The sequence below is a fragment of the Odontesthes bonariensis genome, chromosome 15 (assembly GCF_027942865.1).
Source record: "Odontesthes bonariensis isolate fOdoBon6 chromosome 15, fOdoBon6.hap1, whole genome shotgun sequence".
NCBI classification, from domain to species: Eukaryota; Metazoa; Chordata; class Actinopteri; order Atheriniformes; family Atherinopsidae; genus Odontesthes; species Odontesthes bonariensis.
This window is the reverse complement of record NC_134520.1, coordinates 5,591,175-5,645,334: the sequence shown is the minus strand read 5'-3', so window position 1 is coordinate 5,645,334 and position 54,160 is coordinate 5,591,175. Positions and strand designations below refer to the sequence as shown.

Sequence of the window (54,160 nt, the reverse complement as noted above, 5' to 3'; positions counted from 1 at the left end):
ATGATTGTGCAGTCAACAGTAAATGACCTACCCCAAACTTCAGTAAATCACAATGTGTAATTCTTCAGAAAAGCAACAGGACCAGGCACAAAAATCAAAGTACTGAAAGATGTTTCCACACATTTCCTGTGTGTGTGTGTGTGTGTGTGTGTAAGTAAATCTGGCTCATGGTTCTATATTTGATAGAAACTCTGAGGGAACACATGCTGTTGCCTTTTCATTAAGTTTAAGATGGTGGTATCAGATTTGACACGCCCTCTTAAACAAATGCAGGACACGGAACAAGGAAGTTGTGCACCTGTTGCTGCTGGCGTCCTTATACCCAGCTTTTAACATCTACCACGGCCTCGGTCATCAGTGAAAGGTCTATATTTTCACTTTCTATATCTTGACTATAGTTTCAATTCATGTTAAATCTGTTAACTGTCACTGGAAGGAAACATTCACTTGCTGACAAAAGCCTCTCAGCCTGGAAGAAGCTACCAACCACCCGCATTGTTCCATAACAAGCTATACTCTTGTGTTTTCATCTTCTGTCAAAGTTCTTTTGAAGCCCCAACATGGCAGACGAGGAGGAAAGAGCTCCCGCTGAGGACCAGCAGGGTCAGCTCAGCTCCCCTTCCGGCGGACCGGCGGACTCTGAGCCAACCGAACACCGCGCAGAGGAAGCGGGGGAGCAGCAGTCAGACTGCGGGGAAAACGGCTCCCAGCGCGGCTCCCTCACTCAGGATTCCTGCCTGGAGCAGTTTAAAATCAGAAAGTTCTTCGTGTTGCGGGTAAAGACCAGTAATGTTACAGAATAACTTATTATACTGCCACTTTAATGTTGTTTACTGAAGCGCTGTGGCCAACAGGATTTTATAATGTGGATTAGAATGTTGACTTGCTGTTATTTGAAGAACATTTTGGACTGTAACTTTAGTTGTATCTCTGAAATTATATCTCGAATGGGTTTTCTTGGTTTACCCAATTTTTTTAGCCACATTTGGCTGTATGTGGTATTATTTGGGCCAAAATCATGGACTAATTTCAGTTTATTTGCCTCCTTTATTGTTATACAGGTGATTTAAAGAGCTACAGTGGCGGAGGTAATTTAAACATAGAACTTCACATATCAATACAGTGGCCAAGCTCAGATCATAACTCTCATTAGAGTAGCACAAACACTGATGTCTCATTCATAATTTGCCTGTGTGGAACATAGATATAGGGTATAACATCACTTATTTTTCTTCCTGTAACACATTGTGTTTATGTAACCCTTGACTGATCAAATTAGATCAGGAGCTGTTCCTAATATTAAACTTAGCTGATAAGTCAGAATAGTTGATGAAAGTCATGAGAAGTCTGTATTTAAAGAACACAAAATGACTAAAGAATATGTGCTGCTCTGCTCAGTTTTAGTTATTTGTTTATTTATCCCTGATTTTAGCTGGTTTTCTTGCTAGATTTGTTCTTTTCTGTTGATGAATGAAATCTAATTGAATTCCTTTAATTGAATTTAATTTAGCATTTTTTTTATTTGTTTTATCTGTTATTTTTAACACATTCTGTAAATTACTAAATTAATCAGCTTTTCAGCTCCTTTGTACTTTGTTTTAAATGGTTTTATTGTCTGCTTGTTTTTTAAATTTAGATGGCAATCCTTTAGTGCTTATGGGCTTGGAGGTAGGTTGGAGCTGCGATAGGGTAGGGTTTAGTTTTTAAGGTGTTGTTTTTAATGGTTCTCCTTGTTTCTACTGTTTTTTTTCACTCTCTGTAAAGAAACGTGTGCTACATTCACTTTGTAGCCTTCTGAAGGATTCCACCATTGGGTGTGTGGGTTAGCCAGAGGGTTGGGTAGGGGCCTTGGTCAACCCTGGGAACCCTTGGCTGAAGAGTTGTTTTTTTTGTTTGTTTGTTTTTCCAACAGTTGTTGTCTTTGTGATCTCAGGAAGACTCTAAATAAGTATCCAAAAATGTGAACAGTAAATTTACGAGTCCTCCAACTAAAATGGTCATATAGGGGTTGACCAACGTCCTGTTTATAATATGACAACACTTTACTGAAACACTTTTGTCACTTCCTAGTTGAGCAATATTACTTGATTAGGGTTTCAAAATGATCATGGATAGGTCTGTAACACATTTATTAACAACACGACTGTCACCTCCATGGGTGCCAATATGCTGGTTGCCTTGGTTACATGTAAGCACAACGTGTTACAACAAAACCTCTCACTTTCTGGTTGATTTTAGAAAATAGCATCACTTGGTTAGAGTTGCTAAGCAAAACGTTTTGGTTGTAATTGGAAAAATTGGCTAAGGAACATTTGTTGCCCAACACAGTGGTCTGTGGGAGGAATATATGCCATGTTGCCAGGCCAGGTCAGCACAGTTCTCCAAGTTGACATTGAAATAATGAAACATATTGCAAGAATAGAGTAGCATCTGCAAAAAAAGCTCATAGCTGACAGTGAATGCATAGCACGCAGAACTATGTACCAAAGTGAGTACAAATGCCTCAGTTACTCAGATGTTGACGTATTCGGCTTTCTTTATTTAGAGATCCCTCTGTGTCATGCTTTTGTTTAGTGTGATTTATTTATTTTTTTTTATTCTTTTTTCTTTTTTTACGAGAAGCTGACATTTTACCAGTCCCAGCTGCATGTCTGCCTCCAAGATTACGCTGTAAGCTTTCTTTGCACATGCTGTGATTGTCACAATGGAAAATTAGAGAGTGACACTCTTGCATTTTTGTCTCCTCAGCCTGGCAGTCTTGATCAGGCCATCAAAGATGTCGAAGCTCTGGTGAAAAGGGAGGTGGATGGCAGCGTTTGCAGCATCTGGCTGATGGCAGAGTGAGTTCATGAGACCATGTTCTGTTATATATGTCAACGTGAAGTTGAGAGGAGACTTGTTACATGAATTACCAGCGTATGTGCATATGAGGATTTGGTTACCTTGTATAAGCTACATCTACATCACAAATGATGACTGTATATGTACAAGAATATTGTTTTAAACATCTAATAATATTCATACAAATCATTCACAGGGAGGTTTAAAATGGTTATTAAATGTGGTCTTTACATACAACAGTAAAGCATTTCATTCAAACATGTCATCCCAACCCTGGCAGTACAGATGATATATTTTGCCACAAACACGTATGTATATATAAGCAAATACGTACTTATTTCTATTGATGTGACTGTGCGGGGTTATGTCCCACTGAGTGACAACAAGACAGCTGTCTCAATGATTCTAAACTATTTGACTGAATCGAAAACTCTCTATAATGGGGAAGAACTGTTGTGCACTCAATTGTACAGACAGATTGAGAAATAAGTTGGCGTTTTTTTGTTATAAACATACAAAAAGTAAAGAGCAGAGAGCCAAATGGATTGCTGCAATTCATCAAGCGCACTGGAATTCAGGCCGAGAAACAAAGATATGTTGTGAACTCTTAGATAGATAGTGAAATACATTATTGTCAGCCTGTTGTTTGGCTATTTTGCATCCCCCTTTTAAGATTTGTGCATCTGCAGTGTTTTGCATTTGATGTAAATAATGTGTTTCGGAGCGCTGCTTTTGGTCTGCAGTGCAGATGAGGGTTAGAAGTCCGGTGGACATGATAACTTTACTGTAACATTACGCATTTGTGCAGAAAGTGACTTAATAGATCAGATTAACCCATTTAGGCCGGGAAAGCATTGCCGTATTTCTACCTTTAAAGCCGGGGGCGCTGTTGCGTTATTCTACCATTAAGGCCGGGAAAGCGTACACGTCTTTTTCAGACGGTAGCGATTGTGAGGAGTTTCTTAGCTTGGATGATGCTGATGAATGTGCTGACCCAATTGATCGAGATTTATGGCTAGCACATGTGTTTGAAGATGACGATAACGACGAGGATGATTTTGAAGGGTTTGAATGTGAGTGGAAGACTGACAATTACCACCGTGATCGACGGAGAGATTTCAACCGCACACCAGGGGTGAAAGTCGATTTACCTGCAGATGCCACACCGTTGCAGGCATTTAATCATATTTTTACTGAGGAGCTTTGGGCGCATTTCGTTTCTGAGACGAATAGATACAGTGACCAGGTACTTCAGACTCCAGCTCGAGCAAAGATAGCAAGGTGGTCATATGTAACTGTGCCGGAGATGAAAACGTTTATTAGAATGTGTATGGGCATGGGACTCCTTGTGCTGCCAGTACGAAGAGATTACTGGCGATTAAAATAATTTAAATATAAAATTAAATTTTATTTTATTTTATTACTGTTTTCTAATTGAAAATAGCGCTGTTCCTGCACTTTACTTTTTATTTTATTTCATTACTGTTTTTTTTATTGAAAATAGTGCTGTTCCTGCACTTTACTTTTTACATTTTCTATTTTCATGAAGGTGTATGTAAATAAACTCAATTTCCAAAGAAAGCCACAGGTGTAAGCTCTCAAATACTTTTTGAATTTTGTTTCTATCTGCTACAGAGGCTGAGAAATCTATCATTTAGTAGGCGTTGACACAATTGCTGAATTTCCAGAAAAACTTCAGGTTTTAGGGGGTCTTTCTGAAATCGCCCATAGGTTTTACAGGTATTCTTTTCTAGGCGTTTTAGGCCTAAATGGGTTAAGTTTATTACCGTTGTTTTTTTTTTATGGGCGTGGATTAAACCACACTCCTAATCTTCTTCACCAGGTCTGCAAATCAAATGTTTTCCCAAAGTTATAAAGGTGGTAAGTGGGGAAAAAAGCTTCTCAGAAACCACGATAAAACAGCAAAAAGCGCCCCCTGAACATTTTAACTGTGTCACAAGTCATTACTCTGCTCACATATAACATGAGCTGCGTACAAAAGAGGTACGTATGACTATCAGGAGACCCGATTTCTGGTCAGATGTGAATGTCTTTGGTCCACAAATTCTTTGATATGTCACAAAGATCCTTTTCAAGGCCAAAAAAACTTTAATTTAAGATTACATTCCCTTGTTGTACTCCAATTCCGATGACTATCAACTGCAGTAACGTTGAATGTTTTTGCCACTTATGGGGGCTTCTTTATGTTGTCTAGATGGAACAGTGACGTGGGTGCAGACCCTCTTTTCTATGGCATCTCAATGCATTGCTATACGCTGAGTTATTTTAAAGTGAAATATGACAGTGTTCCTAAAAAATTCCATTACTCCACAACTAGTTGATTTTATCTTTTGTAGATTAAAAAATAGCACGACTACGTACTGCAACCAGGACATGTTAGCAGGTGATGTGTAACTCTTTCACATGTAGAGATTTCAGTGACGGCAATTCAAGAATTGCCGAATTGCTGTCACTTTCTACACGGGATCACAGCTGATGTGGAATCTCACACTGCAGACCTGGCTGACACACTTCCCTGGATGTGTCCAAATGACAATGGAATATCTCCCAAACCGGATGGTCTGACTGATATCTCCCACTGAACAGTGTTGGTGCCAAATCAAAGTCATCAACCCCAGCCAGGATCTGGTCTCATGTTGTCCGTCGCAGAGGTAATCCCAGCACAAAACCTAAACCTCCATCACTCACTCCGCCACCTGAAGTTCCATTGCATAATAGATACAATCTGTTGACTCAAAATAGAGTGTGTGATGATGAATGTAACCCAAACATGAATGAAAACAAGAGAAATGGCCCCAAAATTCAGCCAAGGGCTGACCAGATCATCAGGAGAAGCCCAAATCCCACAACCAAGGTGAGGACTACAGAACCGATCAACACCTCCACACAAAAAGCAATAAACACCATTCTAATCGGGGACTCTATAACACAGCATGTCAGAATGGCAAAGACGGAAAATATAACTTTTTCTGACACATCAGTCAGGGAAGTGATAGATATTTTGCCAACCATTCTGTCTACTCATCCAGATGGCACGGGGATCATTGTCCACACAGGGTCTTTTGATATTTTGAGAAGGAAGACAGGCTCTAAGATCCTGAAGAAAGACTTTTCTCTGCTGTTGGAGAGACTGTGTCACTATGGAGCACACCGTGTCTCCATTTCAGGCCCCATTCCTACTGTGGGTAAAGGAATTGAACTTTTCAGCAGACTTCTTGGCCTAAACACATGGTTGTCAAATGCATGCATCGCCCATGGGGTTAAGTTCATTGATAACTTTAATATCTTTTGGAACTGTAAGGAGCGTTTCAGACCTGATGGCGTGCATCCGAATCGAACTGGATGCAGATTACTTGGTGCACACTTACGTCATGCTGTTGGGACGGCAAACCCAAACATGACTGTACAGATTAGAGTGAAGGACACAGCAGCGAGGCAAACAACCCCCAGCCCTCCCCCCTCACCAGACCCTTTACTCCACATCACCCAAGGTCTCCAAAGGATGTCTCTATCCCAGCAAGGACTCCAGCGACCACCATCAACCAAGAAACGCAGGGCACCCCCTCCTCCTCTTACATCATCTGTCCTGGCAGAGCAGGGCACAAGGGGATGTGCAGGATGTTCAAGGAGCAGCAGAACATCCAGAGTTCAGAACAAAGATTGCACAGTTCAAAACAAAGATACCATGCCATGATGCGTTCAGGGTCCCTGCTATAGAAGTCCCACTACTGACAGCTGTTCTGAGAACAAGCTGGGACCCAATAGGATTCCTGTATTAGTTAGTAAAAGAAGGAATCGAAAACTATCAACTTGCTGGGTGAATCTATCTAATCTGTTAACGGTACCACGTACAACTAAGAATACAACAGAGACCAGTGTAAACTCCACAAAGCTAGCCTGCCTTAATATTAGATCTCTGTCCAATAAGTCACTGTTGGTTAATGACTTCATAATTTCACACAATTTAGATTTTCTTTTTCTGACAGAAACATGGTTAACAGAGAGCACAAGTGCTACTGTTCTTAATGAAGCAGCCCCCCCAAACTTTAGTTTTATGGAAAAATGCCAAAATGGGAGGAAAGGTGGGGGAGAAGCTGCCTTATTTAAAGATACATTCCAGTGTAAAGAGATCTCATTTGGTGAATTCACTTCTTTTGAATATCTTAGTTTTATTTTAAAGAGTGTTCCTAAAATCCTGTTCATTTACAGATCTCCAGGATACTGTGCAAGTTTTATTGATGAATTTTCTGAAATATTGTCTGTTATTTCAACTGATTTTAACCATTTTATCTTGACCTGGGATTTTAACATTCACATAGATAACATGATGGATGGTAATGCCAAAGAATTTTCTTCTGTGCTGGACATGTTTGGTTTGTGGCAACATGTAACAGAACCTACCCACCTTCGAGGTCACATTCTGGACCTGGTCATTTCTAAAGGTATTGATATTTCTTCTGGTGTGGTTATTGATTTGGCCTTATCTGACCATTTTTGTATTTTATTTGATTTATTTATCATTCAGAATGTTCAAACAACCAGCTTCTCAGTTAAGAAGAGGTACATCAATGAGAACACAAGTGCTCAGTTTAGGGAGGCCATAGCTATGTTACCAACAATGAGCGCAGAGTCTGTTGAAGGACTGCTGGATCATTTCAACTTAAAAATTTTGAATGTAATGGAAGCTGTTGCACCGATAAGAATCAAGAGCACCTTGATCAAACAGAAAACCCCATGGAGAAACACCACTACGGTCAAAAACCTGAAAAGAGAATGCAGGAAAGCTGAACGTAAATGGAGGGAAACAAAGCTTCAGATTCACTATGAGCTGTACAAAGAAAGCCTGCGTAGTTATAACAATGAGCTGTGCAAGGCCAGACAGCTGCATTTATCTGAAATGATTAATAAGAATGTCAACAATTCTCAAACTCTGTTTGCTATGGTTGAAAAACTCACAAATCCTCCTAAACAGTCAAACCCAGACCTCCTCTCCACTGAGAAATGCAACGAATTTGCCAACTTTTTTAGCCAAAAAATCAAAACGATTAGGCAAAACATTCACGCAACACAGACAAACAAGAAAACTAATCTGTGTCTAAAACCTAGAAAAAAACTCTGACGTTATGTCACAATTTAATATTGTTGATTTAAAAATCCTAGAGGAAACAGTTCGGCATCTGAAATCAACCACTTGCACTCTGGACATAATACCATCCGACTTTTTAAAAATTGAGTCCCCCAGGGGTCAATTCTTGGACCTCTTCTGTTTAACTTTTATATGCTCCCTTTGCGTCAGATATTGCAGAACTTTAACATCAACTATCACAGTTATGCAGACAATACACAACTTTATGTGTCTCTGTCACCAGACGACTGCAGCCCAGCAGACGTACTGTGTCAGTGTCTGGAGGAAGTAAACACCTGGATGAGAGAGAATTTTCTACAATTAAATGAAGAAAAAACTGAGATCATTCTGTTTGGTAGCAAAGAGAAGAGGGTCAGCGTTGGTAAATATCTTGAGACTCGGGACCTTACAATCACTGACCAAGTTTGTAACCTTGGAGTGTTGATAGACTCAGATCTGACTTCCAGCAGTCACCTCAAAGCTGTCACCAAGGCAGTTTTTTACCATCTCAGAAACATCAACAGAATTAAAGGTTTTCTCTCCCAAAAAGACCACGAGAAACTCATCCATGCATTCATCTCCAGTAGACTCGATTACTGTAATGGTCTTTTAACTGGACTTCCCAAAAAAGAGCATTAAACATCTTCAGGTTCTTCATCCACTGCTGCTAGAGTTTTAACCCGGACTAAGAGATCTGAACACATCACACCAGTTTTAAAGTCTTTACACTGGCTTCCAGTCAGTCACAGAATAGATTTTAAAAGCCTACTGATGGTTTACAAATCCCAGAACGGTTTAGGCCAAAAATACATCTGTGATATGTTCAGAGAATATAAACCCAGCAGAGCTCTTAGATCCAAGATCTAAATCAGGTCAGCTGGTCCAGTCCAGAGTCCAGACTAAACATGGAGAAGCAGCATTTAGCTGTTATGCTGCAAACAAGTGGAACAAACTGTCGATGGAGATTAAACTTTCACCAAATGTAGACATTTTTAAATCCAGGTTAAAAACATTTCTTTTCTCATGTGTCTATGCATGAAATCTGGACGGTATCTTTTAACTTATCTAGACTGTTGCTTGTTTTTAAATTAATTTAAATTATTTTATTTGTTTTTCTTTATATTATTTTATGTATTTTAATGCTTCTTCCACTCCCTGCTGCAATGCTTTTATTTTATGTAAAGCACTTTGAATTGTTTATACATGAAATGTGCTATACAAATTGATTTGATTTGATAAGAAAGAAAGGGCAAGTACTTTTTGTTCTTAGTATGATTGCTATTGTAACATTTTCCTCTACGATACCAAAACCGTGGGAGATGATGGATTTAATGTCATGCTCAATGATTACGACAGAAAAACTGACTATATTCTGTCAAATAATTGTGGTACACAGGCCACTCTGCAGATTCTTTGTTAGAATACACAATATTTTATAACAAAGAATCTGCAGAGTGACCTACAAAAAGGTATTTCCCATCAGTTCTCAGTGTCTTTTTCCTAAGTAGCGCCTCATTGTTGTGTCAGGCCCAAGTGGCAGCAAGCGTGTTGGTCCACCCACACACTGATCCTGGATTTCTGCAACACCTCTGTATTGTCATGCTCCTGCCCGGTCAAGGTTAACTCATTTCATTAGTCAAGTCAATGCTCTTCACCCACACCTTTCACATGATGCCTTAGCTGTTCAGTGAACTTTCCTTTTTTTTGGCCTATGGTTGCCAGCTGCAATCAAGAGTGTTTCACTCAGTGTCGGCCACGTGCACCCAACTCTGTGGCCCGTATGCAAGAGAACCACTCTGAGAGAATCCACGTCACCATGAATCAAATGTGTGTGTACAGCTGTAAGGAATTAAGGTTGAGTGTGCAAGAGATAAATGATGATTTTAAGTGATTTCAGTTATTACAGCAGAAATTTTTGGTTATATTATATTTTAAGGATAGATGATAAAGCAGGTTTTGCTTTGTTGCTCTCAAATGTGTTTCTGTTCAATTGACTTTACTTCATTTCTTTTTTTACTTTTAGAAATAAAAATTTCAGGAATTTCAAAGGCTTGCATGCATATTGTACGACCTTTGCCAAAGGCACTTTTGGAAATTGGGAAACTTGTACATTACATAATTGAGCAGCTTTGCAATACATATTTGTGTGTGTGTGTGTGTGTGTGTGTGTGTGTGTGTGTGTGTGTGTGTGTGTGTGTGTGTGTGAACCTAAAATAACCTCTTATACAATTTTAACATCTGATCTGAACCTTACAGAAGGACCCAAATGCACGGAATAAAAATCTCTCTTGGGGCATTAATTCCCAGCGTGCTGTTAGTCCTGTCACAATCACTACTTTTGTTTTCAACTATATAAATAATTGCAGTAATTGTGGTCGATATCTTATTAGAGTACCACTGAGATATTAATTTAGGAGCATAATAATTCAGGTAGACCCTTTGAAAGAGCAATGAACTTTATTCCATAGTTTTTATATAAAAACTGGAATTGGATTGTTAAAGAAAAGAAACAAATAAGATAGAACAACAAAACTAGATGTAAAGTATAGTCTGGGCTGTATTAGAAAATGCACAGGAGCTTTGAAGTTCATGGTTTTGCCTTTTTTCCATCAACACTGTTCTTAAACACAGTTAACACACAACTCCTTTGCATTAATGAACTCCTCATATTTGTCTTAACCTGTTCCATACTGTAGACGGTGGAATATTCAAAGTATTTGAAATTTTTGGGGTGGTCAGTGGCATAGTGGGTTAAGCAGACGCCCCATGTACAGAGACTACAGTCCTCACTGCAGCTGGCCCCGGTTCGAGTCCCGCATCGGAAGGCCCTTTGCTGCATGTCTTTCCCCCTCTCTCTGCCCCCTGCTTCCTGTCTCTCTTGAACTGTCCTGTCCATTTAAGGCATATAAGTCCAAAAAAAATAAATTAAAATTAAAATTAAAAAAAAGTATTTGAAATTTTGGATTGAGGAGCATTATTCTGAAACTGTTCCACAGTTTTTTGCAGATCGTTGAACCTCTGCCCATCTTTACACCTGAGAGGCTCTGCTTCTTTAAGGTGCTCTTTTTCTTTATTCCCAATCATGTTACTGACCTGTTGTGAATTAACCTGTTTAGGAGTCTCTCTGGGGTTCCTGCTCGAAAATTAGATGCCCAAAATGAATTTAATTATCTGTAATTACAAACTCTGTGTAAACCATTTTGGCATCAAAATAATGCTTTTTTGGTTTGTTTTTGTTAGTGATTTATTCTATTTATATCATTTGTTCTATCTATGACTGTTTTATTATATTTTTTATCATTATTAATGGAAATGACTCTTGATTAATGACAGTAAAACTCAAGCTGCATGGACTCCACCTGTCTGTTCAAACCTAATAATCCCTCTTATACCAGCAAGATTTGACAAAGTTGCAAAGAGCCTCTTGTGATCATTGATATTTACACTTTTTTAGTTTTCAAGTTCCTCATAAATGTTTAAAGCGACCTGTCGTTGGTGGAGGGGATTTTTGTGTTGATGTTGACAAAAGGATTACTATCTCACTCACTGTGTGGTTGTCTCAGGGTAGATCACTGGAACAATGAAAAGGAGCGTCTCGTCCTCATCACAGACAACTCTCTCCTGGTCTTCAAGTATGACTTCATCATGTTGAAATGTGAGCAATTCCAGAGGATCCAGCTGAACTTTGTGGACCGCCTGTCTCAGGGCACCTTCACTTTCCCAAGGCGCTCCCTGCTTCAGTAAGTCCTCCATCTCTCCCAACATTAAACCTGCCGTTTACTCCCCACTTCAACATACAGTACATGCGTGGTCGTGTGCGAGTCAACCAGACATAATCTCTGATAGATGCGCAAAACTCTGGCTTTCATTGTTATTCATTGGCTCAATTACGTTGAAATGATTTAACTTTTGCAGAGGATTTCAGAAAGGGGCCGGACATTGTGCCAGAAAGTTTAAATCCATAAATAGACGGACCAAACACACTTATGTAGGTACGAGGCATTTCTATTCCCTCATGAAACCTGCAGCTTTAGACTGTAAGAAGTCAGACGATTTTGATTTGTGGTTGAGTCACAACCAGGAAACTTTGATACAGAGACAACTTAATTGCCCTTTTTCTGGTTTAGTTGGTAATGAAAACAAATGTGAAACTCAGCTTAGAGGATTACAAATATTAGCCGAAATTATCTGCACTGTGCACTAGTTTGTTTCACAAAAGCTAAATTCCCTTTGAGAGAAATTCTTTGTGCATGGCACATTTTGCTGCAATATTTGGTCACATTTTTGGCCTGGATATTTCAGTTTCTTGCCTTATTTTCATCTTGTACCGTAAAACACAGTGTCAAATTTAAAGAAACGTTCAAGTGTGTAATGAAAAATGCAAGATATATGTTGCGTATCGTGCAGGGAGCAAACAGGGATGGGAGAGCTGAAACAGGCGTGGAAAAGAAATCAAGGAGGGCATTGCTGTCACTTGGAGCTGTCATTTAACTGATTAGTGGCAAAATTAATGTAGTCCTTTCATCTGAACCTTTTAAAAACGGCTCAGGGGATACCAAACCAACTAAAACTAATTTGATGAATAAAACGTAATGCGCTGTGAAGAGCTTATAGATTGCAGCCTTTATTGGAGGTTTTATCTCTGCACATTGCATTAAATTATACATAAAACGCCCGGGAAAGCCACCCGGGAGTCCAGCAGTAAAGAGACGGTTTCAAATAAGGAAAGATTTGAGCCTCAAACATTTTCTCTTCTGTCTTCATCTTCAGCTCCCTTTCTTTACCAAATTCCTCTCTGTCTCTCCCTCAGGAAGCGTCTTCTTTTTTGTCGAGGTCGTTTTGTCTTATTTTCGGCAGAACTGATCTACACGAAAATTCATGTATATATGGAAGTGAGTCCTCCCCACTGTTCCAACACTGCACAAAACTTTGTTTCCCCATCCCAAAATCAGTATGAGAAAAAAACTAAAGGTCGTCTGAGGAGATAAGCTGATATGTAAACCATACTTTTATTTAATTCTGTCCTGACCATTTTACACGAGTCGTAAAGCTCAACATTCTGCTGTATGCATTAAAGAGGAAATACTCTCAAAAACTTCCATTTCTGTGAAATATTTTGGTGAAACATGCACCACCTTCAGTGTCACCAGGAGACATTTTATCTGAGAGCCCAAAGGGGATATTTTATGGACAATAAATCGGCAATAAATATGACATTTTCTAGTTTTTAAGTGAATGAGGCAAAACTAACCATACGTGAGACCCTTTTTTTCCCCATTATTGTGGTCTGTGTGTGCACAAACTATGTGTTTTTGCGCTCTGTAAGATTTATAAACTAATATTAGTGCTTAGTGGAACATAAGCCTATTTTTTCCTGTCTTGTGTGCAATGAAAACATGAGGTTTCTATTACGAGACTGAGAGCAGGTGTTTGACACCACTGATACTTAGATGGGAATGTTGACGCCACTCACGTGTCTGTCCTCCAAATTATGCTGTAATGATAATATTAAAATGAATACTGTTATGCATTAATTGGAAGTCCCCATGTATGATTTTCACATTTCCTCTTGTATCCAGCATTAACAAATACATGACTCGACTATGGATGGCCGGTCACAGTGTCCTCCAACTGCACAAAACTAAGTCAAAATATTGTAGATTTGAGTCACTATTTTGTACTGTTCGAATCCCGGCTGGGGCCTTTCTGTGTGGAGTTTGCATGTTCTCCCCGTGTATGCGTTGGTTCTCTCTGGGTACTCCGGCTTCCTCCCACTGACCAAAAACATGCACGTCAGGATAATTGGTGACTCTAAATTGTCCCTAGGAGTGAGTGTGAGCATGCATGGTTGTGTGTCTCGTTTGTCTCTGTGTGGCCCTGTGATGGACTGGCAACCTGTCGTGTACCCTGCCTCTCGCCCAATTCCACTGGGAATAGACTCCAGTCCCCCTTGCGACCCTAAATTGGATGAAGCGGGTATAGAAAATGGATGGATGGGTGGACTTTTATTGGCATTCAGTTGTTGCTTATTATTTTTTATGCAAACATGGTTTTTAAGTACTAACAGTCCAGCTAACAACAAATGAACTCTTTCCCCATATACTGACTGTGCTTTTTCCATGTAGACTATTCATTTCTGCTGGCATTCAGTCCTTATGCAAAGCAAGGCTAACCGTCTCTAGCTAGTTCCGTATATCATGTTGTACACCCATCCCCTTTAATAACAATTAGAATAATTTTTTTCCGTTGATTTTGATTTAATCTACTACTACTTCTTTATTTATAAAACACTTTAAAGCAACAGTAGCTGCGACAAAGTGCTGTATAGACGGAAATCAATAAATCTGCCCTAGTCAGTGTTAGTAATCTAAAGCTTGTGAGTTATGATTGCAACCAAATCTACCTGCTCTTTTTCAGAGAACCTACTGGACCACCTATAATGTAAATATCTTCTGCTGCCAAATCCTTGTCTTTTGAAATTAATCTCAGTTTTTCCATCAGCTTTTTTTTCTTTCTGAAAATGGAAAATGTTTTAAAAGTTTTGTTACATCCTTTAAGCTTTTCTAACAAGCGCTCTGGCTTACTTCTAACTTTACCTTTTCCTGCAACTGGAAATACAGTAACGAACATAACTGACAAGTTAAAAAAAAATAATAATAATTATCTCCCCCTCCACTTGGGCTTGCTGTCCTCGAGTTGCAGCTGCAGCTCTAAATCAAAATCAAATCAAATTTATTTGTATAGCACATTTCATGTACAAAACAATTCAAAGTGCTTCACATAAAATAAATGCATTGCAGTAGGGAGCGTAAGAAGCATTAAAAATACATAAAAGAATATAAAGAGAAACAAATAAAATAATTTAAATGAATTTAAAAACAAGATCGTGCAGATTTCATGCATAGAGACATGAGAAAAGAAGTGTTTTTAACCTGGATTTAAAAATGTCTACATTTGGTGAAAGTTTAATCTCCACTGGCAGTTTGTTCCACTTGTATGCAGCATAACAGCTAAATGCTGCTTCTCCGTGTTTAGTCTGGACTCTGGACTGGACCAGCTGACCTGAGTCCTTGGATCTAAGAGCTCTGCTAGGTTTATATTCTCTGAACATATCACAGATGTATTTTTGGCCTAAACCGTTCTGGGATTTGTAAACCATCAGCAGGCTTTTAAAATCTATTCTGTGACTGACTGGAAGCCAGAGTAAAGCTAGCGTAGCATTCAGCAGTTTTTCCTGTTCAGCTGGCTCTAGCTCTATAATGCAGGCTCCACAGTTAATACTGACTGAAAAGATAAGAAGTAGAGAAGTTTGGACAGTGCTGCAGTTCAGGTTTGTTATGAGTTAAAAGTGATAGTGGTGTGTAAATTCAGAGAGGTCTGGCCCCTGTATGGGATTGCTGACCTATTATAATTTGTTGTGGAAAAGCTGTTAACAGATTATTGTCAGACAGGAGCTTTAGATGCTGAAGAAAAAATATTTTCTGTCTTTTTCTTTAGAAAATATAGTGAATCTTAGGATTGTTTTTTGTCAGATTTCTAAGTGGTTTTGTAGAATTTTAATCCACTCCTCCCCCAAAAAACAGCTTAATTTCTGAGATGTCACCTTGCCTCCGGTCCTTACACAAAGTTTTTATTCTACTTTATTATTATTCATTATTTTATAATGTCAGGACATTGACTTGGTTATTATAAAACATTAACTTTGCTCCTCTTTAACAAGCTTTTGACAGAACTCTTTTGAGCTTTAGCTAATGGACTGATGTGCTGGCTCCATTAGAACACAATTCAGGACTCATTTTTGCATTGCGCCAGTGAGGAGCAAAGACTTACATTCACAACCGATAAACAAGTTATTGTGACTTGGCTTCTTCTTTTCAGTCCTATAATGTTTCTGTCCTGTTTTGCATGTATTGCCATGTTTTATTTGTCATTGATTCTCTGTCATGCCATTTTGTTGTTGCAATTTAGAAAAAAAAAACATGCTGGTCCAGATACAGTAGAATAGGCCCAAACCATGATACTACCGCCACCATGTTTCATACTAGGGTAAAGTTCTTATGCTAGATTGTAGTGTTTTCCTTTCTTTAAACATAACAGGGTTTTTTAACAGTCAGTAAATTGTTGGAAAAACTTTTAGTAAACTGCATACATCACAAAGGTCTTTTTGGAGAGGAGTTGCTTTTTTTTTTCCAGCTGCGCAGTGTGCACCAGTGCACCCTAGGACCTTTTGAACCTTGCGAGTTATTACACGCCTTAGACTTAAAGTATATAATCAGTCTGACTGGAGTGTTCGAGTCCAACTTAATAGATCGCTGTTCAAAAGCTATTTTGAGTTCACTTAGAAAACTCATACAGACTCATGGATCTTTTTTTATTCCTGTACCTCTGATGTGAACAGTGGAGGCAGCTGCAGTCAGGTCTACCTGCTGACAGTTGTCATCTGACCACTTGATGTCAGTGTGCACCCTTGGTAGGGAAGGTTTGTGACAGGAGCCTCATCACATCATCACAACCTTCATCTGTTTGTCGTCACTGGTGATGATATGATCTCACTGTCCAACTGTTTCAGAGCCTCTTTACTGTTTGAGCTGAAACGGTTCATCTTTAGGGCTTAAGTAGAAAACATATTGAAACCATGCTTTGGTCACATTAAGACAGTTAATTCAGCTGATTGTAAATGTCTCATGACACTTTTAAAGCTGTTGCTTATACATGTAGAAGTTGTTGCATTTAGATGTAGAACTTCATTGTTTCCAGCTTATTATCCAGTGACTTCTGTCAATGTTTGATTGTACATCAGGCTTCAGGATTTGGGGACTAACAAAAACCTACATCTTAATCAGTTGTTTTCTGTTGTTGTCAGAGATACCAGAGTTAAACTTGCTAAACTGAGACGTTTCTGAGAGATCTTTCTGATCGATGTGTCTTTCTCTTAGCAAATAATACTGTTCTTGCGCTGGGGGCTGTAGACCCACACCAGCTCACCAGGCAGAAAATGCCTCCCCTGCTTTTTGCTTTTTGTCTCAGACCAGCACTCAGCTGTTGCTTCCGAGCAAAAGTATGCGCTGACTCAAGGCGGTCCTGAAGTTTCCGTACGTACTCAGGACCTGGGGGTGTGTCTTCAGAATCTGGCGTCCGACCAACTGCCACCATGGCTGGGGTGCGCAGCTCTCTCCCCAACATGAGAAGAGCAGGTGTGCAAGATGTGGTCTCTTGCACTGCAGACCAACACACCATTATCACCAGGGGCAAATGATCATCCCTGTCTTTCTGGTGCTTCGACGTGAGGATAGCCAGCTGCTGACCCAAGGTGCGGTGGAATCTTTCCACCAACCCATCACTCAGTGGTCGCAAGGGGGTGGTGCGAGTCTTTTGTGCACCTAAACGCTCACACATTGAAGCAAAACACCCGGGACTCAAAATTTCTGCCCTGATTGGAGTGTATGGCACACCAAAATGGCTGAAAAGGCCCCCCAACAGCGTGTCCACAACTGTTTCTGCCTCTTGGTCAGGCAGCGGGTATGCCTCTGGCCACCGAGTGAAGTAGTCGATGGCTGAGAGAACATAGCGGTTACCTTTGGAAGAACGCGGCAAAGTTCACAATGTCCACTGCCACTCTTTCCATCGGGTCACCCACTGAAAACTGCTGGAGGGGAGCGTGTGACCGGCCAGAGGTATCCTTGCAGGCCACGCAGGGGTCACACTGACGGCAGAAGTCCTCTACGTCCCTCCTACACCGCCTCCAGTAAAAGCACTGGCGGAGGCGGCGGAGGGTTTTAGCAATCCCAAAATGCCTGGACCCCGCCGCTCGATGCATGGCCCTAAGCACGTCTACACGCAGGCTTCTGGGGACCACAACTTGCCACCTATCCTCACCAATTGCAGGCTTCTTCCAGGCCCGCTGTAGGACGCTCTGCTCCAGCCGCAGAGCATCAAATTTGGACCACAGTCCCTTGGTTGTGGCGGAGAATGCTGCCACTTCTTCCCACGTCGGCCGCTGCCGTGCCACAACCCACTGTAGAACAGGCTGCAGGTCTACATCCTGCTCCTGTTGCTGCTTCCACTCTGCCATGTCTACAGCCTGCAGCGCCCGACACATCAGCTCTCCCACGGACTGCTCCATGGCCCCGGTTTCCTCCTGCAGGAGCTCCCTCTCTCTCGCCTCTCTCTTCTCACAAAACTGCCACCCGTCTGCTGCACATGGCCCGCATGAGAGGGCATCCGCATTAGAGTGACGCACCCCAGCCCTATGAAGCCCTCCACCTTGAAGTTAAAGGCCTGGAGCTCCTCTAGCCACCTGGCCACCTGCCCTTTGAATGTCATGAGCCACTGCAGGGCAGAGTGGTCAGTCCTCACTGTGAACTCCAACCCACACAGGTAGTATTTGAAGTGCCTGATCGACAATATCACTGCGTCACACAATAACGCTTCTCATGCTTGTTGAATGCCCGGCTGAAATAAGCGACCACACGCTCAGTAGCAGCCCTAAGGACCCCAGGGCAGCCTCAAAGGAATTGCCATGCACCAGGATGTCATCCAGGTAAACCACACACTGCTGACGAGGCACCCCAGCCAGCACACTGTCCATCAGCCTGGTAAAGGTGGCAGGAGCGTTACAAAGTCCAAAGCCATAAGCCATAAGTCAGTGCAGAACGCCGTTTTAGGTCTGGCCTCGGGGGCGAGGGACATCTGGTAATACCCGCCACGGAGGTTCAAGGATGAGAACCAGGAGGACCCTGAGACCAGATCCAGTGACTCTTTAATGCGAAGCAGGGGGTATGAGTCCTTCTTTGTTACACCATTCACTGGCCTGTAGTCGGAGCAGAACCGCCAACCAGCCACCTTCTTAGGAACCATGACCACGGCTGCTGCCCATAGACTATCTGAAGGCTCAATGAGGTGTACCTGCAGAATCGCATCCACAGCTTCGTCACATGCCTGCTGACGAGCCAATGGGAGGCGATGTGGACGGCACTTGATAGGCTGTGCCTCACCTGTGTCGATCTCGTGCTGCACTAGATGAGTCCTCCACACCTCCCCATCACTCATGGCAAAACAGTCTCGGAACTCCAGCAGCAGCTGCCACAACTGTTCCTGCTGCTGTGGATCAAGGCTACTACAGTTTTTACTCTCACTGCAGCCACCATTCCCTCTTTTCCTACCTGAGCCCCTGAGGGCTCCTGTCTGGGGTGGCGTGACACAGGTGGCGGACACAGCAGAGGAAAGCACGGGGAGAGGGTTGACAACAACAGTCTCTGCTGCCATAGTTGCTAGCCTGCCTGGGTGCCCATCTTGACTTAGCTTGGGGAACAAGGTGACAACTGGCCCCTCATAAAAGCTCACAGTCCCTCTTAACAGGTCTAACTGACATCCTGTAGAAAATCTATACCTATAATAGACGGGTCCTGTACCGCAGCTATCCATGCTGTGTGACGTATCGATGCGCCCCCCCCCAGTCATAGACAACACGGCCCTGCCAGCCATAGGAGCCAGCTCACCTGTGACCGTGCGCAGGCGTACCAAAGTGGGCTCGAGCGAGGTCCCCTCTGGAACCACATCAGGTCTCACCACAGTCACTGTCGACCCTATATCCACTAGTGCTGCACAGGGCACCCTATCAACTGTAACAGGAACGTAAAAGGAGTCTCCAGCACCGGCACGTCCCCCCGCGACGATTATCCCCCCCATCTGAGTTGTCGTCTGCTTCTGGGAAAAGCGGTGCCATGCTTCCCGGGCTGTGATGAAGGGCACCTCCAGGTGGTAGCGAGAGGGGTAGCTGCAGTGGTACAGATGGGGCTGAAAGCTGGTTCCGCATATGCGGGCCCCGAGCCGTTTCCCGGCAACCTACCTGAGCTGGGGCACTCTCTGACCAAATGTCCCGGCTGGCCACACCCCCAGCAGACCCTGGGTCCCGGGCGAAGTCTGCGTGTCGTCTGTAATGACACAGCTCTCAACATTTCAGTCACTTCACTCACCCAGGCCGGCTTCTCCTCCACCAGGTGGCTCCCTACTGCAGCTCTCACAGCAGATGGGCTCTTATCTTGACAGGCCCCACCATTGCCAGCCATACCCCACACATTCTCTCTCTCCACCGCCATCTCCAACGCTGACTGAAGGGTCTGCGGGTGTAGCAGTTGCACCTGAACACGCAGCTCTACGGGTGCGAGGGCTCCGAACTGATCCCGTGCTCGCTCACTTGCTTTGTACACTCGGGGGCATGTGAGCATACTCCCGCCGCGTCAGGCTCTCCACGTCGTTGGCTAAAATCCGTAGCGGCTCCCCGGGTTTTCTGACGCGGTTACTCAATTCATTACGCAGGAGCTCTGGTTGTAAACACTGTCCAAAACGTCTCTTTAGAGCCCCCACCAAAGCCCCATAATCACGCCTGTCATTAGGGCTCAGCAGCAGAAGACAGGACAACGCATCATCAGTGAGGCTCAGAGCCAGCTGCAGGGCTTTCTTTTCTACAGACCACCCCTCAGCCTGGGCCAACAGCTCAAACTGGGCCAGGAAAGCTTCCCAGTCTGACCTACCAGCATACCTGAGTGTCTTCCCCGACGAGACAACCAGCGGAGTCTGAGCGCAGTTGTGTCCGCTTACATCAGTAGCCTGCCGACCGCCTCCGGTGCGGGAAGAAGTGGCGCGGACCGCCGTTGTGGGGGTCAGCCCGGCCGCGTTAGCCACTTCCTCCGTGGCCTCTCTTACATGGTCTCTCGCCTCCTGTGTAACCTCGTGAAGTCACTGACCGCATCCGCCGACCATCTGTAGGCGCCGTCTTTCCCCTCGTCTCCGCTCACCTCGTCTTTCACCCGCACTTTCCGCTTCACATCTATGCTCTGCCACTAGTTCCGGCTAACAGGCTAATATGAGAGCAATGTACAACCAGTCCGACAGAACGCCGTCTACTGTCCGAAATCACTTCTGACACCAGTGTAATGACTTTGCGGAGGCTTCTGAGACAAGCCGTTGCCAAACTGCTTTTTTGTTAAACTGTACACCACACAACTTGCAGTACAGTAATTGCTGGACAAGGAACTGCTCTGCAACCAATCTGCAGGAGAGCACCAAACCTGCACACAGACTGGCCCACGCCCACTCTGCTCCACCAACCACCAGCCCACACCTGAGTGACCTGACCTGCGGTCCAGTGATTGACAGGAAGAGGAGACAAGCCAACTGTGTGCTTTTCACTTTATTCTGTTACAATACCATACTCCTTCTGCTGAGACCTTTTGTGGCATCTGTGTGTGGATGTAACCCACACAAAACCTTATGCCAGTCCTGATTATTTATTTTTTTACTGTGCACGGTGTGTTCATGAAGAAAAACCCCAATATATTCAGCACCTGTGGGGAAAGATGTGTTTTAAAGGCCTTCTTTCCAAACTGTCTAGACAATCTAATTACCAAGTACATCACATTTTTTTCTTTATTTTTGTCTGAAAGAGTTGGGTGTGGAAGTTTAAGATGTTGTTTTTTTTTCTTTGATACTAACCAACACTTCAGGGACATTGTCTTATTTAGCCCCCCCACTCTGCCTACTTACATCGGTTTTATACTAGAATTTATTCCTTGCTTGGTCAGCTGTTATGCTGACACACGTGAGTATTAATTATTGTGTTACAGATGACAAGTCTGTCAAAACTGCAGTTTCCATAAGCTGTCAAAGCTTGGTTCTGGTGCAATCGTGCTCTCATCTAGCTGTCGTTGCAACCACACCTTTACACAAAGCATTCAAACAGCAGAGGGCAGTGAGTCAGTGCAATGTAAATACAATACTTTAGATAGCATTAGCATAGTGAACAGTAGGAAAGTTGTGAAACATTATAAATGTGCCTGTGTGTTAAAACTGATTTACTGTTTTATCATGACTCTCCTGCACAAAAAGTGATGGGTTAACTTAAGGCCAAGGGTAACCGGGCCATCTGGACCTTCAATTGATTAAGCAGTTACTCAGAATCAGAATCAGAATCGCTTTTTATTGCCAGGTATGTGGACACACACGAGGAATTTGACTCCGGTTACACCTCACTCTCTTTAGTGCAACAATTACAAAAAAATAGACAAAAAAATAGACATAGAACAAGATTAAATCAGAAGTGCAAATTGGTGCATGGTGCAAGGATGAAACACTGAAGTCCGGTTTTAGCTGTTTAACACAGAGACAGCCTGAGGGAAGAAACTGTTCCTGTGTCTTGTTGTTTTGGCGTACAGAGTTCTGTAGCGCCTTGCAGAAGGGAGGAGTTTAAACAGTTTGTGTCCAGGGTGTGATGGGTCTGCAGAGATGTAACCTGCCCGTTTCCTGACTCTGGACAGGTACAGATCCTGGATGGAGGGCAGGCTGACACCAATAATCTTCTTTGCAGACCTTATTGTCCGTTGCAGTCTGTTTTTTTCCTGTTTGGTGGTTGATCCGAACCAAACGGTGATGGATGAACAGAGAACAGACTGAACAATGGCGGTGTAAAACTGGATCAGCAGCTCCTTAGGTAGGTTGAGCTTCCTGAGCTGCCGCAGGAAGTACAACCTCTGCTGTGCCTTTTTGATGGTAGTGACTGTGTTGGTCTCCCACTTCAGGTCCTGAGAGATTGTGGGGCCCAGAAACCTGAAGGATTCCACAGCAGACACTGCGTTGTTGGTGATGGTGATGGGTGGCAGAGTGGGGGGGGCTTCTCCTAAAGTCCACTGTCATCTCCACTGTTTTTAGCGTGTTCAGCTCCAGATTGTTCTGACCACACCAGCAGACCAGCCGTTCAACCTCCCATCTGTATGCAGACTCATCACCGTCCCGGATGAGGCCGATGACTGTTGTGTCATCTGCAAACTTCAGGAGTTTAACAGACGGGTCTCTTGAGGTGCAGTCGTTGGTGTAAAGGGAGAAGAGCAGTGGGGAGAGTACACACCCTTGGGGGGCACCTGTGCTGATGGTCCGGGTGCTGGATGTGATGCTCCTCAGCCTCACCTGCTGCTTCCTGTCAGTCAGGAAGTTTGTAATCCACTGACAGGTGGAGGAGGGTACAGTGAGCTGGGTGAGTTTGTTGCGGAGGATGGCTGGGACGATGGTGTTGAACGCCGAACTGAAGTCGACAAACAGGATCCTGGCGTACGTCCCTGCAGAGTCGAGGTGTTGCAGGATGTAGTGCAGTCCCATGTTAACGGCATCATCCGCTGACCTGTTCGCTCGGTAGGCGAACTGCAGGGGGTCCAGCAGGGGGTCTGTAATGTCCTTCAGGTACCCCAACACCAGTCTCTCGAAGGACTTCATGACTACAGATGTGAGGGCAACAGGCCTGTAGTCGTTCAGTCCTGTGATGGTGGGTTTCTTGGGGACCGGGATTATTGTGGAGAGTTTGAAGCATGAGGGGACTTCGCACAGCTCCAGGGATCTGTTGAAGATCCGGGTGAAGATGGGGGCCAGTTGGTCAGCGCAGACCTTCAGGCAGGAAGGTGACACACCTGCCTGAAGGTCTGCGCTGATCTTTTGTCTGTGAAAGACTGACAGAACATCCTCTTCACAGATCGTGAGTGCTGGTGGGGGGTCAGAGGGGAGAGGTGGCAGAGTGGCAGGTGATGTCAATGGGGGGGGGAGGTGGAGAGGTGTGAATGTGTCAAACCTGCAGTAGAACACATTCAGCTCGTCAGCCAGTTGATGATTCGCTGCAGTGTTTGGGGATGGTCTCCTGTAGTTGGTGATGGACTGCAGGCCTCTCCACACTGACGCTGGATCGTTGGCTGAAAGGCTGTTTTTAATCTTTTCAGCGTAGCTCCTCTTGGCTGCTTTCACCTCCATTGTCAGCGTGTTTCTGGCCTGGTTGTACAGGACTCTGTCCCCACTTCTGTAGGCCTCCTCCTTGGCCTGACGAAGTTGCCTGAGTTTTGCAGTGAACCAGGGTTGCTGTATGTGCGGAAGGTTTTGGTGGGCACACACATGTCCTCACAAAAGCTGATGTAAGATGTCACGGTATCAGTCAGTTCATGCAGGTCTGAGGCTGCAGTCTCAAAAACACTCCAATCAGTGCAGTCAAAGCAGGCTTGTAATTCCACTTTGGCGTTGTTGGTCCATCTCCTCACCGTCTTGACCACAGGCTTAGCAGATTTCAGCTTCTGCCTGTAGGTCGGGATAAGATGAACCATGCAGTGGTCAGAGAGTCCCAGGGCTGCACGGGGGACAGAGTTATATGAGTTCTTAAAAACAGTGTAACAGTGGTCCAGAGTGTTTGTGTCCCTGGTGGGACACTTAATATGCTGTTTATATTTTGGCAGTTCGTGGCTGAGGTTTGCTCTGTTAAAGTCCCCCAAAACAATGAGCAGAGAGTCCGGGTGTTTTTTCTCCACGTTATTAATCTGGTCGGCCAGGTGTTGTAACGCCTCAGTAACACAGGCCTGAGGAGGGATGTAGACTCCGACCAGAACAAACGAGGAAAACTCCCGCGGCGAATAGAACGGTTTACAGTTGATGAAGAGTGTTTCTAGTTGAGGACTGCATGATTTGTTTAGGACCGTGACATCAGTACACCAACCTTCGTTAATGTAAAAGCAGATTCCGCCTCCCCTCGTTTTCCCCGTAAGCTCCGTTATCCGGTCTGCTCGGTGCAGGTGAAATCCAGGCAGGTAGAGAGCAGTGTCCGGGATGTGCTCACCGAGCCAGGTTTCGGTGAAGCACAAGGCAGCAGATCTGTTGAAGTCCGTGTTGGTTGTATTGAGGAGCTGCAGTTCGTCCACCTTGTTCGCCAGAGAGCGGACGTTGGCCAGGTGAATAGACGGGAGCGCAGTGCGAAACCCCCGCTGCCGCAATCTGACAAGTGCGCCGGCTCGCTTCCCCCGATGTGTCCGGCGTCTCCAGCGGAGACCACAGAGAGCTGCTGCTCCTCCAATGAGTAGTTCTGTTAAGTTTTCCGGATCGATGAGAACCGAAGAAAAAACTTTGCTGGTGGTTATACCAATGTTTAGGAGTTCTTCTCTGGAGTAAGTGACCAGAGAAGGAGCACAGAAAACACGACAAATGCACAAAAACGTAAAAAACACGAGAGAGCGAAGTACCGAGGCAGCCATCCGCGGCGCCGTCACCATGGTAACATAAGTAAGATAAGTAAGATCATCTAGCTGTCGTTGCAACCACACCTTTACACAAAGCATTCAAACAGCAGAGGGCAGTGAGTCAGTGCAATGTAAATACAATACTTTAGATAGCATTAGCATAGTGAACAGTAGGAAAGTTGTGAAACATTTACTGTTTTATCATGACTCTCCTGCACAAAAAGTGATGGGTTAACTTAAGGCCAAGGGTAACCGGGCCATCTGGACCTTCAATTGATTAAGCAGTTACTCCTTGTAGATGAGTAGCACTGCCACAGAAAAGCAGAGTTTTGCTCTGCTGCCTTTTTTTTTTCTTGTGAGCAAACATTCACAAAATCCTGTTAAAATTCTTTAAGCACTAAAAGATCCAGTCCTCACAAAAGCCAGTAAAAACCAATCGAATAGTCAAAGTTGTCACATTAATACCCCACCATGGCTCTTTATTAGCTGAATTACTCAAAAAGTTACTGAGCAATTTACAGGAATATTTGACACGGTCCAACTAAGACATGATTAACTTTTAATGTCAGTCTGCATCAGGATACAAGATGTTGTTTTTTCTGCATGGGCTCAGACTGCTCTTTTTTTAACATGTGACTGATTTCTTTTCTGGGACAACCTAAAGTTTATGTTGTAGTTAAGCTCATCACCCACCTCAGTTGTTTACAGTGAGTTTTCTTGTCTTTTTTTTTTTTTAAACTAATTGAGTCCAGATATCAAACTATTTTTTAATAGGCTAGCACTTTATTATTTTTAAGTCTCATCATGCCTGAAAGGCAGTTTTTTTTTACCATTTTAAATAGGTCACATATTTGCAAAATGTTGTGCCGAATTGCTTTTTTATTTGTAAATCTTTTAGTTTTGATTATACTTGAGTACTTATAGTCAGTTGAAAGTATTTTTTTATTTAAAAAAAAAAAAAAAAGAACCTTAAATCTAATAAAACTTTCCCATATACCTGTATTGCTTAATAAAAACTATTAATGCTATCAGTTGCGGGGTCCATGCTTGGTTTGTAGGTCATGGTTTAGAAACTGGCATAAACCTAAAATGCCATTGGTATCATGTTTAATAATACCTGATACCTATGTGTCACCATATGGTAAAAACCTTGTTGTAAACAAGCTGATACTTGTCTTCTGACCCCTGGTGGATACTTTTTGCACCACAGTAATTCTGACATATCACCAATGCCCAGCGCCGCCTTTCAGCCGGCGCGCCGATTTTTCCCAGTGGCCACTCGTGGTATTGCAACAAAAAATTTCCTGTGGCCCAAAAAGCATTTTTCCCATAGACCGCACTGATAAAAGAGATGCCTGTAAAACTGTTCACAGGACGTCTCCAGCTGTTATTTACTAATCTTTGTATTCTAAATTTTTGTTCTATATTTTTAAGTCATGGACTTTTTATCCGTCAAAAAGTTTTCTAACGGCCAGAAAAGTCTCTTTTCCCAGCGTGACGTCACAGCTGTGTACATACACTGTGATGTGTATGTACGTGCACGTCCTCATCGCCCCGGCGCATTATGGGAGGCCCCAAAGCATCATGGGGGTTGACACTACGGCGCATGCTCTATGGGCCGCATAATGCAGAAGTAAACCCGGAAGTCAGAAACTTTTTCGGCGTATGCGCCAGCGAGCAACTCCATTGAAATCAACGGAGAATTGAAATGCAGTCCCTTATCCTGTTAATATGATACATCCATGCATATCACACATACAATCCAAAATGGCTGAATCCCATTAGCCCCAACTGGTTGTGTCAAGGAAGAAGCATATTGCTATTTTGCAATATTATGCATACTGCTATTTTGAAGACTTTATTATCATTATTATTTATTTCATTGAATAAAAAAGTATATATATATTTTTGCATTATGCTAAAGGACCAAATAAAGATTTGGTAATAAAGATATTTAAAAAAATTACAATTATCTGTCCATTATTCCTCGAGTCGGGAATTATAGGGTTAATAATTTGCCAGCAAGTTACTGAACTGATAATTGGATTCGGAAAAAATGCAGACTGATGGCCTCTAGATGAAAAATATCAACATGTCCTCATTTTACATAAGTAATCGGTAGCACAAGGACCATCAATAATTCATATTGCTCATGAGCTTAGTCCATTTGATCAGGTAGTCAGTTAGTTGCCAGCAGAGGAGCAGTGGTTATGACCTTAGAAATTAACAATTTAAGTCGGTATATATGTGCACACCTGCATAATACACAGCATTACATTCAGTTATGTGCATTCATATTTATGTTCTTTAACATGCATGCAAATACAAACAGGCTCTGTAATAAACTCAGTTTAACTCTCACTGATAGATGTGCACTGTAGGAAGTAAATGCAATCAACAGATTATATGAAAACCCACAATAATAAACTCCTTCCCAATCACCATCAGGTGGTGATGTTACTTGCTAGTGTGAATGTGATACCTGGACTGGTATTGAGAAAGAGGAGTCACGTGACTCCGGTCGGCCATGTTGGCAGAAGAATCTATTGGTTGCCAGGGGCAACGCCATTAACTTAACGGATATCTTCCCGCATTTGTCATTTCGGCAGGGCAGAGACGAATACAAAAGAAAGAAAGAAAGCAAAGCAATGCAGAGAGATAAGGCGAAAGAAAAGGGACCTTACAGGGACAAGTTTATTACAAGCGCAAAGCAGCGTTATTTGGAGAAACTGTCCAGCATCCAAAATATTGATCCTTACGAGCTCCCTGCAGCAGAATGGCACAGAGACCTGGACCAGTTACCTCCGTGCACATATATGGACATAGTCAATTATCTTGTCTTTGGTGTAAGTTACTACACTATGCAGGAGTTTAAAAGTCACAAATATTTGGAATCGTACGAGACTTTCTGCTGTGGCTGGGTGCAGGACTTGGCCATCTACAAGCCTCCAGGTGGCTCTGGTGATGATAACAGCGTTGTACTGGCAAAGGTAAGGTTCTTGTCATGCATTTTAGTGTGTCGTAATTACATTGCATTGAGACACTTCTTGACCAAAATGACAACGTAATTAACTGCGACTTGTTTTGTAAACACTAGATTAACGAGATGTTCAATGTACACAAACGTTTCCAATGTTTTGATGTATGCTAAAGCTTATGTTTAGGTATTTAGTTGTCATTTGATTTTAGCCCAACGACACATACTGTAGCAGGTTATTGTGTTGGGTGTTGGGGGCTGCAAAGTGAACAAACCAGTTCTGGGTTGGCTAGGGTACTTATGTGTGATTGCAAGGCGTACATTCCTGGTTAGATTTAAGCCATTATCAATGTGTCTAAAGTGTAGACTGTAACTTGAAACAAATGCTTTTTACTGTTTAGTTTATTTAACTTTATTTATTTTACAGGTCCTGCATTCACGGAGACTCTGTGAGCCTCCACTTACCCAGTCCAGTGGTATCACTTCAGTTGTGTGGGGCTTGTGGACAGACCCTCCGCTGACACGCCATGGTTTTGCTCTTGTTGTGCTGAATAGTGTTTTTTTGTTCTTTTGCACTAGTAACAGTATTATTTTATTATTGCTTGTTGCAATGTTTACATGCTGGAAATTTTTATACTTTTTATTCTGAATGCACACATGTTCTTTTGCACTGTTAACTTTTCCTAGAGGTATATTGCATTCTGCACCTTGCGCCCTTATTCTTTTTTCCTGTTCTGTTAATAAACATTGTTAAGCCATATCAAGTTGTTTCAAGCATTTATTTCAAACAAATTAAAAAGTAATGAACAATGAGGAATGAACTCAAACAACACTTTTGCACATGTTCGTTAAGGCACAGCAAACAGTGACAATCTTATCTAAAGGCATTAGGTTTTCACCCTCACATTTGAGCAGCATGTGCACAGGTACAGTTGAATGTAAAAATCTGAATTTGTCCAGTCAGCGTGGTTCTCCAACATCTCATATGAGGCTTACCTACAACAGAATAAATAGTTTATGAAAAAAACCTATGCAGTCAATGGCAAACCCATCACAGAACACATGCAAAATAAAGATACAGACTGAGAGGGTAACGCTGCTCATGGTATGACAAAAGGGGTGAAGGGGTACACATTAACACATTAGCCACATTAGGGGGTAGTTAACATTAATTTTCGAAGAGGCAACAGTTTGCAAATTGAGCATTTTCGAAGAGGCAACAGTTCGCTAGGCAGCAACGTCAGGTGCACTTCAGGGTTTGCAACAACATAAGGTAACTTCGTAGCTTAATGAGACAACAACATAAAGAGATTTTTAGATAACGTACCTGAGTGAAAATGTAGAGAACACACTCTCATCGACGGAGGGGTGCAATCGAAAGTAAGGTCCAGCCAGCCAGGCAACCCGGCGTCTCCTCGTCAGGTGAGACGCCTGCTCTCCCTGATGCTGCATCCATTTAGGAAACCGAAAAGAAATGTATTTCGTTGTTCCTATGTTTCCCAAACGTATTATGTGAGGTACTGGAACAGTTCTTCACACAGCAGTGATTTCCAGGCATGTTCTTGCAATTCCGCACTGTTTAAACTTATTGATTTAAAAACACACGCGTACAATGTAAACGAACGGAGAGAATGGCGTTTTCTCGCTAGCATTCTGCCAACATGGCGGATAGGGGCGGGGCTCTGTACTATGAGGACAACTCCTCATTCTCAATAGTTTAGTGAGATTGTATTATGACTGCCCTGCGAGGAGCTGCACGAGCTACATGTGCTGGTTGTGCGGGGCCTGCCTGAGGCAAAGTCCAGGGCTGCTCTTTTTTTAGTCCCAGTTCAGAACTGCAATCAGCTTAGATCAAATATATAAATATATAGATACAAATATATAAGTCAGCTAACCTTTAACATTTGCAACAAGATGTTTCATATCTTCTAAAAGTCTGTGGTTGAGGATGCAATTTTCTGTTGGAGAAGCAACATCAGAGCCAGTGACTCTTAGAAACTGAATCTGAATAGGCTGAACGGATGATGAAGGCTGGCTTTGTGCTGGGGACATTTCCGGGGGCCCCTTCATCCGATAGATAAAAGAATTATATTGACTAGGAGCAAAACATAATGGACACATTTTCCACAGAAAATACTGATCAAACAACAAAGTGTCTTTAGTCAGAGGCTTCTTCAGCTCCGCTGCGGTGAGGATTTTATTGAAAACAGGAACAGGGTGTTATCCCATACACAATGACACTTTTACTTCTAATAACCATTTATTCTTCTTTTGCCTTTTTTCTTAATATTAAAAAAAAAAACAAAAAAAAAAACAGTTTCTGGGAATTTTTAAAATGAACGTCTTATTGTAACTTACCTACAGTACAGTACTGACTGCTACATCACTGCTATGTTTTAGAAATAGGCCCTGCTATCTTATTCTGGCGATGTAATTTTGTTGTTCCGCTTTCTTCCTGGCTCAAATGTGAGCACATGCTGCACACACCTATTGAACTGCTCATATGTACTCTCTGTATACTTCTCAGACAGAGCTCCGGACTTCTTCAGAGCGGCTATCAGTCATGATGACATACAACCCTTTCAATGCACCGAATAAATAATTCAAATCAAAACTTGTCTGAAATCGTACTTTTGAAGAAGATGTACTTTAAATGAAAGGATGAAACACTCTTTGGACAATGCTCTTCTTACTGCTTATGGTATCTGTGTCAACAACTCATGACCATTGGTGCGGGTAGGAACAGAGGTTAACCAGTAAAAAGACAGCTTCACCATTTGGCTCAGCTCTCTCTCACTGTGACTGACCGGTATTATGCCCCTTTTCCACCACCGAGCTAGCCCTACTCTACTCGGTTTGATATAGCGCGACACTACACTACACGGCACGGCACCAGTACCATTTCCTTTTCCACACAAACACAAACCGTGACCTGGAAGTGGGCGGAGTCGGCCCGTTCACCACTAACGTGAAGTCGGTTTCAGGCGACTACAAAGTCTCACGCCGCGGTTAGTCAAAAGTAAACACAACGATGGAGTGTAATGCAGTTGACAATTCATATTGTTTAGTTAAACCAAGCTCTTTATTAAAAAAGACAGTACAAAAGTAAACAGCAGGAGTTGTCTCAGATACAGGCGTCGACGCCAGTGTTGGTGCCGGTGGAATGCAGATAGCAGCTGTTGCCTCAGCTGCAGATTGTGATGCCAGTGTCGGTTCTGAAGCCTGCGGGATTGGAGGATCTTCGCTGACCTCAGCAACCGAACACTCATCGGTTGCACAAACCGAGTCTTGAGGGAAAAAAAATAAAAAGTGTGAACATACGAAACGCATACACGTAACCGCATAGGTGAGACACTGTGCTAGCCTTCCAAAACAGCGTTGTTTGCTAGCTCACTCAGAACAACTTACATGAGACACCTGTGTAACTTTTTACACAAGTTAAAGACTTAACATGTATTTGTTACGATATAAAACATGCATTTGTTAAGATATAAGCGTTGCACCAAGGGGATAAGAACAAGACTTACCATTTTCCATCGCCTCCAACAAAGACGTCGCTGTATCCACGCCACTCTCCTTGCCCCGGTTCGCCGGGCGGTGACCGTAAATGCCGTCTATTTGGTCGAACCACTTCCATGTCTTTCAGTTTGACCCACTCCGGCTGTTGTGGTCCTTTACCTGCCGATAATCACTCTTCAGCTTGTCTCGGCACTACTGACAATTCCGGTGATAGCCATGGCTAGCCATCAGCTTGGCTATATCCTGGAACACCTTCTCATTTCGTGTCGCTCCGTCCAGTTCCTTCTGTATGCGGTCCTCAGCCACCACACACAGAAAGGTCTGCACCTCGCTCATCGTCCATGGGTTGGCTTTCCTTCTCTGGTCTTCCATCTTCGTAATTCTGTTCATTCTCTGTTGCTCTCGCAGGTGTGTTTTCATACATGGCGGGTGATTATTTAAAGCTCCCCGAGCTTCGTCGCGTGTATGACGTAATTTCACCTGACCAATCAGTGGACAGCACTGATCACATGACGTTTTAGTATCGGCAGAGAATGTCTAATGGTAGACGGGCTCTGGTATCGGCTAGTACCGACTAGACCCACCTCTGAAGCAGGTACTAGCCGGTAATAAAAATCGTAACGGGTCCCACCTTCCAGCTCCCAATCAGGGTAGAGTCGTACCGTGTAGAGCCGTACCGGTATGAAAATGTTCGGTGGAAAAGGGGCATTAGTTCAACATCACTGCAGAAGCTCCAATCTCACTATATTCTTCTCTCACCCGCGACCAAGACCACCAACAGGAATGCACTTTTGTTATCTTTTCTTTAGTTTGGCTCATGTCCCATCTGGTAACATTGAGGAGGCTGAGTTTAGGATCTATGCTGCACCACCTACCAGAGATGTGAGTGGTATATTTAGGCTTTACATCTAGGGAGTCAGTTTATCTACATGGACTATAACTACTAACACGGATCCAAAAACACAAGCAAAATAGTTGGATTTTCGTGGCACTTTCTAAGAAAAGTGCAAATTTCCATTGGAAATGATATTCTAATCCATGAGGGCCTTATTATGCTCTTTAACTGCATTTTCACCCCATAACCCTCCTATACAAAAATATAAAGCAAAATACATATTCAAATCATTGCAACACATTGTAGTTTTGAATTGAATTGAATTGAATTGAATTGAATTTATATGTCATTACACCTTACAGCATAACGAAATTACAGTTACAGTTTACATGTAGCATGAGTCTGGTTTCAAGTGTAAAGCCGAGAGGGATGAAGAACACTAACAAGCCCAAAAACAAAGCATAGATCAAGAAATGAGCCAGCACACAGGCCGTTTCCTTGGTGTACAGTATAAATTAATAAACAGCAATAGATTAATGCCGTTTTGGGGCATGCTGCTGTAAATTCTTAAACCCTGGGAGGGCTTCCAGCTTGTGGAATCATTCCTTTTCAAGGTGGATATATGTTTGCCAACAGCCTGCAGCTATAATATCCCAGCTTTTTCCATTTGGCATCATACAATTCAGATGCTGCAGAAGTAGTTTTTATCATGAATCATGTAAATAACTTGCGTGCACCTCCTTATCTTATTTTATTTAGTTTTTCTTTTCGCTGCTCCACCTTCTCTTCTCTCTTTAAAGGAAAAAAAGATTCACTTGTAGAATGTTGGATGGATACATGTATGGATGACTGACAAACCTGCAGGCTTTATTAAGCAATGGGACCAGATTTGTTTGAGCTCTTTAAGACAATGTGGGACTCCTGCCATGACAACTGGAACTTGGCGTGATGTTTATCTTGTGTTGACTTGCGAGTCCAAGAAACCTGAAAGCCCGGGGAGGAATTTTTTGTCATTTGGCCTTAAGCGCAGTGTTTCTCTTATGCATGTGTGCGCTTTGTATAAATACCGCAGGTTAAATGGAATTGAGGTGAAGAGGTCAGTATAGGGTGACTTTCCTCAATCTAGCCTCTTCTTTTGATGCAAACACAGATGCAGTCCTTGTGACCTGCTTTTACAGTTTGTGCATTTTGGCGAGTATATCAAAGTGAGGCACAGTGAAAGTCCAAACCCCAGCTCTGCTACATAAACACAGGGAAAACTACCAAGGCCTCTGGCTGGAAAGCCCAGCCCTGCTCTGCCTGTTTGGGCTGGTCCCTCTCTGAGTGATAGCTTACCTGTGGAATTCACCAAAGCTTCTTTTTTTATATCCCCATTGATTCTAGGGCAATAGCTGTGCGCTCTTACAAAGGGCAATGTGTACAAACGTAACCCCACCATCCTCACTTGCTTTTGCTGAAATATAATCAGTCTTTTAAGCTGGGCTTTACTTTTGTACCAGGTTTTATTTATATATTTTTTTCAGGTTTGTGTCTTGCTTCCCTCTTATTCTCCCTGCACCGCATTTGCTCTGGAGGGGGCACAAAATGTTCAGCATTGTCATTCTTATAGTTCTTGTGTAAACAGGGCACGATGATTGCATTATAATGCAGCCCCTCCCTGGGGCCATGACATATCAACAGCGATTGTTTAGCCTCAGGTGTTTGATTCTGGTTGGCAGGAAGTGCTCGGTTGCACAAGACATGTGGTAAAATGAGCACATCGGCATGACAGGTCATTTAGAAAATCAGAACAGTGTTGGGAAATCGCCTGCATCCTGATTTATTTGTCTTCTTTGTCAACTTTTATTCTATGAAAACCAGCAGCTACTTTACTCTGTAGATCAGCCTATCGCAAAATTAATTATTTGTATGCCTCAAAAGCTCAGACCACAAACATTACCAAAAGAAGTTACAGCTGTCAATAGACTCACAGATTGCATCACAGGCTGCACTTTTTGAGCACCATTTGCAGATTTTGTATTTGTCAAATTGTGCAACATGTCTCTCGTGAAGTGTAGCATCTCCCCACACTGCTGAACGCTAAATAAGTTCAGGTTTTTGTACGACACGCCCATGCCGCATAATCAGTGAGAACCAGTGCATGGGTATACTGTAATTCTATACTTTACATTTTGTGTGTTAACAGTGTGCAGAAGGTTAATGGCCCTGTGTGGCATAAATGCATAGGGAAATGATTGCATCAACATAATAATAATAATAATAATACATTTTATCTCATAAAATCTCAAAGTGCTACAGTGGGATAAAAGACAGATATTAGGTTCAAAAGCAGGGACAGTAAAATGCAAATAAAATACACAAATAAAAGTAGTGAGTCCTTTAAATGCTAAAACGAAATAAATACAGGACAGAGCATTCAAAGGGAGATCATTAAAAACATTGGGTAAAAAGAAAGGTTTTCAGTTTTAAAGTGTTCCACAGTCTGTGGAGCCCTCAGATGTGGAGGCAGAGCGTTCCACAGCCGAGGGGCAGCGCAGGAAAAGGCCCGGTCTCCCATGGTGCGGGAGCCAGTTCTGGGAGTGTGAAGAAGGTTGGTGTTGGACAGTGAAGGGTGAGAAGGTCTTTTAAGTAAGATGGAGCATTACCATGCAGGCAGTGGAAGGTGAGCAGGGAGATTTTGTAAGTGATCCGGGCAGAGACGGGAAGCCAGTGAAGAGATTGGAGAACAGGGGTGATATGTTCATGTTTACGCACTCTCATTCAGGATCCTGATGAGATCCTGATGACAAAGGTGTCTGTGATGTTGGGGGCTGTGTGTGAAAATATATTCTCTGAGTACGTTGCCTTTTTCTAACAAAATGCTTTGCTGACCAGAAAAAAAAAAGATCATATTCAATAAATAACATCCACCATGATTTTCACTTCTGGATCATTTACACACAGTATATACCGTAAACACCCGAACTATATGGACATAAAAATGAGAGAAATAGCAAAGAGGAAGCAAAGTTTTACTGAATGTGCAAACGAGACACTCATCAGTGAAGTAAAAATAAAACGGTTTTATTTGGTGGTCTCTGTTCTAAAAGTCTATTCTGAATGGGGGAAAAAAATAACTGAAGCAATTAGAATGATCCGAGATCTTATGCCTCTGTCTCGGTTTTAAGAAAGTGTTTTTCTTTGTGTTTTTCCATTCACAAATACTTATACAGCCGTTCTTAATATATATACCATGTATGCACTTTATAAATTTTTTATATCTACTGTCACACACCTATGAGCATGTTGAGGGCAATGTAGGTTTCAGTGTTATCCACACGAGAAGCTGGGAAACAAACTAAATATCGACAACATGACGTTAAATGCACAAAGACCATAAGTGTCAAAATAAAACAGAAAGTAAACAGAAGACACAAAGACAAGGCAAGAACTCACAATTTAAATGTGTTTGTTCAATTTTTTTCCAAATGGTCTTCAGTAAAGTAGCATTTCTTTTAAAGGAGATTAGAGGATGCTGTGTCGAACTTTCTGTGACCTTTTACACTTGCAGTAGTGAATTGTATTCACCTTAGATATTACACTTAGATATTACAAATATGAGCCCCAGATCGCATTTGATGGGCATACAGTAAATAGAAATCTGCCAATGGCTACACAACATGTAGATCACTACCAACATCATTTCAAAGATGGGGAAGTGTTTGGAGGTCTGTTTGTCTTCTGAGGTTTCATTAGGCTGAGAAAAGATATGACCTGGGGGCTTTTTCATTAAAACCTACTGTATTTACTTTAAAACTAAAGAAAGAACAGCAGAAGAAAGAGAATATGATCCACACACTGTAGATTACCACTAATCTTGGTAAACGTAAGATTGCCCTACATCAAGTATTTACCCTGAGGAAAGATGAGTGTTTTTTTTTTTTCTTTCTATTATTCTAACATTGTCGTCGTGGAGCCAACAGGCCTGGTTGTCTCCTGCATGGAAATCATGTAGCTGAAGTGAAACAAAATGATGCATGAAAATGTCGTAGTTAAAGTTATACATATGCATACTGTATAGATTATAATATTAGAGTCTGTTCCTGCAGCTTTCTTATACATGGTTTGTCTACAAAACAACATTTATAGAATAAATTGGTGTAAAACTATGTCTCTCTGCACATCTACAGTTAATGTTGAAATTATGTAATAAATACTAATTTACAGGTCAATATTTTTCACTATGTAGTTTAGAAGAAGCCCTACCAAAAAGGCTAAACTTCTGCCTCGATTATGTCTTGTGTAGTATTTGAATCAGTTTAGCTTTCACTTCATTTGGTTTTGCAACGACAAATTGAATTACCATGGGTTTTATTTTTAGTTGTTGTTTTTTTTATATTTTTGTATTTTTTTTATATTATCTTCTATGTTTAGCATTAGCAGTTATTACTATGCTATAGTTTCGTCGATTTAGGTTTAGGCTAACTTCTACTTGCTAGCTACTTGTAACGTAGCTTGAAAAGTCAGCTTTATTAGCGAATGATTTCATTTGAAAAGTTAAATAAAAAGACTGGCGGACTGTACCCTTTCTCAGACAAAGTTCTTCTGAAAGTCTTGACCACAAAGACATGACCATTTCAAATTTAGTAGGCTACTATGAAAATATGGATATGACACAATTCAGGCCTGGAGACCCGCCGTTTGCAAAGATTAACTCAAAGACGAGGGAGAAGGGTCCAATGCAGACCTCTCTTTCTATATCCATAGCTCTATAACCCAGTGAGGCTTGAACATGTGTAAGATTAAGTATGTAGTATGTTGGCTACAGACACTTTCACTTGTTTTGCTGTGGCAGTCCACCAAAATCTATTTCTGAGCAAATTTATTGTAGTTACTGATATGTAACTATATATTAGTATATTAGATATGCTAGGCCTGATTGCTGGTTGCTTTTATATTGCTCAGCCACTAGACACTTTTTAAAACAAGAAGACCAGCATTTTACATGTTCTGCAAGACAAAAATTACAGCTGTTGTTAAAGGAGATTATTTGCTTTGAAGATGGCATAAACAGAAAGATCTGAATCCTGTAATGACTTCAGTTACAATATTATTTCATTGTAGTGTACCAGTATTATGTCTTTGCTCTATTTGAAATAGTTTCACCTCAGATCTCTCTAAACTATCTTCTAGCATTTTAAAATCCAATACATATCCTACACACGAGGCCTGCTGTTGAGCCCATCTCAGGATGGCAGTTGTTGCTATGCTACAAAGGCTAGCTAGGCTAGCAACATTCTAGCAAGTGAAGTCAAGATTTTCTTTTAAGCTACCTCTTTCATCTAGTCATGCATTACATTTGAAGATGCCACTTTCTTAAAATATAAAAATTTCAATGACACAATAATGAAATTTTAGCAAAGACTTGGAAAACAATCTTTCTTTAACTTTATGTTCATTTCCCAGCATTTTTGCTCAGTGCCTCATCATTGTCACTTACTGGACCTCAACACGGTTTGGGTTTTGGTTTGATTAATGTTGTTGATCTATACACAAAATTACCTTGGAAGTTTAGGCACATGAGTCAGGTATCAGTCACACTAGAAGACATTGTGTCATTTTTGTGTTCTATGTGTTGTCAGGAGAGAAGGGGAGGGGATTCGTGTCTTCTGGGACCGGCTGAGAGAACCCTCCTTTATCTCCAGATGGAACCCGTTCGCCACTGACTACCCCTTCATCACCTTTACTCTCCACCCTGTGAGGAACGTCAATGACACCTTTTCTGCTCTCTGTGATGTAAGTTGACTAGTGAACATATGGCGCTTTTCCACTAGCTCGCTTCGGCTCGGCTCGGCGCGCTATTGCATGTTTCCACTAGCACGCAGTACCTGCAACCAGGTAGATTTTCCGTATCACCTCAACCCTGGTTCCAAGCGGGCCAAAGCGTTACTTAAACGTGACGTCAGCCGACTGCCTTCCACTGATTGGCCGATGAGTGTCGTCACTTTTCAATACTGTTTTGTCTGGCGGCCAGGAGTCTTCTCTGGCTCTCTTCTCTTGCCTTCTGTGCGACAAAAAGCCACAGGGTGAGAAGCAACACGAGCGCCTCGATGTCCTCCATGCTATCCTCCTCGTATGTTGTTGTTGTTATTCTGGTTGCGCAGCTGTGTTACGACGACCCCGCCCACGTCGAGGAGGCACGAAGTGATACTCCGAGCCGTATCGAGCCGTGCTGAGCTAGTGGAAATGCACCATTAGTGTTGCAGAGAATTGACACATTTAAAGGTGTATCTTTTGAGAGCACTGTTAAAGTGTTTAATCTGCATTCAGTTCTGTGTCCAATGGCTCTGCTGTAGTGGCAAATTCTTACCAGCTCCAGCTCAGCACAGCCCTGATGGGAACAAAACACCCAAGTGAGCGCAGTATTTTTCCCAGAGATGCTGCAGTTGGGGTTACAACAACGAGGGCATAGCTCACTTTTTCTTACAGAAATGCACTTTTACTGACCATAGCTTCTCACATTGAGGCTCTGAAACTGACAGTTACAATTCGAGAGAGACAACATTGATCAGTTCTATCACATGTAAGACAGCTTGCTGCTCATTCTGTGTCGTGTGAGGCTGATGTCCGCAGTTCCCCTTAAGAAAAATAAACTAGCCTAATTATCTCTGAGAATTGTGATTAGTGACCCTTTAATGTTTTTTAACTTCCTTTCTCTAATCCAGGTGGATGTGTTAGCTGTACTGGGCAGTAAATTCAAAAGCAAGCGTGTTGTGACATTCATGGTGTGGCCAAATGAGTCATCACAGGGAAATGACTAACTGAAATATGGCATCTGAAAGCAGTTCTGTGTAATCCGTCATTTTCAACACTGAATTGAAACACACCTTGGCCCAGGTATTAGAGAAATTATAAGAATATACAAAACCAGCACATCAACTGGTTTGTCTTAGTTTGGGTTAAGACTAATCTCTAACGCAGGCGTCAGCGTATGATTTTGGATTTAAACTAAACGTTTTCTTCTTTTTAGAAATGTTTTAAGTAAGACACGTGTTACACAAACATCCACATTATCTTATCCACCTGGCCAATAAGTAAGAAAACCATGGCCGATGACTCGGGCTGTGTCATAGTAGGAAAAAAAAACTTTGTGACGTGTTTTTTCAAAACTTGCAACACAGCTAAGGAATTTCAACAGTTAAACTCATCTTGTGCAGCAAATAAAGAGAAAATTTTTTTTTACTCATCAGTGCTTTGTTTCATATCAGGCCCATTCTGACCTAACAGTTTATAGGGCTCTCTGAGGGTTAAGTGGATCTCCCCTAAAGGACAACATACCTCAAATGGCTTTTTCTCTGGTAACTGACAGTGGTAGACATTAACTGTTTGATTTTGCCATTCATTTTATTTCCAACAAAACTGTCAGAAGAATACATTTCTGCAAATAAGAAGACAAATCAGTACTCAAGTTACCACAGTCTGACCTCCACGCTGGAAAAATCTCTTAATGAAAGCAACCATCTGAAACTTTCTACAGTAAGATCTGAAATAATTTATGAGCTTTTCTATATTAAGACGGTCACACACAATTTTTAAATGCTCTGTCTTCTGGCTGCCAGTGTTTGGTGGTCTGTTTCATTATCATGGTTTAAGACTTGTTGTTTTAAAGGTCTGTCTAATCTAAAGAAAGTATTTAGTTTCAGCTCAGGAATAAATTTAATCCAATTAAATAAACACAAATGTTTTATTCAGCTCACTTCTGAGCTGATAAGATGGTGCTTTTGCTTCTTTGAACCTCAGTGAGGAGCTTCAAAAGAAATTCACTTTACTCACACATCAGCCCATTACTCACCCTCAAGTGTCATCATATCATTATTACTAGGAATAAAGTCCAACAGTTTATCTTTACAGTTAACCGGAAATAATTCACCACCAAACAATCAAGCTCTGTCTTCTTCCTAAAAAAAAAAAATCTATCTCTAGTTTCTTTTTCAAGGCTAAATGTTGGTGTAGTCCATAAATGCATGTATGGTTCACACCTATGTAGAGTTTTGAAAAATAAATGTCCACTCGCAAGTTGTCCCAGCATCTTGAGCAACTTTCTACAGTTAGTCTTAAGCCCCTTTCACACTGAGGAATAACCCGCGTTTAATCCGCGAATTTAGCGTGTCCGCTGTTGCGTTCACACTGACGACCCGGGCTGGCGTGTCAACTCGACTCGCCTTTCGACCCGCGTCGGACCCTAGTCTTTTTGCCGAGCCGAGTTTAGCCCCTTTCACACTGCCGAATAACCCGCGTTTAATTCGCGAATTTAGCGTGTCCGCTGTTGTGTTCACACTGCCGACCCGGGCTGCCGCGTCAACTCGACTCGCCTTTCGACCCGCGTCGGACCCTAGTCTTTTTGCCGAGCCGAGTTTGATGTGAACGCAATCGACGCGGGTCGGACATGGGCGTGACGTGAGGAGTTTAAAAGACAGAATGGACAGCTGATTCAGAACAACAGCGACAGGTGAGGACAAGTTTCACTCTGTTTTAGCCTACATCAAGTTCGAGACATTTTTGAAGATGGCCAACTGGGGAGACAAGGAGGTCCGCGAGCTCCTCAGCCTCCGAGCAGAGGACGTTATTTACCGCCACATGTCGGGGACGGTGAAGGATGGACCTCTGCTGGAAGGGCTGGCGAGAAAGATGGGAGAGCGCGGTTTCCCACGCAGCAAGATGCACCGTAAAGTAACATTCAATGAACTGCATATACAATTGCAAAAACAAGTTCTCAAGGTGTCCCGCCATCGTTTGTTTGAAAATTTTGATGCAGACAGGTGTATTTCACCCTACCTCCGACGCATGGCTTGTGCCTTCGTCATTGTACACGCCCAGCATTTTATGTGTTTCGTGTGACGCTCTGCCACTAGGCAACGGCCCCTGAACTCGGCTTCAGGCGACACGGGTCACCAACACGCCAAGCGTTCACATTGCTCGACGCGGGTCGAAGGTGCAATTTGGACCCGCTAAGGTAGCGGGTCGCAGTGTGAAAGGGGCTTTTGGTGAAAGCAATTGACGCGGGTCGGACGTGGGCGTGGCGTGACGTGAGGAGTTTAAAAGACAGAATGGACAGCTGATTCAGAACAACAGCGACAGGTGAGGACAAGTTTCACTCTGTTTTACATCAAGTTCGACACATTTTTGAAGATGGCCAACTGGGGAGACAAGGAGGTCCGCGAGCTCCTCAGCCTCCGAGCAGAGGACGTTATTTTCCGCCACATGTCGGGGACGGTGAAAGATGGACCTCTGCTGGAAGGGCTGGCGAGAAAGATGGGAGAGCGCGGTTTCCCACGCAGCAAGGCGCAGGTGACCAACAAACTAAAGGCCATGAGGAAAAAGTTCCATGCTGTTAATGACCACAACGGCAGGAGTGGCAGAGGGCGATTGGACTGGCCATATTTTGACATGTGCCACGCCATGTAGGGAGGAAGCCACTCTGTATTTAACCCTACCTCCGACGCATGGCTTGTGCCTACGTCAATGTACACGCCCAGGATTTTATGTGTTTCGTGTGACGCTCTGCCACTAGGCAACGGCCCCTGAACTCGGCTTCAGGCGACACGGGTCACCAACACGCCAAGCGTTCACATTGCTCGACGCGGGTCGAAGGTGCAATTTGGACCCGCTAAGGTAGCGGGTCGCAGTGTGAAAGGGGCTTTAGTGTCTTCAGTGTCCTCATGTAATTCTAGAATGACTGAATACTGTTTAAATCAGGATCTCATGGGGCGGTGACACAGGACTCCTTGTCCTTTTTGATCGATCTCTGTGTCTTTACCCTGAGTGTTTTAGGTTTTTGTGCTGCTGCAGAATGAATTTAGGAGAATCAAAATAAAATAAAATTGTTGCAAAGCCCTGTCATTTAGTCTTCACGAGTGCAGCAACAGTGCAATGTGCTTTCCATTATAGCTGTGTCATTTTAAAGCCCCTTTTTCACTGGTGAAAAAATACTAACTATCTGTTCTTTGAGTGGAGTGGGAAAGTGTATAATCTGCATTTGCTGTCACTACAACTATCTCTGGAGTAACCACAGGTATTTACACCCATGATCATTTTCAGTTTGGGGGCTGCAGCTAGCTTTACAGAAACACACATTTACTGACCACTGTGTCTTACGTGGAGTTCCAAACTGACAGCAACAAGATGGCTGGCAGTTTATTCTCAGTCCCAGAGTGTGAGGCTGGCTTTTGCCATCCAGTCAAAAAAGTATCCCATTTTTTTTCAAAAGTCACGCTCATCAGAAACTGGTTCGGTAGGATACAGTGTAATAGCTACCTGTCATGTTGTCGTAGCTTACAGGCTTGTGTCACGCCTCTGCAAGGAACACAAAAGTGACACCAACTGGTAAAGAACACGTTTATTGTGGAAGGAAGGTGATGCAGGTAGTTTGAGGGAATGGCTGGGCTGGCAGGCGAGCTGGCAGGCTGGATGGTAGTTGGTTGGCAGACAGACTGGCGGGCTGACAGGCAGGAACACTGGTAGATCCGGAACTGAATAAAGCAGGTTACAATTAGCAACAGATATTGAATTAAACAGAGCTTAGGCTAGATGTCACTTCGACAAACCGTGAGGTAGAATGACGATCCGGCAGAAACTGAAGGTAAGACAGGAACTAAATACAGGCTGGGTGATGAGCTGATGGAAACCAGGTGGCTTGATTGAAGCAGCAGGGCAGGTGTGGAGTGGCAGGTAAGCAGATCCAAAGGTGACAGTGCAAGGGAAAGGAAAAGTAACAAACATACAAACAAGAGACAAAGACAAAACACAAAACACAAAAACTGTCACGACGCTGGCCTTGTGACAGCTTGTTCCCTAAGAAGAAGTAACTCCGGTTCTGTGAGTATCTTGCTGCCCACAGCTACATGATGGTAAACCTTTCATCTGACAGTGTGAAATGATTCATTGCTTTAGCCTGGGCCTACATGCAAATTTTGGTTTGGAAAATTAGAATATATGAGTCAACTTCTACCTCAGTAGCAAACATAGCTGGGGCTGATCAGGCTATCGTGGAATATCATGGCAATCCCTCCAATACTTGTTACACAAGTATTAAGACAACAAACCAGTTGTTGATGCCAGAGAGATCCAAATAAGGGAAACTCCAGTTTTTGATTCCTCAAAAATAATTTCAAGAATTACTTTTTCACTTGAAAATGTGTACGTCTCATTTATTAAGAAATAAAGTTAAAAAAAAAAGAAATAAATTGCAAAAACCATTTGTCAAACACTTTAATGTCTGACGTTCTTGTCCACAGATCCAGAAGTTTCTTGAGCAGCTCAGAGATGCAGCACAGAAAGCCCACGCCGTGAAGCCAGTTCCTGGGAGAGCCAACGGTGTCATGCTCCTTAAGCAACCGATCCACATCGAGGCTTACGTGGGCGCCATGTCTTTCCTCGGTAATCAGAACAAACTTGGCTACTGTATGGCTCGGGGAAACGTTGGCTTTTAAACTAATAGTAACACTGTTGTTCATATTGTTTGCATTCATTCGTGAGTCTTTAATTCTTATCTAGCAATTTTATTGAAAGTTTCACAAAGGTTTTTTCCGTGTGCAGGTTTACTGTTGTTTCACAGGACTTGCTATGTGAGGTTTAAACTGTGGGATAGCGCCCACTGCTCATTACTAGTGTGTGGTGTCTGAGTACTCAGAAATATCCACATTTCAACACCGCTCTTCACTGGATGACGGATCCCCCACTGCTCCCAAGGAGCGTTGTATTTGCAGTGATATGGTAATTCAACTCTTTCGCAACGGGACTCCTTTCTTCCTCCCCCGGTATCTCTGCTAAAAGCTCATTCTCATGCCATTCAGCCCCTTAGAGATTCACTGGAGCATAGGGGCACATTTGTCAGCTACGTTTTATCATTCACAGTGTATTTTTACAGTATGTACAGTGTTGGAATTTCCCCTGATTTCTGTGTCTACCACATGACGTTCTCTTGAGCCTTTAATAGATAGAAAGATATAAAATGTTTTGATTTGTTGACCTATGTTTTTAGGGATGTGCTACCTGTTGTTTTGGGGGTTTTTTTACATGCAAATTCCTATGCTTAGAGGAACAGCTGATAAATCTGTTTGCAGGGCAACCAAACTAACCCAAAATGTATTGTACATTAAAAAAAGTCAGTCAATGTGAAATTTCATCAGGCTCTGTGCCCATTCATTTCTGCATTGTGCTTCATGGCCATTCTTTCAAACTCTCATCTGTCAGAAGGACATTGTTCCAGAAGTCCTATGATGCAAACTTTGTATACTGCAGCTGTGCTGCCATGTTTTGGTTTTTTTAATAGAGAGAGAAGAGTCTTTCTCCTGCAACCCTTTCAAAGCAACCATACTTGTTTAGATTTTTTTTCAAACATTTAACATGCTCACTGAGGCCTGTAGAGTCTGAGATGTAGCTCTGGGTTTTTTTGCAGTTTTTTACAGAGCATTGTACAATCTGACCTTGGGGTTAACTTGCCGGGACATCTACTCCTAGCAGGACTGTCTTGAATGTTTTTCACTTGTGAATAATCTTTCTCTCTGTGGAATGATGGAGTAAACTGTTTGAAAATGTCCTTTTCACCTCACCCTTCTCAGTTGATAGTTTACACACATCTGAATCCCCCAGACCAGCAGACTGCCAAAACTTTTGCTTTGATAGAGGTGCTCACACTTGATCAGCTGCTGCTTAGACTCTTGGGTGAAATGGAAGCAGTAAGGGTGAACTGTTTCTGCATGTTGACTTAAGTCTTTCTTAAAAAAAAATCTTTTTTTTTTTCATCTTAAGTAGTACGGACCTAATTATAAAATTTTGATGTGACCAAATTATTATTTATCATGTCCTAATACATAAAACCTTAAAACTGAAAGAGGCTGTTTATTTTTACCTGTTTTTTGATGGTTCACAGTACAACAACTTCAGAGACAAATTACATAGTTTCCATCAGAGCAACAGGATGTTTATATCAGCAATACAAATGACATTATACAATTTCAATTTGGTAAGTAGAAGTGTGGGGATTGTTCATTAGAAATTATCACAATGAAACTACAACAGAAGTTTCTTCTTTATGATTCTCTTCAGTTACTGGTTGTTGAACATAGAGCATGAGTTTCATGAGTTTAAGGTTTGATTGGCCTCTCTGTATTTGAACCAAGATGGGGTTAGTTCAAATTCAACCACACCTACAAAGAGGGACAAACCTTCATTTTGATGATCCAGCATTACGCATTGCACATGTACTATCTAAACACTCCTTTCAGTCATTTTTTATTTGATAGTCATCATTTCCTGTATGCCTTTTGCTTCGACACTTCATCAAGGGAATGGCAAACACTTCCCAGTAACAATTTAAACTATTTTACAGATTTAATCCAAAAACATGCACTGAATGGTTTCTGTTGCATTGATGAAGACCAGGGATTATATCTAAACAATGAAATGTTAAAAAGGATTATACCCTGAAGTGACAATCTGGTCCAGCAGTAATTATTTAAAGGCGTTTTCATTGAGAGACAAGGTTAAGCAGTAAGTGACTCAGGAGTACATGCAGCTGTAATTCTGCAAGGTAAATTATATGGCTGAGTTCAGCACCTTTGGTTTCATGTATCATGACCAGAGGGTTTTGAAGGGGTTAACATGTTTCCTCCCGGAATGAGGACGTGTCTCTTATCCTTGATCAAGCACTGCTCTGGCCTGGAGCAAACCGCCTCATTCATATTTCTGCTCTCCAAGTTGTAAAATAAAACAGTATTAGCTGGCAGATAAATGAGCGTTCATAAAGTTCCTCAGCCCCTGAAGAGTTTTACATTCAAGTCACCTCGTAATGCAAGGACAAGACATGGGTTGGAGAATTATAAACTGTGTTTATTTTGTATCCATGGATAACATTTGTAGGCTACCTTTTACCTTTTGTACCTTGCCTTTAATGCCAGGATATAGGATAAATGTGAGTCAGTGTGCGTGCAGGAGACAAGAGGGTGTGTTGCTTGGAATGCTTCACTTTTGTCCTCAAATGATCTCTTTTTTTTTCTTCTCTCCATTAGAGATCATTGTGCTCTGCCCTGAAGGTAAAACAACTGAATTAAACCTCTGATTTGCTTTCAAGATTACACGTGAATCCTAAAGTCGCAACTGAGACAGGATTTAAAAGCTCTAGAAACAGTGCAAAAGAACCACTCGGACACCAGAAGGAGATGCAGCATGATCATAAAAAGTCTGAAAAGAACCACATAGATTAAGATAAAACGACCACAAGATGATTACTGGAAATAAACAAGATGATAGAATCACAAAATCACTGATGACCAAAGACAAGTACTAAGAAAAGCTAAATGTGAAATCATTATAATTTGAAGTATCCAAACTTCAAAAAAGGATTGTAAAGGGACCAAAAACAGCCACACGATGATAAAACCATCAATGTACCTTAATTCCAGTATCGGGGGCAAATTTCTGGTGGATTTGTCCCTAGATGTGACATGCTTTTTATTGCACTCCATTTGCAAGTGCAGCTTGGATTTGGTAAACAATTTATAGGAAGTTACACAGTGTAGTGTGAGATAAACTAAATGTTCATTATTTCACATTACATAACAACTTCTTCAAATAAAGAAGCCATTTAAAATCAGTTGGCTGGATACTCACAGTATGTATACAGCAATACTTTGTCACCATGGACAAAATTAATTGCTTTCAATAGCATTCCTTTCTGCAAAGGTAAGTTGTTGCCTCGGGCTAGCTAATGTGGTTTGTGCTTCACTCCAATTATTTTCCACCAGCAGAACATCAAAGTAATCAACTTGCAGTTTGTGGCTATTGACTGACACAACTGAATTCTTCTAAAAAGGAGTTACAGAGTGATGTCTGTGTTAGTTCTGGCAGGTCCTAAAAGTAGTGAATTCTGTTAAAAAAAAATCATAATGAATATACCATTCTCTGGTGGATTGTTTAGTCTTAATCTGGAGTCTAAAGAAGCATGACATGTACAGAAACAATATTAGTGAGCGCTAAACAAATTAACTTGTTAACATGATGCCTGTTGGATAGATGGTTGGATGTAAGTGGTTTTGTTGGGAGGTCAAGGCCACTGCAGCTCACAGCGGAAGTCTTCATGTCTGACTCGACAGGTCCAAGTGGTTGTTTTGCTTGATTTTGATGTGAGATGAGTTTCCTTCTGCCCTGAAGTGGAATCTGATCGGAAAAGTGAGAGGCTTAAAAACTGCCCATCAGTGCCTGTGACCCCGGATGGCCCCGGCTAACAACCAGAACTGCCTGGGATGCTTGGGGCCGGTAATATAAGACAGATTCTGTGAGACATTCTTGCAATCCTGGTGTGGCACGCAGTCTTCTCATCTCTCTGAAATACCTTCAAAGCCTTCATAGATATGCCAGCTTGGATACCAAGCTTCTTTTCACAGGTCATGCAACCTCAAGTCACCATTTTTATTCCTCTGACATCCGTGTTGCTTGTTTGTTTGGTAAACATGTTACACCTGTCAAAGGAATGCTGGTTGCTAACGGGCCAAGTCCAACAACGTTTCTTATATTCTGTGGTGCTTTCCCCCCTCTTCTCACCTCGCTTGTTTTTCCATCTGTTGCCCTCGCAGCAGTGAACACAGTAAGTGTGAAGGAGTGAATGTGTGAGGAAAAGTGCACGCATGTACTGTGCTGCATGTGGATTTGTTAGCGCAGAGACTACTGGGTTGTTGTCTGAGTTGCTGTCTTGTAACAGAGCTATAGACACTGTTGTTATTTATCCCTCCCCCAGCTGTCACTGTTGTGTCTGGAGTGTGCTCGCTGAACTCTGGGCCAGGGGACACTTGGAGAACTGTCAAATCCACTAACCCTTCCAACTATGAAGAATGTTACAGCCCAGAACACACCCTGGATTCTTGTTATGGAAAACAAAAGCTGAGAAAGACATTCAAGAAATGTGCAACCTTTATCTGGCCTTCCTATCAATCAGTTTTATGCAAACAATGATTTTTTTCTCTTTTCTTCTTGTACCACAGGTGCTGTCTATCTGTTGGCTGACTTTATTTTTCCAATTATTTGTCGGGATATTCTGACATAAACAGACACCCATTTTCAAAACATAACGGATAATAATTGCTATACCGTAAGTGATAAGCTTCTACAGACAGCATTCTTATAGCGAGGGAAGGCACAGTGTCCTGTCTTTCATTGATATGGTAAAGATCTTCATCTGGAACATGAACTGCATCTGGCAAACACAAACTGAAAATGTATTTCATGCTAGGAATGTACAGAAAGTTTTTAAAGTGTCATAAAAGTGATCATACAGAAACATGTTAGCAGTAATATATTGCTTTTCTTAGTATTGACCAATAGCATATACCACAGCAATACCAATGACTCAAAAAATGCCTTAAAAGATGACAATAAGTTACTGAAACTGAGGTAGAACGATTTTTTTTTAAATTCTTTACAGAGCTGGCAAGGTGATTTTATTTTATTTTTTAACTTCAAAGCAAAACGAGACAAGCTGTTTCCACCGTGATGCTAAACCTTCACCTGACTTTAGATTCATATTGTATGGACAGACTTGAAAGTGTTTCTATCTTCTTGTACTATACTTATATACTCATGTACTTGCCAAAGAAACAGACAAAATAACTATTTCCTCAGGATCTCTATAATTTATTCTGGTCTTTGTAGCACAGAGTATTAACTTTGTTTGACATAGAAGTAAAGGGAAACTGTTAGATAGCCAGCTCAAATTGCAATTAAGACCAATAGGTGTGATGTGCTGCTTTAATATTTCAGTTTAGCAATTAAGTCAAATAATTTTCTATGCTAAACTTAACAAAGTATCTCCTTATTTTACCTTCACGTCAAAGAGAAATAGAATAGCTTTCCATTTTAAATTCAAATACTTAAATGAGTAATAGTTGTAGACTACCAGTTCTCAAGTTATTCAAGACTATTTTAATACCTTTAGATATTGAGCAAATGAGTTGTCAGCATATCTATGAATTTTTTTAAAGCTTGTTTACAGTAAATAATCATTCGTGAAACATTTGACAAGCAGGTATGTCCATAGACAGTTCAGTCTGTTATCATTACTTAAATAAACGTAACCAGAGTGTACCCTTGTGATTATGTTATAAAATGTCAAGGGAAAGTGTGCTGACTGAGCTCCAGTTCCAGTCTGTACATGCAGCTTGTGAAAATCACCACACTGGCATGTATTCAACATTAAGGGAGCGTTATTCAATGAAGACTGCGTTCCCTGCCATATTTTGCATTTCAGACAGAATATGAGAACAGATCTGTGTTGTCATGTCAGTCATCCAGCCTCTTGTTTTAGGATGGCCCCATTAGACGCTGGGCAGACGATCAGCAGTGGGGGACTAAGCACTGATGACAAGCTGCTGGAAAGGCTGCAGCGGAAGAGAGTGAGCAGAGTCTGTGTGGGGGCTGGCTTGAGCCTCAGACATGTACACACAACACACACTAAACCCACATTCAAGTCCTCGTACACATGCACATCATAACTTTCTGCAACCTGATGCCAATGATAATATTTCATTGCTGCAGTGGAAAACAGTGTCTGATCTATGCAAAGTTGTGATTAACACTAGTTTATCATTAACTTTAATTAATGTTGAACTCTGTGATATTAAATTTGAGTTAAGCATTTTAACATGAAGCCGGCTTGCCAACAGAGGGAAAAACACACCTTTACTTATTACGTGATAGTGAGTTTTATTCAAACATTGCAAATTGTACAGTTACCTCTCAGTGGGTCTACATGATGAGCTTAATTCGATTTTAGCTATAGTTGGATTATGCTCCTTATTTGAGCAAGGGTAATTATCCTTGGATATGTGGCGTTGAATGAATCGAATCATTGGCATAAAGCATGTCGTACGATAGGTAGCGCTGTACCCATTTCAACTATTACTAATAGAACCACTTCCGGTTGCAACAAAAACAACAACAAAAAACTCAGGCATTCGCGAAAATGGCGAACGAAGAGCAAGATGAAGCTACGTTGCGCTACATTTTCGTCTGTGATGAGCATGCTTATTGCACAAAAGCGATGCACAACGGCGCATTCTCCATCGCGTTGTTTGTTTCTTCCCGACGGCAGCGACAACAACAGTAATATCGTCTCCTTTGACTTCTGGGTCACGACCCCAGGAAAAAATCTCGAGCATGCGCAGAACGCAAAGTCCAATTCACCACGTGCTTCACGGTATACAAGCACGTTAAGTGTGACTTTCAACCGAGGGGTCTTAATCCGATCGCGAGTAACACGATCCGATTAAATTTCTTGACAGATTAAGGTGTCTACATGAATTTAATAACTCAGTCTTATTGTAATTTGGCCCTTAATCCGATTTTTACATTGCCATGTAACCCCACTGACTGTCTCACAAGTAGTGCTGCTGTTTTTAAGAGTAAGTGCTATGTGCCTCCATAAATTTAAATTTTACTAGGTTTGCCCATTTACAAGAGCATGTTGTGCAGTCGGACCCTATTTTAAAGCCTCTTTCAAAAATCAAATGCTTAACTTTGTTAACATGCATACAAGATGTTCTTTATGTTTTCTAAGACATTTCATGAGCAATTTAAGTCATCAGTGCTTTGACCAGGGATTTCTACTTTGAATCTGCCAAGCAGCACTTATTTTAAGGGGGAAGCAGAGGCGAACAGTGTGTACAACTTAAAGACAAAAATGGTTTCTTTGGTCTCATATAAGAAAAATAAAGATATGGGATATCAACATTTCCTGCATTATAGGAGTTCAGTATATTAGTGGGCAAATTCCTATTATTACATGTTTTATGGAAGAGTAAAGCCAGACAGCCTGTATGTTACACATAGGGGATTGGAATAATTATTCCCGACTACTTGCAGGTAAAGTTTACAATTTTAAGGGGCGGTGAGGAACCACCGTTGAGTTTTTAAGGGGATTTATAGCTGCCGGAGGGGAACTTCTAAAGAAGATTCCAAAGCTTTCTATGACAACAGATATGCCTTCCCAAGCCAAGCTAAGTGCATGTAACTGTTGAGTAGAACTAAATAGTACCATTACTGGCATATTTGTTTTGAAATACTATTACTCAAATTAATTCAATTCATTATATTTCCTAAAGTACTTTTTGAAAAAAAAAACAAAAAAAAAACATTACATTTACAGTTACAGTTACATTTCTGGCTAATCTATATAGTGAAATATTGTTGCTACAGTACCGTATGTGGTGGAAGGTATTCGATTACGATGACTTGAATCACTTAAAATCCCATTTCTTCTCTTTGGCCATACATGCTGAGAATGTCATCATCCCTGCAGTTTTAATATAACATACTTTTTTGTTCTGTTTTTAAAATAAAATAAATTAGGATAATAATAGTTTTTATATCTTCTTATTACAATTCACATTTATCGCTGTAGTTGTTGTACCTTTTTTACTTTGTGCAGCAGTTTGGTCAGCTTGTAACTTATGTTGATTTCAAATGTACTTTATGAATAAACTTGACTTAACTGACATTCAAAAAAAGAGAATCTTGTACATTTCCACTCCTGAAGAATTTTTTTTATTGTAAATCAGTAAAATTGATGGACGGTCACAACATAAACAGAATTCAAAGTTGTTGGGGCGGCTCAGTAGTTAGAGTGGGTCGTCCAATAACCAGAAGGTTGGTGGTTTGATTCCCACTCTCGCCAACTCAAAAAATAAGATTGGTGAAACTGACAGCTGCAGGGGTGTCAGTCCACCTCCTTGTCACAGCCAAAGTGCCCTTGAGCAAGGCCCCCATGTATGCATGAAAATAAATCTGATAGTATTATCTTGACAAAAACATTCAATGATAATCCACCACAACCAAAAGACTTGGAAAACAGCTTCTTCCATTAGAGATACATATTCATACATTTTATTTACACTCTACTAACAAAATTGTTTGATTTGTATGACTTTATTACTTGTTATGTTCTCATTATCTATTCTTTTACCAATGCCTTGTGTGGTTTGGTCTCTTACCTAACTTTTCCTACCACTGCTATCTTATAGGAATTTTAAGGCCTGTTTTTCGGCATTGCTCAGACAACCTAAGAAGAATTTAAGACAGTTCAGTCTATGAGTAAAAACATACCTCACATGATCCATATGTCAAAATAGTGTTATTATCCTTTTAAGAATGTTAACCACATTGGTCTGAGCCAGTGGCCATTTCTGCCTCAAGGGCCTGTTTCCTGAGCAAGTGGAGCAGTTTATGAGAGAGGTTAAGATGTCAGTCTGAGCTGTGGTTAAAGACAGCCGTCCTTAAACTGTCCCCCAGCCTGACCTCCGGGCAGGAGGTAAGAATGCAGTGGCTTCACAGTGTGAGCGCCCCAGCTCTCACTTCCCCCTGACCCACCTCCGCTCCAACAGCAGGAGCAGCAGCCTGTGGGCTTCTGGTGTCAGCCACAGTGTACCCACTAACCTCCTCACAGTTTGCAAATATGCCCCTGACATGGCTGGCATGTAGTACGCAGATGTCCCAGTGGCGGGAGATAAATTTGAGAGCAAGGAGATGTCAGGCTGGCAACAGCTGTGGGCTACAGTTTCACCAGATGTCTGCTGTTGCTAACCTTCAGCAGACGTGGACTGGCCACCGTCTGCACGTACTTTACACACACAGTAAATGTTTTCACAAACCTCATAGGAGCCGCAAACCAGAATTCGTTTGTCACAGCTCACATGGCCAGTCTTCAGGGCCATAATTTGTAAGATCTGGAGGAACGTACTGATGAGAGGCAGCCTGTGTTTTACAAAGGTGAATCACAGCTGGAATCGTGACAGACAGTGCGCTTGTGCTGACTATATGCTCTCAGTTCTCATTGGATGGTCCTAAAGATGGAATTCCTCCTTGAAGAGGATTTTTAAAAGCAAAGATTTTGTCCTTTGTTCCAAAGCCTGCTGGTGGCACTGTGACACCTTCAAATTGGTCAGACGTGCAGTGATGGGAGAAGTGCTCAGATATTTACTTGATGTTCCATGAAATAAGATTTTAAGTTTAAATCTTTGCAAATATTCAGACTTACACTTCTATGCCACCAGTGCACTAGCATCTGGCCCAACAATGACGAATAAAGTCCTTCTTCAGGTATTTTTGACTGTACTATAGAGTTGGGATTTCCTTCATTTAGGATATTGATGGCTGGTGCTGCTCTCAGCAGTATTTACTTATTTTCCATTCGGTGAAAATGCTTATTTAGTATAATTTGGTGCCCATATTAGGTTCAGTATTTTATTTTCAGCTTTTATTTTCAGCAGCTTCATATGCTTTATAATCAAAATACTATGTCTCTCATACTGGTCATTGTGCCTTTATCACAATGAGTCATAAAAGCTCCATTTTTGATCTTGACTCTTTAGGGCCGCCCTCCTAAAAAAGTCAGTCTGCTCTGATAACTGAGCTGGCCTGGAAAAAATAAATAAAAGAGGACACATTAGTTATGGATTGGAAACCCATACATCGTATCGTCTTTCTGATAGCTGCTGGCTGCGAACACAACTCCATTCAACCATTTACTCTGTTTACACAATCGAAACCAGCAGATTTGAGGTTGTTTCGTTACGCAGTTCAGTGTTTTCATGTAATGGTGTAAACACATTCAAAATGACTTGCAAACAAGGCCATTTATTTCTCACACGAGGGCCGTGAAGGAATGCTAACAAAAAACAACTGAGACGCCTTTTGTGCGGTGGGCGGTTCCACCGCCATATTTTATCCCAACACTAAAGAACTTCTGTGAGTATGGAGACATTGCTACCGATAAAATTACT

The 54,160-nt window shown here is 41.9% G+C and overlaps 1 protein-coding gene across 1 annotated transcript; it reads left to right on the top strand.

Annotated features, from left to right (window-relative positions):
* The first annotated feature begins 278 nt into the window (after window positions 1-278).
* Window positions 279-44,517, top strand: tprg1 (tumor protein p63 regulated 1). The gene is made up of 6 exons (XM_075484836.1): window positions 279-364; window positions 543-776; window positions 2,749-2,840; window positions 11,551-11,727; window positions 37,976-38,129; window positions 43,628-44,517. The coding sequence occupies exons 2-6, from the start codon at window positions 561-563 to the stop codon at window positions 43,820-43,822; spliced, it is 834 nt and encodes a 277-aa protein (XP_075340951.1). The 5' UTR covers window positions 279-364; window positions 543-560; the 3' UTR covers window positions 43,823-44,517.
* The last annotated feature ends 9,643 nt before the right edge of the window (window positions 44,518-54,160 follow it).

Excerpts from the sequence above, each read along its gene's own strand:
- tprg1 (XM_075484836.1), top strand. The coding sequence starts at position 561 with ATGGCAGACGAGGAGGAAAGAGCTCCCGCTGAGGACCAGCAGGGTCAG. Across the intron at positions 777-2,748 it reads GAAAGTTCTTCGTGTTGCGG|CCTGGCAGTCTTGATCAGGC; the intron begins GTAAAGACCAGT and ends TTGTCTCCTCAG. Across the intron at positions 11,728-37,975 it reads CCAAGGCGCTCCCTGCTTCA|GAGAGAAGGGGAGGGGATTC; the intron begins GTAAGTCCTCCA and ends ATGTGTTGTCAG.